Source organism: Rhinoderma darwinii, chromosome 5 (assembly GCF_050947455.1).
Source record: "Rhinoderma darwinii isolate aRhiDar2 chromosome 5, aRhiDar2.hap1, whole genome shotgun sequence".
Lineage (NCBI taxonomy): Eukaryota > Metazoa > Chordata > Amphibia > Anura > Rhinodermatidae > Rhinoderma > Rhinoderma darwinii.
In genome coordinates, this window is record NC_134691.1 from 292,001,817 (window position 1) to 292,073,905 (window position 72,089).

Sequence of the window (72,089 nt, forward strand, 5' to 3'; positions counted from 1 at the left end):
GGGACCCTTAGACCCAAAAGCATATTGGGGTCGTACTTCTAGACCTAGACTCCGCAGCTGGTGTCAATACCAGTACCCCTGTTGGTCTCGTTGGTCACTTTCATATTGGAATGAGGGCGGTTGAGATCCAGCAGGACACATTACCACGATTGGCGGATCACGCCGTATTCACTTTCACATTTCGCTTTGGATATCTTCTCATATTACATTCATTCATGCATTTTTTTGTATTCCAATTGTCCACTGGTTCACATTTATGATTGCTCATAATGTACTTTATTACCCAATGATTGCATTTTTCGCACTGGGCTGTACGCCCTATTTCTCTTTTCATCCTTCTGTATTTTTTGCACAGATTGGTATTGACTGTCTTACTAGGTTTTACAATCTCTGTACTACTGTTAGTTTTTGTATCACATGCATTATTAATTAATAAATTTTTTGTAATATATTGGTCCTGGATGTATTCCATCCCTTTTCATCACAATTCAATTTATTGATTTCCCTTCGTGGGTATTTGCCTCTTCTGGGGCGATCTTTTTAAACTATTACAATTTATTTTTCTCTGCATAAATTCAGTATTGTGTATGCATTTCTATCTATTATAGTGTTTGTCTATCAATAAATTAGTTTATTCATTTACACATTCTATGTTTTGCATATTATCCCCTTGTGTCCCTCTGCATGTTCACTTTTTCACGTTTGTTTAATTTTTTTCACTTTTTAGTTTTTCACATTTTTTTTTCTCACTTTCACAGCACCATTACCTTTTTTCGGTACTTTGTTTCAGTTTTCTGCTGGATTTCAGCCTCTCTTACTCTTTTCAGCACTTTGGACAGCAGCCGCTGCTTTGACTGCCCACTTTACTAACTTCAGCACTGTGGACAGCGACCGCTATTACTATGCCGCACTGTTGCTTGGCAACATGACGCTTCGGCGTATTATATACCGGTGCATCTAGCTTTTTGTCATTTTTTCGCCACTTTTTTAGGCTGGCTTTTGAAATTAATGAAGTGTGTACATTTAGATCATATGCTTGCATACTTCCCGTTCTTACATTTTTCTTTCCGCTCCCGGTGTTTGCCCTCAGCGGCCGCGCCACGTGGGACGGGGGAGTGATCACTCTTTCCCCGTCTGTCCTGTGTTGCCCGGTTGGTGGGGGTGTACACGAAAGGACAGGTTCTATACCATGGCAATATGCGATAGGACGCTATCGCGGGTCGGCAGGGTGTGTCAGCGACTGTCATTGGTGACTGCTGCCGAACACAGTGCCGTACTATGGGAAAAGGCAATCACTCATTACTAGTTTATGCTTCACATGAAACTATTTGTGGGGAGGGACTATTTAAGGCTCCTTGGGTGGGTTGGACATCAATCCCTGACGAAGCATCTGCGAAACGCGCGTCGGGTTCAGCAGCGGACCCCCGGTCTTGATCTCCCGGTTATTCCCGTACTTTGCAGGTGTAGGTATATTGCTGCTCAAATGTGATTGTTTGATTGTACTTACATCTATTTACGTTTATATACCAATCTGAGCAAAAATGTCATACCCATTACCTGTTTAAAAATTTACTATCCATGCACTTCAGCATTTTGGGGGATTGTCTGACCGGATTACTATCTGGTTGATCCGCTGCGTTAATGTTCTGATTCCATCTTTTATCCTGCGAGGGTTATGCTATTTTTTCGTGTCTAATGTTGTCTGTTTGCATGTGTCTAATTGACTTTAACTCCTTAACGCCGAAGGACAGATATATCCGTCCTCAGCAGCTGCTAGTTCGCGCAGGAGGACGGATATATCCGTCCTGTGATGGCGCGGGTACTGTCACTGTACCCACGCGATCAGCGGCAGGAGCACGGCTGTTATACACAGCCTGGCTCCTGCTGCAACTGCCGGAATCGAAGCGCGCTCCGATTCCGGCAGTTTAACCCATTAAATGCCGCTGTCAATAGTGACAGCGGCATCTAATGTGTTTGACAGAGGGAGGGAGCTCCCTCTGTCACCCGATCGGCGCCCCCGCAAACAAATCGTGTGTCGCCGTCGGGTTTCCATGACAGCCGGGGGTCTAACAAAGACCCCCAGGTCTGTCTTCAGCAACTGCCTGTTAGGCGATGCCGGAGGCATGACCTAACAGATTGCCTGTCAGTTTTACACTGACAGGCAATAATGCTTTGGTATACGAAGTATACCAAAGCATTATATTTGCGATCGGCACATCGCATAGTGAAGTCCCCTGGTGGGACTTAAAAAAACAAATGTCAATCAGTTAAATAAAGTTTGTGGAAAAAAATAATAATAATTACAGTCAAAATCAAATAAAACTACTTTTTTTGCCCAAAAAGTGGTTTTATTCAGTAAATGTGTCAAAACAAATCACACATACGCATATATGGTATCCCCGCGATCGTAACAACTTGAACAATAAAATGAACACATTAATTAAACCGCCGGATGAACGGCGTCCATAAAACGCAATAAACAACGGCAAAATTCTCTCTTTTCTCCCATTCCCCCCATAAAAAATAAAATAAAAGTTAATCTATAAGTCCTATGTACCCCAAAATAGTACTAATGAAAACTACACATTGGCCCGCAAAAATCAAGCCCACGTACGGCCACATAGACGGAAAAATAAAAAAATGACGGCTCTTGGAACGCGGCAATGGAAAAACAAGTAATTTTTTTCTAAAAGGGTTTTTATTGTGCAAACGTAGGAAAACATATAAAACCCTTACATATTTGGTATCCCCGTAATCGTGCCGACCCATAGAATAAAGTTAACATGTTATTTACGCTGCATAGTAAAAGGCGTAAATTTATAACGTGAAAATGAATGCTGGAATAGCTGCTTATTTTCAATTCTCTCCTAAAATAAAGTTAATAAAAGTTAATCAATATATTGTAAGCATCTAAAAATGGTGCAATTACAAAACACAACTCCGCAAAAAACAAGCTCTTATACGGCTATGTCGACGGAATAAAAAAAAAGTTACGACTCTTGGAATGCGAACATGAAAAAACAAAAAATAATCCTTGGTCATTAACGCGCAAAATGGCCCGGTCATTAAGGGGTTAATAAAGGATGTTTTGTATTTTTTCAATTATATGGTTGTGACCGTTTTTTCTTCTTTGGTTTGATCTATCAGTCACTAGGACCACTGGTACATATGGGGTTATTGCTCGGTTGGCTAAATGATTCATAATTCATGATACATGATTACTAATTCATGATTACTGATTCATGGTTACTGATTCATGATACATGATTCATGATTACTGATTCATGATACATGATTACTGATTCATGATTACTGATTCATGATTCATAATATATGATTCATGATTCGATACATGATTACTGATTCATGATTACTGACACATGATACATTATACATAATTCATGATTACTGATACATGATACATGATTACTGATTCATGATTACTGATACATAATTCATGATACTTGATTCATGATTCAAGATTCATGATTACTGATTCATGATTCATGATTACTGATTCATGAGTCATGATACATAATACATGATTCATGATTTATGATACATGTTTCGTGATTCATGATTTGTGATACATGATACATGATTCATGATTACTGATTAATGATACATGATTCATGATTACTGATTACTGATCCATGATTCATGATTACTGATTACTTATACATGATTCATGATTACTGATTCATGATACATGATATGTGATACATGATTCATGATTACTGATTCATAAACCATGATTCATAATTTCTGATTCATGATACATGATTAATGATACATGATTACTGATTCATGATACATGATGCATGATTACTGATTCATGATTCATGATACATAATACATGATTGATGATTCATGATACATGTTTCATGATTCGTGATACATGATACATGATTCACTATTACTGATTCATGATACATGATTCATGATACATGATTAATTATTACTGATTACTGATACATGATTACTGATTCATGATTCATGATTACTGAATCATGATACATGATTCATGATTACTGATTCATGATACATGATACATGATAAAGCCAACAGAGATGCCCCATACAGTATAATGCCCACACAAAGTCCCCCATACAGTATATTGCCCCATAGTTTACCCATACAGCATAATGCCCCCCATTACTGCACCCATACAGTAAAAAGCCCCATAACTGTCCATATACAGTATAACACCCCATTGCTGCCAGCATGCAGTCTAATGCCCACAATGATACCCCCATACAGTATAATGCCCACACAAATTCCCCCAAACAGTATAATGCTCCCATAGCTGTCCCATACAGTATAATGTCCCTTAGCTGCCCCATACAATATAATGCCCCCAAAGCTGCCCCCATACAATATAATGCCCCCATTGCTGCCCCACACAGTATAAGGCCCCATAGCTGCTCCATACAGTATAATGGCCCCATAGCTACCCCATACAGTGTAATGCCCCATTTCTGCCCCATACAGTATAATGCCCCATAGCTGCCCCATAGAGTATAATGCCCCATAGCTGATCCATACAGTATAATGGCCCCATAGCTACCCCATACAGTATAATGCCCCCTTAGTTGCCACCATACAGTATAATGCCTCTTTAGCTGCCACCATAAAGTATAATGCCCCATAGCAGCCACCATAATGTATAATGCCCCCATAGCTTCCACCATACAGTATAATGCCCCCTTAGTTGCCACCATACAGTATAATGCCTCTTTAGCTGCCACCATAAAGTATAATGCCCCATAGCAGCCACCATAATGTATAATGCCCCCATAGCTTCCACCATACAGTATAATGCCCCCTTACCTGCCCCATACAGTATAATGCCCCCTTATCTGCCACCATACAGTATAATGCCCCATAGTGCCTAAAAAAAATAATAATAAAAAATACTTACCTAGCCCTGTTCCCACGACTAATGGAGGAGACCTCTCCTCCGCTCTGTACTATGAGTGGCTCGGCGCAGACAGGCGGGATAACGTCTCTGCATCGCGCCTGTCTGTGCCAAGTGGCTCACGGCCGCTTTACACAGGGAAAGCTGAAGCAAGGAACGGACGGTTTCTTGCTTCAGCGTTGGATTAAACTGTATCTGCGTCCTGAGAACGTAAATACAGTTGACACCGGGACATACCACCGGCCGCTAGAATCCGGGATGGTTGGGTGGTATGCTTAACCAGCCAAGCACAGGCTCTTCAGTTCTAGCTGCAAAGCACTCTGTCTTTCTCTAGAAAGAATTGGCAGAGATCTTTCTCTTACTGTGTCGATGCCTGAACACAATCCAAAAGTAAGAAACACCTCTTTGGGATCTTTAAACTTCTTATTTCGTTGCCCTGATGTACACCACAAATAGTAGAAATTAATTAGGGGAAAGGGGATGTGGAAAAGAGGGCAGGAATTTAGGATATTTGGTCTCTAACAAAAGACCAGCTATAGCAATTATGGATTACCATATAGGGATAGCTGCACATGGATAGGACCGAAAGGACACGAACTTCGGAGTGATGATAATAAATAGAGTTTATTGGTAATATGACTACGCGTTTCAATGCCGTACCGGCATCTTCATCAGGTCATGTATGGATGACCTGATGAAGATGCCGGTACGGCATTGAAACGCGTAGTCATATTACCAATAAACTCTATTTATTATCATCACTCCGAAGTTCGTGTCCTTTCGGTCCTATCCATGTGCAGCAGCGCCCTCGGAGACTCCTTTCCAGCTCACCCAGCATATTCTTCGCGGTCTTTCATCCGAATCACCGGCCTTGAGTCCTGGCAGCAGCAGCACCTCATCTCTCCTTTGCTTTTTTAACATCGTTACCAGGTGAGTATCACTCTTCTCATCTACCACTTTATACCTGGGTAACCTGCACTATGTGGCGCCGTGTCTTTTGCTTCATCTCATCATATAGGGATAGGGTGAACGTTCCCTTGTGGAACACCTTTGAGTATCAAAGCCCACTTAGCATTGGGTGTTATATAAAGCTTTATAGAAAAATGCCAAGTGAGAATGGAGAGGAATAGTAAATGAAACAAGTCTGAATGAATACTTGAGAGCTCTAACAGCAAAATAAAGTGCTGCCGGAACAAAATAGATACTGGCAACACCAGTTGTAACTCGTTACATTAAACAACCGAGGTGCCAGAAAGTATCGATTCAGACATCCTTCAAAAGATACACTGTGAATGTAATTCTTACAACACACTGTCATGCCCATGGCCGCGGGCCGTCAGGCCCACTCACCTCCTGACGCCCGCTGCCATGGAACTGTGAGCGCTCGTCCCCGTCTCCTCCTCAGGAGACGTCAGCGCTCACTTCCACTTCTCCCGGCCGGCTCCCGCACCTGAAGTTAAGTACAAAACTGGCCCATGAGCACTCTGGACTGTAAGAGGGTCCCAGCCCTTCCTGCCATGCCTGAGCCTTGTTGTCGTTACCCTAGTCTGTCTATGCAAATGGCCTCCTAAGTGTTTTCCAGTTCCCAGTGCTTCCCGTTCCTGCTACCTGTAACCTGTATCCCGTGCTATCCTGGTCAATGCCGTGCTGAGCTGAAATCATGCTGTGCTGAGTACCACGCCTGTCCTGCTACACCACGACTGGTGCCTGCCTGCTGCCTAGTCCCATCTGAGCCTGTCTTGCTACTGTCTGAGCTACCACAGGTACACTAAACTAACTATAGACTAAGACCTGTGTCCTGTTGGCCAGCTGCCATACCGTCAAGGCAGTACGGCGCAGTGGGTCCACGTACCCAACATGACACACAGACACTTGTATCTTATTGTAGGAAAAATTGTTGACCTTTAAATGAAGCTTGAACATTACCAGCGTTCATATGTTAAACTTATGGCTGGCAAAAAGATCGTAAGACAAATACTGAACGTGCTTTTGCGGCCGCAATTCCCCCGAAAATCCACGGTTGAATTGCGGCCCCATTCATTTCTATGGGCCCATGCACACGACTGTGGTTTCCAGGCAGACACTTATGAGTCAGCTTGGAAAACAATACAATAGGAGAACTTTAAATATAACAGTATTTGTCTTACGGTCTTTGTGCCAGCCATAAGTTCAACATATGAACGCTGGTATTGTTAAAGCTTAATTTAAAGAACAACAATTTTTCAACAATAAGATACAGGTCTGTGTTGTAAAAATTGCATTCACAGTGTATCTTTTGAAGGATGTCTGAATCGATACTTTCTGGCACCTCGGTTATTTAATGCAATGAGTTACAACTGGTGTTGCCAGTATCTATTTTGTTTTGGCAGCATTTGCTGTTCGAGCTCTCAAGTATTCCTTCGGACTTGTTTAATTTACTATCCATCTCCATTCAGACTTGGCATTTTTCTATAAAGCTTTATATAAATCCAATGTGTAGCGTCTATGGCTGCGGACCGCCGGGATTACTAGCCCCCTGGCCACGGCCATGGATCTGTGAGCGCTCGCCCGCATCTCCTGCCCAGGAGACGCCAGCGCTCACTTACCCTCCGGTCCGCTGTGTCCCGTAGGGTGCGTGCACACGCTCGTGCCTGGTCTTAAAGAGCCAGCGCGTGCACATGGGAATCATCATCAATTAGCCCATGATCACCCTGGACTATAAGAAGGGGCCCAGCCCCTTTGCTTATTGCCTGAGCGTTGTTAGAATTTATATGTCAGTCTTGTAAATGGTCCCTTAGTGTTATCCTGTTCCCGTTGTTACCCGTGCTCTGCTTCCTGTATCCCGTGCTGTGTCCTTGTTCCTGAGCCTGTTAGTGTTTGGAGCGTGTCCTGCTGCATCTGTTGTCATTCGCCACGTCTGGCGCAACCTGCTGCACCCGCTGTCATCCACCAAGTCTGGCGCAACCTGCTGTCAACTGCCACGTCTGGCGCAACATGTTGAACCTACTACCATTCGTGCCAGAGCCCTTGCCACCATCTGAACTATTTCAGGTACCCTGGTGCTACGAACTCGTATAGACTTTTGCATAGACTGTGACTTGGTCAGCTGCCTCTCCACTATGGCGGAGCGGCCCAGTGGGTACACATACCTCTAGATCGTGACACAATGCTAAGTGGGATTTGATACTCAATAGGGTGTTACACAAGTTACTATAGACCATCTTTAATTAGAGATCAAGTATCCTAACTTCTTGCCCTCTTTTCTCTTTTCTACATCCCCTTTCCCCTAATTAATATCGGAACACAATCCATCCTTATAGTTTGTAGGTTGGTGATCAACCCATTATTATTTAATACTTTAAATGTATAAGGTGCTGCTGAGCTATAAAAGAGAATTCTTGTAGGGAATATAAGCTACTAAATTGTCAGAGTCCTATTATAGTCCAAATAGGCACGTGGGTAACATATGGGGCAATGTTGGCATTAAAAAAATGTTGACCCTTTTCCAGGTCGTTGGAATTAAGAGATAAGTATAAATATAGTGCGTCAGTCCACTTGTTTGTCATTGTCACTAACCCTAGGGCAGAAGGAAGTTATGCGTAGGCTCAATGCTACATGGTAGAGGGAAGAAGTCGAGGGGGGGTGTCTGGAGTGAGCTCAGGGAGCGAGGTTCAGCATTTTCTCACTCCAGATCTAGCAGTGTTATAGTTAATGCAAATATGGACAACCATTACTTGATTACAATTACGGTCTACTACGGTCTATAATAGGGATTAATCAAAGCTGTCATGACGCTATGACACTTATGTGAACAGAGCCTTAATTATAACAATGATTACTAGACCTGGGTAGTTGATCCAGGGATTTCTTCTTTTTGATATATCCCTAAGGTGAAGAAATTTGGTTTCTGCCTCATGGGTTTTATTTTGCCTACTCGATCAACATTGCAGGAGAATAGGCTAAACTGAATGGACTTATGTCTTAAGTCACCCCTATCTCATGTTACTATGTTAATGTCCCTGAATAAATCATGTCGGTGTTTGACAGAGAACACATTAACTTCTCGTATTTTATACATTAACTATATTGCGTTAATCTACTATATTGTATAAATATAAATTTCCCACTGGCATAAAACCTTATATTGTCCTAATTCATTCTTGCTATTTTTACTATAATAAAATTGCATATATGAATCTATTTGCAACAAGATCCATGAAGAATGCCTCTGGGAAATCTTGTCATACAACTAATTGATACTATGCCATTCTTGTTTCAGCATATTACATTTTGCTTACTTCAACAGAACTTTCAACTTTTTTTTTCTTACAGGGAATGAAATACAGTAGCTTTTGTTAATTTTAAAGCCTTGTCCAGCTCTAAGAGAACAAATCATTCATTGCTTTATACAGTGAAATTCCTATAACCCAGAACTACCCTATGGATTGGCATTTTTAGGCTGTAAAAACACTAGAATATCAGTTCAATGTTGGTTTGTGAGTCCAAAAGCAATAGTAAAAAGTTAAAAAACAAGCAATAAGTAATAAGCAGAGAAGAATAATTTTTTATATATATATATATATTAGTAAAAACTGCATCACCTCTAAAACTGTCGCATATGTGGTCGCAGACAACCACCATTCTGTACCTTGCGGCGGTCGGGACTACAGACCGTTGGCATCCTGCCAGCGTCTCTCTCATAGGAGACGCCAGCACTCGCTCCTGTCCGGCTCTGCACTGAATGTTAGGGTGCGTGCGCTCGGTCCCGGCCTTAAAGGGCTAGCGTGCGCACATGTTAAAATTCCCCAACCTATCCCCAGCTCACCCTGGACTAGTAGAAGGGCTCCGCCATTCCACTCCTTGCCTGAGCATTGTTGTTGTCTACCCATGTTCATATTGCAAATGATCCCTTAGTTGTATTCTGCTCCCAGTGTTCACATGCCTTGCTCCCTTTATTCCATGCTGTGTTTGTTCCTGAGCCTTTAAGGGTATGTGCACACACACTAATTACGTCCGTAATTGACGGACGTATTTCGGCCGCAAGTCCCGGACCGAACACAGTGCAGGGAGCCGGGCTCCTAGCATCATAGTTATATACGATGCTAGGAGTCCCTGCCTCTCTGCAGGACAACTGTCCCGTACTGTAATCATGTTTTCAGTACGGGACAGTAGTTCCACGGAGAGGCAGGGACTCCTAGCATCGTACATAAGTATGATGCTAGGAGCCCGGCTCCCTGCACTGTGTTCGGTCCGGGACTTGCGGCCGAAATACGTCCGTCAATTACGGACGTAATTAGTGTGTGTGCACATACCCTTATAGTGTTGGAGTCGTGTTGCGTCATCAACTACACCTGCTGTTATACACGTCTGGTATGACCTGCCACGCCGCCTGCTGTCATACACCACATCTGTTGTCATCTGCCACTCCTGGTATCAACCGCAACGTCTGGCGCTACCTGCCATGTCAAGTTCCATCTGTGCCAAAGCCTCTGCTACTGGGTGGACTCGCTCAGGTACCCTTGTGCTAAGAACTTTGCATAGACTTTGTATAGACTGTGAATTGGCCAGCTGCCACTCCGCTATGGAGGAGCGGCCTAGTGGGTCCACATACCCCTAGATGGTGACAATAACCACATATTAAACTGTTTATATTGTTTAAAGAAAATTTCAAAACTTTTCAAACTTTTTCTGCTGTGAGTACCTGGAAAGCATTTGAGGGAGCTAGAGGGTGGAGGCCCATTCCATCCTTCACCTTTCTTCCATGGAAATATCTGTGCATGTAACTTGGTTAGATCGATTTATTGGAGGCAGACTGGGAACCAAAAAACTTATTGATGTAGGCCTCATGCACACGACCGTAAAAACTCCCGTTATTACGGGTCGTAATTACGACCCGTAATAACGGGCTCATAGACTTCTATTGGCCACGGGTACCTTCCCGTTTTCTTACGGGTAGGTGCCCGTGCTGTTAAAAAAGATAGAACATGTCCTATTTCAGGCCGTAATAACGGCACGGACAGTCCATAGAAGTCTATGGAGCTCCCGTAATGACGGGTGGCTACATGTGTGCACCCGTCATTACGGCAGTGTTGCTAAGCGACGTCAGTAAATAGTCACTGTCCAGGGAGCTGAAAGAGTTAACTGATCGGCAGTAACTCTTTCAGCACCCTGGAGAGTGACTACCGATCAGAATAAAGAGCAACCTGTAAAAAAAATAAATAAAAGACGTTCATACTTACCGAGAACTTCCTGCTTCCTCCAGTCCGGTCTCCCGGCCGTTGCCTTGGTGACGCGTCCCTCTCTTCACATCCAGCCCGACATTCCTGGATGACGTTTCAGCCCATGTGACCGCTGCAGCCAATCACAGGTCAATCACAGGCTGCAGCGGTCACATGGACTGCCGCGTCATCCAGGGATGTCGGGCTGGATGTGAAGAGAGGGACGCGTCACCAAGACAACGGCCGGGTAAGTATGAATTTCTTTAACTTTTATTACAGAAAGGGCTGTCCCTTCTCTCTATCCTGCACTGATAGAGAGAAGGGGCTGCCGATTAGTGCAGTGCTATTTTGCCGCCAAAAACGTGCCCGTAAATACGGGTGGAATACGGGTGACACCGGACCCATATTTACGGGCACGGGTCCGTAAATACTGGTGCAAAACGGGTCGAATACGTGTGACACCGGACCCGTATTTACGCCAGTATTTACGGGTGGGAAAAAATACGGTCGTGTGCATGAGGCCTAAGCAGTACATAATGAATTCAAGTAAGGCAGTAAATAACCGTGGATGAAAGCCTTGGCCACCACAAGAGCTCCCACCGTACCTGCTTGTATCAAAAAAAATCTGTGGACACGAGTCCCGCCATCTATGCTGCCACCACGGGTCACAGAGAAGTCACTCCTCCCTGCAGAACCACCACAGGAATAATTAAGCACAGTGCCTATTTATATTAGTTGTAGTGGGAGGAGAAAGGGGGCTGGCACTGCTCCAATGCAGGGAAAGACACAATCTCTACAAATAAACGCTGTGTGGCTCAGAACACATGGGAATACAGCTGTCAAAATGTTGCTGGAGGGGTGCTCATCGGTGGAAAACAGCACGTATGTGTAACTTGATAGAAGAAAGATAGGAAATACGAGGCACTCACCGCAGGAGCCTTGACAAAGCGCTTGTAGCGTGAAAAGGTCTTTGGCATCCTCCACATCATTACTGACCGAGATCAACTTCAATAAATCTTTTTTATTGCCACTGCGGTGAGTGCCTCGTATTTCCTATCTGTCGCCTATTCATATTAGTTAGTTGTCTGTGTAATGCATGACAGGACAGTTCCTCTAGAGCAAGAGACGCTCTTGGTAACCACATGGCAAAAGAATACCCTTTTTTGTACTCTACTTAGAGAGTAAATTATTTACATCCCATTAGTAAAACATAACTTTTATTAATTATATTAAGCGCAAACACATTTAAAATTATTGAATATAGGCACCCCCTCTATTGACTCAGCATTCCCTAATCGAATGAATATAAATCGGTTTTCTAAATTGGACAATGTATTTAACTGAATCTGAGCTTGCGCTTCCACAGCCCACACTAGCAATGGCTCCCCAAAGTCCCTCATCCTTTCTCCTTGAGGGATCCTCCTACTTGGAACCGCAACAAAAACTAATATGGCGCTTTTTTTCCCGTGAGCAGCTAGAAGCCAGCCGTGAAAAAAAAAAGGCCTCCGCCTCCCATTGAAATCAATGGGAAGCGGTTTAGACCATATTTTGACGTGGTTACCGCGTCAAAATCAGCGCAATAAAACCTGTGTGCACTGGGCCTTAACGCGCCGCCCTCCCCAATGGTATATACAGGGATGATGAGGATTACATATATACAGGGATAATGGAGATTATATACAGGGATGATGGCAGTTTGGTGTATACAGGAATTATGGGGGAAGAAACGATGTAGTGGACGGATAGCACCAACACTAGGAAGATCTTGAACCCTGACATTATGACACAGAGTAGGATCCCCAGGAGCACCTGTTCTTGGAACCATGCTGTTGACTGAAAGAAGTTTCATATATTTGCTTTGATATTATGCAAAAGCAAGGAAATAAAGGTTTCTCATGTCTCAAGTAATTGTTTAACTTTTTGTTCTTTGTGGAAAGAAGCCTTCCTTTTTTTAAATCTGACAATTTGTCAAGATATAGTTAAAGGGTGGGGCCTGATCGTAAAGCCACGTTTGTAAATTGGTCTTCACACCTGCTGTTGCCACAAAATATAACAACTTACACACTCTTGGGGAACACCTATAAGTGTCAGGATTTAAAACTCCAAAATTGGCCCAAAACTAATAATTCGTAGCAAAGTTAGTTAGATTTTGGATGGTGTGGAATAATATCATCTTTCGTTAGCAGTTCAAGCAAGAAAGCCATTCGTGAGGAAGGAGTCTTGGGTAAGGGAGCTTTGGTAGTTTGCTTATCCCCCTTAATGTTGTTTTTTTACTTATACATAGCAGAATGTTGGGATGCACTTATTTGTGAGCTTCGCTGGGACCGGGTAGATCTACCTGTTGATGATTTTGTAAGATATTTGTCCATGACATTATCGGCAGCTGTAGGGAATAAGAGGGGAATCTAGCAGAAACGCAATGTGAAAGTCACTCCTGTCGATTTCAAGGTTCATTGCATCATTTCAAATAGTGCTTTTTATGGAAGCAAATGAGCTGCCGTGCAGGCTCATACTTCAGGAGGATAGGTCCGCAGAGAAAAGTAGGGGGGGGGGGTGTGACGTGGATGTAGCAGAGTATTTACACTTGGCCAGTTTATCTATAGGTCCCAGTGGCAGTCACAGTAACACCACATAGGCATCCTGTACTAGCACCACAGTTTAGGGGGCTTTGGATGATGTGGTGCCAAGAGTCAAGTGGGGGAGGGGACGACACTTATTATCTTGACCCATGTTGGGGAAAGATGGGGGCCCACAGAGTTCCATATCTCTCCCTTTTATCGCTCCTTCAGTGGACGTGAAGAGGAGCGGTCATTTACACAGTTGAGGGGGGGGGGCTACTTCTTTACTACAGAGAAAACCCTTAATTGGTGTACTTTTCCCTGACCACTTGTAACTTTAGCCCTCCAGGTCATATTGCTGATCACTGTGGTGGGAACATACCCACTGCTCCTCCTGGCATGATGGCGGCAGTGAGGCCAGTGTAATAGGCTATGTTTAGTGTGCTATTGCCTCAGGCTCTGAGACATATAGCTCCACTTGTAGCGCTGGCATTGTCGCATCTAGATTTTTCATTTCACAAGTGTGGCTCAAAGCGGCAGGATAACGTGGTTATAATCCAATAGTGAATGTATATCCGTGGTGCCTCCTGGTAAGATGGCGGTGTGTGAGATGGTGCAGCAGGCCTTGGTTAGCATTTCAGCACCACAGATTTCAGAGCTAAATCATAACAGAAATAGGCTTTGGTATGTCCAGTGCTATTGAGGGTATGTTCACACGAGGTCATTACGTCCGTAATTGACGGACGTATTTCGGCCGCAAGTACCGGACCGAACACAGTGCAGGGAGCCGGGCTCCTAGCATCATAGCTATGTACGATGCTAGGAGTCCCTGCCTCGTTGCCGGACAACTGTCCCGTACTGTAATCATGTTTTCAGTACGAGACAGTTGTCCGGCAGCGAGGCAGGGACTCCTAGCATCGTACATAACTATGATGATAGGAGCCCGGCTCCCTGCACTGTGTTCGGTCCGGTACTTGCGGCCGAAATACGTCCGTCAATTACGGACGTAATGACCTCGTGTGAACATACCCTAACACTGTTGGCAGTTGAATGGCATGTATTTACTGCTAATGGAATAGTGTTGTGGATGAGTCATGGTAGAAGGCAGCCATTTGTGATGCCTGCCTCCGGCAACCCGCTCACCCGGCTTTTGTTTATGCACAACTCACAGCTAGACCTCCATGTTTGCCCCTTGGCCTCCCCTATCAGGCAATTACTCCTTGGGAAATATAACTACATTGGGGCCAGTCACTGTAGCACAGGGTAACATCATGCCTTCTATTGTACACTTGGCTCATCAATCCATACTGTGTGAAACTAGCTCCTTCTGTCCTCCAGTCTCCTATATACATAGTAACGTACTGTTTTCTATTGTACCCAGTCCTGCGGATAATAATTGTATGTGTGCATGTACTACATTAAAATAAGGCCACACTGTTGTATACCTAGTACTTACTTTACCTGATTCATGTGGATTATATAAAAACAAGCTGCTGACATTGAGGTTTCTCTCATTTGTATTAATTTGCATGCTACATCAAAGCTATACGGTACATTCGTACGAGTGTCGTCAAGTAAGGGCCTGTTCCCATCAGCATTCATCTGTTCCGTCAGAGGAAGAGATAAACGGAAAGTATCATGTCCGCTTAAAATACCATTGATTTCAGTGGTATTTTTTTTTTTTGTTTGCCTCCATTGCGCTACGTTTCAGTTTTTCTCATGGAAACAATAGCACAGCACACTACGCCATTGTTTCCGTGAAAAAGTTTGGAAACCTAGCGGAACAGAGGCAAATGAAACAAAAGAAATACCACTGAAATCAATGGTATTGCAAAAGGAAACGATAGTGTTTGTCTTTCCGTTCATCTGTACCTCTGACGGAACAGATGAACAGAAGGCCAACGCTGATGTGAACAGGCCCCAATATAAACTATATGGATTTTTTTTTTTTGTTTTTGCTTTTTGTATTTTGTTCACTAAAATGGTTACTACTTAAAAGTATTAAATTATATAATTGGTGTCTCGTCCAACTTGCACAAGTAATAAAAATTATTGTGAAGGATATAACCTAATATTGGAGTGCTGACACTTTCTTTAATTTTGCTCATACGTACTGGTGGTTAGGAGGTTCAGACACTCTGGTTCGTGCACTAATCAGAAATTTCTATCTGAGCGAGTTCTGCCTGACTTCCCCTAAAGTCTCGATTAAGGAAGTGATGACATCATTATGTCAGAGACATTGCTTGGCCTGTCACCTTTACAAAAACACTACAGGAAAAACAGATACATTTTCAAAGCAGTTTATGACAGGTTTTGGGATACACTATAGTAAAAAAAAAAGTTGCGAACTTTGACGTGCAACATTTTATATGCAAAACTTGCGACTTTTCTCATGCAGGGCCAGAATGTGAAGTGCATGACTTTTATGGTGTTCTTTAAATCTTGTGCCCCACCCCCTCAGGCATGTGTCCGCTTTAAAGGGGGTTATGCAGGATTTAAAAAAAAAAAACAAAAAAAAACCGATAGCCTATGCTATCCTTTCACATGTGGAAGTGAACTCAAATTTGTTCTGTCTATAGAGCAGCAGATAAAAACAGAATGGGGAGGCCCTGTCCACTGCTAAAACCCAGCTCCCTTATTGCGCCACTTTCACTTTAGGAAAGTGGCGCGAGAAATGAAAAGCCACTATAATATGGGCAAGGATGGAGGATCATGTGAATAGACACGTCACTCTGCATCCTCTATTGTAACATACTGTGTCCCGGAAACTAGCGCAGGTGCAGTGTTTTACAATGGAGGATGCAGAGTGATGTGTCTAGTGAGCTACTCCACCATCCTTGGCCATATTACGGACGGGAGCCACAGGTGGCAGGCGGATGCATCTGTAATAACAAGGGGCGTGACTTATGAACCCAGGAAACCAGCACTGAACTGTACATAAAGACAATATTGGTAAGTTTACTAAAAGACATTGTTTATAATGCACTTCTGATAATTTTCTTAATGCAGCCAACCCCTTTATTGAAGAGATCGCTTTAAATGGAAGACAAGGTATTCTTAAAAAAAACAAAAAAAAAACAAAAAAAAAAAACACGATGTTATTTACACGCTCACTTCCATCAAATATCCACACAACAAACAAATTAATCCACATTCTGGGATAGTGGGCGAAGACCTGCAAATTGTTCCTTTTGGTTCCCTTTAGCCCTTCTCCCCCTACCCTTGCAACCCTCATTTTATAATGAAAAATTATATATATTTTTAAACCATACCTTCTGTATGAACTCCTCTTTCAAGATCTCGCCTTCCTGTTCTTCAGATGGAGCCATTATGATTTGCTCACACATGTGTATGGCCTGTTACAGGTATGGTTAGATTTCTCTTTTATATTCATTCCTTGTTTTGACAAAAAACAAAAACACCTGGACAGTATGAACTTTAAAACCATGTAATACAGTGTCACTTTGGTAAACAGAATTGCCAGACCACATCATTATAAAAAAGTAAACATTTTTCAGTAATGCTTTTTAAAATAATACAGTTGCTTTTCTTTTTATTTGTCGTTCGGGAGCTTACATAAATAAAACAATACAGCAAGTCATCTATGGTTATGTTTTAACAGTGCAAATAAATACATTCTTTGGGTCACACGTTCAAAAAAAAACTTAGCAAAACATAAAATTTTCTGTTTAGCAAAATTTAATATACAAGTATAGGGTTTATACAACAGATTCAAAATACTTTATTTTTTTTTAGTACCAAATATTATAATCTAGAACCAAATAATTAAACTCACACCTGTAGAAAAACATATCCTTTCAATTAAGAAAAAATTATGGCCAATAATTCTTGCCAAGTATGTGACACTTGACATTACAGCAGTTAGCCTTCATATTAAAGCTCTCGACAAGACTGTTTACAACTATTCCTAGAGCTGGAGTTGTGACAATGGAGTCTTTTCTGTAAGCTCAGGGCGGTGACTTGAGTTCTTTCTTATCGCTTTCCAGAGGTATGGACGCGTCTACTTGTGGTTAGTGGAACCAGATTCCCAGCGGTGTTGTTAGTGCCGTTACTGGAGGATCCGTTCAATACAATATAGTCAATTTTATTCTCTAGTTTTCCTAGACGCAGCAGGATGTCATCTAAGAGAACCGCAATAGTCCTCTTCAGATCAGCTGTTAACCAGAAGAATACAAACATCACTTTAAAATATCAGGCATGCACACACAATTATTTTTTTACGTACGTGGAAAATTTCTACATTCAGCAAATTTTCCTACATGTACTAGTATCAGGTCTTACTGTAATATTAAAGAGGCTCTGTCACTAGTTTAGTAATGCCCTAATCTCCTAGCTAATCTGATAGGCGCTGTCACGCTGATAATGCTAGTGAAAATTGTGTCCCAAAAAGATTTTAAAAGTTATGAGCTTTTTTCTAAATATGCAAACGAGGCTATACTAGACAAGTGGGTGTCAACAGCAGCGATTCTCCTGAGGTGGAGCTACCCCACAGCCTGACGCTGTCCTATCAGCATGCAGCTGCTTCACACAGTGTGAGACTGAAGATGGAGGGAAGGGGGATCACTTCAAATAGCCATATCTCGGGCTGTTTTCTGGTGTCATATGAAAGATGAGATTCTAATCTTTCATATGACACCAGGATCGCAGTTCTAGCTGTGAAACAACCGGAGAGATCACCAGTTGAAAACAGTCAAAATTGGAAGCTGTATACTATGTGATCACACTGTGTTGCTGGGCTGGAAAGAGGAGAACTGTATGAGGCGGATTGGACAGCGTCATACAAAAAACATTACACCGCCCAAAGTGAAAAGAAAGAGTAACCTCCCCTTTGGCAAGTATATCCAGATTAGCATATATTTAGAAAAATGCACATAACGTTGCAAATAAAAGTTTTTGAACAAAAAACAAAACAAAAACACAGTTATCAGTATCATAGAGCCTATTAGATTAGTTAAGAGATAGGGCATTAGTAAACTAGTGACAGATACTCTTTAACGTGCTTTTCTGCCTGCTTGCTGCAGCCAATGAAACGGTACAGGTGTAGGACTCCAGAAATAACCAGATTAAGGGGGGATTCACACGAGCGTGTATTCGGTCCGTGCGGGCCGCGTGGTTTTCACGCGGCACGCATGGACCAATACAAGTCTATGGGGCAGTACAGAAAGTCCGTGCTTTTTGCGCAGCGTTTGTCTGCTGCGCAAAAAGCGCGACAGGTTCAATAACTCTGCGTATTTCGCGCATCACGCACCCATTCAAGTCAATGGGTGCGTGAAAACCACACAGGTTGCACGGAAGCACTTCCGTGCGAACCGACTGAAACAGCGCACCAGCTGTCAAAAGGATGAATGTAAACAGAAAAGCACCACGTGCTTTTCTGTTTCCGAACATCCAAACGGAGTGTCTTTGCGATGAGCGCAGCCGGACAAGCGAACCGAACTTCACCGGGTTCGGCCGAACTCGTTTTGGCCGAACCCGGCAAAAAAATTATCGGTACGCGACGTCAGGAGATAGTCACTGTCCATGGTGCTGAAAGAGTTAAACTGTTTCAGCACCATGGACAGTGACTTCCGATCCCAATATACATTAACCTGTAGGAAAAAAAACGAAGTTCTGACTTACCGATAACTCCCGGCGTCTTCCTCCAGTCTGACCTCCCGGGATGACAATTCAGTCCAAGTGACAGCTCCAGCCAATCACAGGCCAAGCACAGGCTGCAGCGGTCACATGGACTGGCGCGTCATCCAGGGAGGTGGGGCCCGATGTCGAGAGGCGCGTCACCAAGGCAACGGCCGGGAAGTTCTCGGTAAGTACGAACTTTCTTTTTTTCAACAGGTTTTTCGATATGGTGTTCGGCATTCACTGTCGAGGGTGCTGAAAGAGTTAGCTCTTTCAGCACCTTGGACAGTGACGGCCGTCGACTAGCCTCATCTCTATGATGGCGGCTGCGCGAAAATCACGCAGCCGCGCATCAGACACGGATGACACACGCAGCTGTCAAATGGTTTTTGCGCGCGCAAAACGCAGCGTTGTTTGCGCGCGCAAAAACGCAACGTTCGTCTGTATCTGCCCTAACAGACATGGAGAGGAGGCAGTAGAGCAGGAAGTGTTTGGAAATATTTTCACACAATAAGTCGATGGAGAGAAGAGGGGAGAGCAGCTACCAGACACCTCCAACACCACTCATCCCTGGGGAGAACAGAGAAGGATTGGGCAAAAGAATATTTTTAAAAAAAATGAATACGGGTAATCCTCTTGTGCCAAGAATAGATGGACAAAGGGATCTGCCAGTGCCTTTACACAATAGATTGCTGGCAGAACCCGTCAAATGACAGAATATGCTGAAAAATTGCTAGTTAACAGGTTCAAGCAGTCAGCTGTCTGACAGCATAAGTCGAGGCATCTACATGTGACTGTCCTTTTTGAACTTTGAATTGTATTACATAGAACTGAATTAGTTGAGCAATGTTCTTAAATAATATATTGAGGTGAGCCTGTATCATATTGAAATGGAGAAAAGAATCATCACATATTAAACTTGACTGATGGGTTACCCAGGACATCGCTCATTTTAAGATTTAGTGCCTCATCCCAAGATAATAGGTTTCAAAAATGTTTCATTTGTTATTAGTAATTAGTTGTGAATTGATAATAAATGTAACAACCAAACTGAAAGCTTGTAAATCCACATTGCAGTGACACCATGCTAGTGCAAAGTCTAGTGCAACAGTGCTAACTGTAGTGTCAAAGGCCTGCTTCATGACCCTGATGCCGAAGGGACAGTGAAACGAGTCAGCTGATTAATTAACTTGCATCCGGCAGGTAGTGACGTCAACCTTGCCCTGCAGTCTCCAGCGTTGCTGAAAATACAACGTGGAAACCAGCACAGCACGATACGGACCTTTCTGGGTAAAAGTGTGCTTCTCTTTTAACTTTATTCACCTTCATGTGAAATCTTGGCTGCCCCCGAGTATTTGGAAGTTCAAGCCTTATAAATAAGCATCACCCCCTAATGTGTTGGATACACGAGAAACTTCCTTTGTGAAAATTGACTTCCACTGAGAGATCGGAGGGGAAAACCTGACTGGTCTGGTTCAAAAACGTGTTACCACTCATCATCGTTCTTGGAAAAAGGACGTAATTGAAAGGAAGGAATCACCAGTTTATCTCTACCTTGAATCATGAAAAACCAACATACAGATGAGTATAAAATGGATACAAAATCTATAAATTTTGCTCACATTGTGATTACCACCACATAAGAGGAACTGTTTTTGCTAGTTCTTGATTGAAATATATAAATGTGAAAAAAACGCACGTGTGAACTGAGACCAGCGGTTTTTGAATACAAGTTACATGGAAAAAGACTTTTCAGCAAAATATTTTGATTTGATTCTTGGATATCATGTGTATTGACTCTATATCTTTCAAAATATTTATCATGATGTATCATTGCCTATAGAGGGGGATAAATTAATGGAAGCATTACTATAAGCATAGGTGTTGGTATTCTGGCCAGGAGACTTTTTTTAATTGTGTACATCTTGTTTGAAAAAAGTATGTTTAATTCAAACCTTTTCCTCTTTCCCCAAAAAAATAAACGGATATTATAAAGAGGAAAGAGATAAAAATCTTAAAAAAAATTAAAAATATATATATATTTTGATAGAACTTAATAAAATTGATAAATAATTATTCCTATCCCAAAGAGTGCCTGGTTTGTTTTGGAAAAAATATTTTTCTTTTTGAAATATTTAGCAGTGACCCTAGTGCCAAGCAGAAGTAATTATATGATAAACCATAATTAGTTCCCAATATTAGGATCGGTACCTGCCAAGTGCTAGGAGAAACATACAGGGGACTCGAAAGATGCTGGTTTGCCACTGAAGCCACTGGCGGGAAGGAAACACCAATATACAGTCACAACACACATTTTTATTAACCTTGATTTGCACACGGGGTCACGGTCATGCTGAAAAAATGTTACCTTAAAGTTGGCAGTACAACTACAAGACCAGGAGAAGTGTGTTTCTTTCACTTCAGAGGCCAAAAGTGCTATGCTATAGTTTCAATAATTGTAATTCTTTCAAATAAGGAAAAGTAACGAGCAATATGGTGCAACAATGATGCAGCTCACAAATTACAATTATCCCTGATGAAGCCTTCAAGAATATGGTGCATTATTTAAGCATATTTTGCTTTATGTGGGTCATGAATGAGCTACATGGGCAGGACACTAAGAGAAGGCTTCGCATGTTTACTATATATGTTTTTGCTATTTCAGCAGCTAGTTCCACTACAATATCCTTTTACACTGTATTTTTTTACTAGAGTTTTCTCTCGTTGTGAATACCTCATATGTAATGATTTTATAATGGTTATAAAGTTTGGGAAGAATTTAGAAACGCCGCCGCCACCACCACCCCCTTTTGCACCAATTGTACCTGTGTCTATAGAATGCAGGTACAAATACATGTATTAGCGCGGAATGGCTGGGCACGTTCCGTGCTCGACAATTCAGCACCTTACATGGACGCGGATTGGCAGGGCAAAATGACTTGCCCCGCCAATCAGCGAATTTCGACGATGCTAGTGATGCGATGACGGCCTCGCGCCGCTTGCGTCGTTCAGCCCCAGCAGACCTGCTCAAAAGAGCAGGTCTGCATTGGCACCAGATGGCGTGAAAACGGGATCATGTGAGTATGTAATGGTGTTTTTCTAATAAAAAAAACCATCTATAGGGGGGGTCTGTTTGTGGGGATGTGGTGCACTATATACAAGGGGAACTATATGTACGGTACCATCTACAGGGGTGGGTTATATGTGGAGCACTATCTATAGGGAGAGCTATATGTAGGGCAGCATAGGCGCTCAGTGGTTAGAACTATTGCCTTGCAGCTCTGGGGTCCATATGTGGGCACTATCTACAGGGGGCTTATGTGGGGCGCTATCTACAGGAGCTCTATGGGGGTACCATCTACAAGGGGGCACTGTGTATGTGGAACACAGCGTATGGTACTATTATAATCAGGGACATAGTGTATGGCACAATTATAATTAGAGGTGCAGTGTATGGCGCTATTATATTTAGGTGTGTTGAGAACATTCTTTGTTTATAGGTGCAGAAAGGTTTTAAAAGTGAGAAGCTGAAGACATCTGAGCGGAAAACTGCAGAAGTGGGCTGTAGCCGGGAGAAGTCATCATAGGTCTGGACCGGGTGGAGAAGGAGAGAAAAAGAACTAGAATCTGAGATGTCGCCGGTGAGTCACTTAATGTAAAGGTTTATTCTGCCTCTAATCAGTAATATAGTCACTGTATGATCTGCAGCGAGATGATGGGTGGTTTGATTATGATATGATTTTTTTTTTTGGTGAAACAGCGTCCGTCAGCATATCCTTACCATGGTTCAGGCCATGTTGGGAGCTGTAGTTTTACGCCGTACAAACCTATACGGCAGGGGTTGAACTAAATTGAGCTGTATATGTTATGGTACTGTATTTATGTACTGAGCTTGGTTCTGGTATTGTATATATATCTATTGAGCTTGGTTCTGGTGCCGTACCTGTATATATGTATGAGCTTGGTTCTGAAGCTGTAATTATATAGGATATATTGATCACAACAAAATTGCAGGGCAGATGGAATGGTTTTCAATTCATTGTATATTTAATGGGAACCTGTCAGGTAGTTTTAACCCCTAGCGGACTGTGCTGCTGTTTCTGACATAAATCGCTTCTGGCTGTGTTGGCTCGCTCTGCTTTCCCCTCCGTTCTCTCAGTATTAGGGTATGTGCACACACACACAATCAAAAAAGTCTGAAAATACAGAGTGGTTTTCAAGGGAAAACAGCTACTGATTTTCATGTTTTTTTATTCAAAGTCGAGATTGTCGCTGCATTTTTTTAATGGCCGTTATTCTATAGAGTCAGTGAAAAACAGCTCAAGAAGTGACATGCACTTTTTCCGCAGGCGGTTTTTTACGCGGCCATTTTTTAAAACAGCCGCGTAAAAAAACGCCCCGTTGGAACAGAACACTGTTTTTCCTATTGAAATCAATGGGCAGATGTTTGGAAACATTCTACTTCCGGTTTTTCGTCAGTTTACGGCCCGAAAAACAGCCGAAAATAAGCAGCGTGATTAGGTTGCATTCACACATGTGATCTGACACGGATTTCAGGACAGATTCCGCATCCTATGAATGTGAATGTGTTTTCCGCAACCCCATTCATATGCTACAGAAAATGTCGGTGCAGCTTTTGGCCACATAATGGGAAAAAAAAACGTAAAAAAAATAAAATTGCTGCTTATTTCCGCAGCTGGCTACTTATTGCCGTGGATTAGCCCCATTGAATGACATCTGCTGCACATCTGTAGGGTGTGCCCCGAACCCACTTATGTATATATGTTAAGCAGTTCAAGTTAGGTGATGCAACAGTATTTGCATTCGGAGAAAGTTTCTTTTCTATAGAGCACTATATATTTTGTATGGACAGGATACTGAGGGCATTAGCGTCAGAGGTCAGTTTAAAAAATATATATATATATATATATATATATGTGTATATATATTAGACTCCGCTATTGATTACGTCGGAAAACCAGAAACCTGCCAGAATGGTGACGAACGGAAACCATTAGCGATGTTTCCATCACAATTAATATCAATGGTGACTGAAGCGGAAGCTGTGGTTTCACTTTCTGTTGCGGTGTTTACCCGACGGAAACCTCCGACGGATCCCCGGAACGCAAAGCGAATGGTGATGTGAACAGGCCCTTACATAAAGTCCAATGTGTCACGAGAAAACAATCTCAGAATCGCTTGGATAGGTAAAAGTATTCCGAAGTTATTACCACTTAAAGTGAAAGATGTCAGATTTGAAAAACGAGGCTCTGTCAGGAAGGTCAAAAGTGGCCAAAGAGGGAATGGGTTGAAAGTGGTTTCCCATTGCAGTTAGTGATTGCATATCGCTAGCTTACTTGCTTACTGACTGGTGGGTGTCTGATCACTGGGACCCTCACAGAGAAAACATAGCATCACAAATCTCTATACGGTCCTAAGAATATGTTGGATCCTGTACAATTTTTAATTGTGTAATAATGTATTCTGTACTTTTGTGTACTAATAAAGATTGAGATTTTCTATTTTCATATTACTGATAGACAAAACGAGAACACAAGGAGTCATAGACTAAGAATATGCTTGTAGGCCTGGTCACACCTTAGCCAGGTCTAGAAGACAGCTACAGCATGCTGCAGGACTGGTTCTACACCAAATCAGTGGAGAAGCAAGTGCTGAACATTGAAAATAAAATAAAGAATTGTCCAAACAAACACACTGCAACGGGGATATGTGATCCTGGCCATAATCATCATTTGGGTTTTTGACCCCCCTAGTGGTCAGAACAGAGCGCCCCAATACTTAAGAGTGTGACCTTCCCTCTAGTAGTAAGAATGGCATCACCCACTTCTCCAGTGGAAAAAAAAAAAAAAAGCAGAAGGCACCATCCTTGTTACCCAGCAGTCACAACAGGCCTCCCCTTCCCCTAATAGCTTACCTTATATCAGTAGGAAGTTACAAAATAACTTTACCAGCCTACCCTCCTTCCCAAATGTCACAGCAAGGCCTCCCCTCCCCCTCTCAGTAGTCACAGCTAAACAAACTCCAGTTCACCCCTCACCCACTCTTTGTAGTCCCAGCAGGACTAAACGTTACATTTTGTATATAAATCAGAAATCACACAATTTGACAAATAAATAGGGGAACATTTGAAAGGGGGCAATATGCTAAAAATAAGGTGGCAAAAGACTAAAAAGGTGTTCTAGGACAGCTTTGGCCAGTATAAAAGCATAGAAATGTTTACATGCATAAGAAGTTATTTTAAAAATGTTGTTTTCCGTTTAATAAAACATTGCACTGCACTGGTCATTCTGTAACTTGTCCCAGAGAAGCAAAAGTCAAGGACTTTGCTCTTATCTTTGCATTTCTTTATTTTCTCAAGCTGCTGAATAAACAGATTCCTCCTTATACCCTCCAAACACAATTACATTGCGCCAACTGAAAACATCTCTATCAAAATGAATCAGCAATCTAAAGATTTGCTCCATGGGCAGTATATCAAAATAATACAGCTCCTCTATTGCTTCAGCACAGCAAAGTAAACAGAAGCGGATATGGTTTGTGTACACACTCTCTCTGAATCAGGGAAAATATTTCAGCAACAATTCAGTAGGCCCTATTCACACTGTTTTTTGGGGGCCGATTTTGACACGGAAACTGTGTCAGAATAGGCGCCAAAAAACGCCTCTCATTGATTTCAATGGGAGGCGGAGGCATTTTTTCCCCCAGTAACGGTTTTAGCCGTTCACAGAAAAAAAAAAAAAAAAAGTGACATGCTCTTTCTTCCCGCAGTTCAGTCTCTGACCTCCCATTGAGATAAAGCATTTTTTTTTCAGCGTTTTTTGCCCACTGCGCCCAATTTTGAGGCCGATTTGTTCTGCCTGCAAAATACGCTGTGTGAACAGTGCCTTAATATGCACATTATTGTTCAATTAACCCTAAAATAAAAAGAGTGAAAAAAAATATCCAGTCTTTTTTGGGTCTACAGCTCCCACCCAGATCCATGCGTCTTCATGGATAAAGACTATATACAAAGTGTAGTCGGATACTGCAGTCATGTGTTACTCCCTTCTATGTACCCCCTGCAGACTGTATGAGAGGGGCAGATGGAAGATTAATATTTCTACAGTTAAGCAACATTCACACGAGAATTGACAGATTTAAACACATAAATCAGCCAGTGTGCGTTGCGCTTTGCATCAGTGGGCTTTGCATGTGGAATGTGTTTTTCACGCCCTTGCCAGCACTTTTATTTTTCTTTGTAATTGATGCGTGAAACACGGACAGCACACGGATGTGCGTCCGTGTGTGTTGTCTGTGGTTTTCACGCACCCATTGACTTCAATGGGCGACTAGGTGCGTGAAAATGCACCAATAAAAAGAACATGCAGCGAGTTTCAAGAAACGGACACTCGCTGTGTGAAAATTAGTGTGTAAATAGCCCTATTAAAATTAATGGCGCCGTGTGCTGCGCGTTTCTCAATGAACAGCACACGGACGAGAATCACACTCGTCTGAATGAGCCCTAAGAATTTACATGTAATAAGCATAGATACACCTTACCATCCATGTGGTCTCTACCACTAGTTCAGGGCTTCCACACAGTAGAATTTAAAAGGATGGAAATCACAATCATAAGATTGATATAAAGCCATGCATCACTAAGACTGATCCTTCACTAGGACCGGTGCTCTTAGGGCACCTACAAATTGTTGCATAGTCAATGGAGTACCACATAAGCCCATTCAGCACTTCTGACTGCCAAGGAGGGCTGTGTGTGGTTTACATTGTGAAATAGATTTTAGTCCCTAATTGCAATTTAAAAAGAGCCTTTTAGAGGATTTATGGACCAATATATATCAATCTTCTTGTGTCAGATATAAAATGCCCAAATAAGAGATAGAATGTGACTGTTAGGGGGGATTCAGACGAGCGCGATTTGCGCGCGTGCAGGCCGCGTATTTTCTGCGCATCACGCACAGCACTATAGAAGTCAATGAGGCAGTTCAAATAGTGCGTGATTCTTGCGCAGCGTTTGTTCGCTGCGTACTATACGCGACCGGTTCAAAAACTCTGCGTATTTCACGCATCACGCACCCATTGAAGTCAATGGGTGCGTGAAAATCACGCGCACCACACGGAAGCACTTCCATGGGACGAGCGTGATTCGCGCAACAGCAGTGAAAAGGATGAATGAAAACCGAAAAGCACCACGTGCTTTTCTGTTTCCGAACATCCAAACGGAGTGTCTTTGCGATGAGCGAAGCCGGACAAGCGTACCGAACTTCACCGGGTTCGGGCAAACTCGTTTTGGCCGATCCCGGCAAAAAAATTATCGGTACGCGACGTCAGGAGATAGTCACTGTCCATGGTGCTGAAAGAGTTAAACTGTTTCAGCACCATGGACAGTGACTTGCGATCCCAAAATACATTAACCTGTAAAAAAAAACCGAAGTTCTAACTTACCGATTACTCCTGTCTCCTTCCTGCAGTCCGACCTCCCGGGATGACACTTCAGTTCAAGTGACAGCTCCAGCCAATCACAGGCCAAGCACAGGCTGCAGCCAATCACAGGCTGCAGCGGTCACTTGGACTGCTGCGTCATCCAGGGAGGTGGGGCCCGATGTCAAGAGAGGCGCGTCACCAAGGACGCGTCACCAAGGACGCGTCACCAAGGCAACGGCCGGGAAGTTCTCGGTAAGTAGGAACTTTATCTTTTTTTTTTACAGGTTTTTCGCTGTTGTGTTCGGCATTCACTGTCGAGGGTGCTGAAAGATTTAGCTCTTTCAGCACCTTGGACAGTGACGGGCGTCGACAAGCCTCATCTCTATGATGCCGGCTGCGCGAAAATCACGCAGCCGCGCATCAGACACGCATGACACACGCAGCTGTCAAATGGTTTTTGCGCTCGCAAAACGCTGCGTTGTTTGCGCGCGCAAAAACGCAACGTTCGTGTGAATCTCCCCTTAGGGTATGTGCACACACACTAATTACGTCCGTAATTGACGGACGTATTTCGGCCACAAGTACCGGACCGAAAACACTGCAGGGAGCCGGGCTCCTAGCATCATACTTATGTACGATGCTAGGAGTCCCTGCCTCGCTGCAGGACAACTGTCCCGTACTGAAAACATGATTACAGTACGGGACAGTTGTCCTGCAGCGAGGCAGGGACTCCTAGCATCATACATAACTATGCAGTGTGTATGCTGCAGTGTGTTCGGTCCGGGACCTGCAGCCGAAATACGTCCGTCAATTACGGACGTAATTAGTGTGTGTGCACATACCCTTAAAACTCTAGCAACAACACCACCTGAATGTTCTCTGCACACAACAAAGGGATCCGGCTTGATTCACCTCCGGAGTGTGATGCATGGTCAGTACCGTACCCATGGACTTTAATGGCCAAAGATATGCAAAAAGGATGACCTTTTGGCCAAGATGCATCAGGATCAAATATCCCCAACCCTATTGAAAACGATAAGTCAATTCAACAGAATTAAAAACAAAACAAAAAAAACTATACTGTGAGGTAATATATGTAACTGTATCGGCATAGTTACATACATCTGGCCAGAAGTTCAGCAGTTACATCTGAAGCCTTACTACCGAACGTAAGCACTGTACACGGTGTGAATATAGCCTTAACTGGAGAGGAGAATATGAGCTTTATTGCTTGTATTATCAGGTTTCACAATTCTGTGCAAGGTTTATTTTGAAGATTTATATGCACAGACATCAATGCCAAAAAGAATTTGCCCAGTGTTTTATTAATGGCATGACTGAGCTCAGCTTGTCAGATCGGGTCACACACAGGAAGGCACTCTGCACCGGCTTTATACTAAAGAACCCCAAGTACTTTTGCACACTTCTTCTGTCAAGAGATAGATATCACATGACTTGACAGAAGAAGTGTGCAAAAGTACTTAGTGCTTAGATAAATTGTGCTTAGACAAATAACACAATTTTTTTTATTTTTACGTGTTTTGGTTCAGAGGTACACAAGGTAATATATCAGGAGACTACATGATCTACAGTTAACTAATAAAATTTCATGCGGGAGTGATTTTCAGCTCGGCCAGAAAGAAAAAAACTAATTCTATGCGACAGCTCCTGGACTACACTGCAATTGATAGACCACTGCTTACGGCTAGAATTTGTTTAGGAACCACAGGCTATAAACGGTCATACTTACAGAGCTCTGTTGTAGGCACAATTTTCTGTGACAAAAAAAAAAAGAAAAAAAAAAAGAAAGCCGGACTGCCAAGGAGGGAATCGGGGTGAAGTATATGTGTTTGTTCTTTTTCCTTTATATGACAAGAATCAACAGAGACAGATACGCATTTGTGGCCAAATCAAACTTGCACCACTTTCATTCATTTATTTTACTACTGTAGCGCGCTTCCGTGTGCCGTGCGCAATTTGCACGCACCCATTGACTTCAATGGGTGCGTGAAGCGCGAAACACGGCCAAATATAGGACATGTCGTGAGTTTTACGCAGCGCACATACGCTGCGTGAAATTCACCGAGTCTGAACGGCCCCATTCACTAACATAGGTCCGTGCGACGCGCGTGAAAATCACGCGCGTAGCACGAACGTATAACACGTTCGTGTGAATAAGGCCTAGAACTGACCTAACAGGTAATCACTACAGGCAGACCTGGGGGCCTTGGTTAGGCCCCCAGGCTGCCATAGAAACCATCGGCACCCGATGTAAGCGGGTTTCCAGTGGGGTGAGAGGGAGCCCCCTCCCTCTAAAACCACTCCAATGCGGAGCGCTCTATTGAGAGCCGCATCTGAGGGGTTAAAGAGGCTCTGTCACCAGATTTTGCAACCCCTATCTGCTATTGCAGCAGATCGGCGCTGCAATGTAGATTACAGTAACGTTTTTATTTTTAAAAAACGAGCATTTTTGGCAAAGTTATGACCATTTTTGTATTTATGCAAATGAGGCTTGCAAAAGTACAACTGGGCGTGTTTAAAGTAAAAGTCCAACTCGGCGTGTATTATGTGCGTACATCGGGGCGTGTTTACTACTTTTACGAGCTGGGCGTTGTGTATAGAAGTATCATCCACCTCTCTTCACAACGCCCAGCTTCTGGCAGTGCAGATCTGTGACGTCACTCACAGGTCCTGCATCGTGTCGGCCACATCGGCACCAGAGGCTACAGTTGATTCTGCAGCAGCATCAGCGTTTGCAGGTAAGTAGCTACATCGATTTACCTGCTAACGCCGATGCTGCTGCAGAATCAACTGAAGCCTCTGGTGCCGACACGATGCAGGACCTGTGAGTGACGTCACAGATCTGCACTGCCAGAAGCTGTGCGTTCTGAAGAGAAGTGGATGATACTTCTCTTCAGAGCGCCCAGCTAGTAAAAGTATTAAAAACGCCCCGATGTACGCACATAATACACGCCCACTTGGACTTTTACAAGCCTCATTTGCATAACTACAAAAATGGTCATAACTTGGCCAAAAATGCTCGTTTTTAAAAAATAAAAACGTTACTGTAATCTACATTGCAGCGCCTATCTGCTGCAATAGCAGATAGGGGTTGCAAAATCTGGTGACAGAGCCTCTTTAAGTATGATCGGAGACCACTGCTAGTTAGCAACAGCCCGGGCTTCAGGAGATCGCTGAACGATGCGGGAAAAGTTCTTCTGAAGTGCCGACGTGAAAAGGCGGCACTTCAGAAGAACTACCCTGAACAGCCGCCGTAAAAAGACTATAGGGCGGTCGTTAAGGGGTTAATAGATTTATGAAACGTTAGCTGTACTGTAAATTTAAAGAAGTTATCTAGCCAAAGTTTTACTTTTATGGCCTGCGGACTAGAACTGGTTCTTGTTTGTCTGAAGCGGCAGCTTATGAGCGTTTACTCGGACTAGGAATGAATGGAAGCTAAAGAAACGGCATGTTGGTCTATAGGTTTTCAGGGATGCAGGCTACAGGATGGACACAAAACAGTGGAGCCAGTTGATGTGCTTTGGGAAAGGAACAAAAACAAGCTCTGCTTCATTTTCAACTAGTTTTCCTAAATAAGCCCCACTGTAGTGTAATGGCATAGGGAAACTGAATAAGCTTGTAGGACCTTACATCTCCACACAACTGGAGGGAGGGTCACACCCCTTCAGTTTTTCAAAGTATTACCTAAATTGGACTATAAAATTAGATTGGTAGTTAAAAAGTTTAGAATAACAGAAACTAAAACCAGACATTTCAGAAAATAACGGCTTAGGAGCCCCACACACGAGCGTGTTCAGTCCGTGATATACGGTCCGTATGTCGGCCGCATTTCCCAGACCGTACACACTGCAAGGAGCCAGGCTCCTAGCACCATAGTTATCTATGACGCTAGGTGTCACTGCCTCGCTGCGGGACAACTGCCCCGTACTGAAAACATGATTACAGTACGGGACAGTTTTCCCAAAAGGTGTGAGTACAGTGGCTAGCACGGTTGCCCTGCAGCATTGAGGTAATTAGGTTGGAATCCAACAATGGGCAACATCTCCATAGAGTTTGTTTGTTCTTCCTGTGTTTGCCTGAGTACTCCAGTGCCCTCTCACATTCTTACAGGTTAACTGGCACTAGTGTGTATGTGTGTTTGAGATAAGTATAAGTAATTGATTTCACCAGTTTGTAAAGATGCAAGCCCGGCCATAAAATGACTTGCCCTGAGTTTTGCTGCCCGGATTTGGGGCCCCAGCACAGATCCGTGAAAACCAGTCGTGTGAAAGTGGCCATATAAATAAATGGGTCCTCAATTTATCCTCAAAGACGATTTAAAAATGTTTTTACTTTTTGAAGATGCAGCTTCTATGTATCCAGTATACATAGAAGCTGAATTTTTCCGTCAAAGCCAATTCTGTCGGGTCAGCTGAACTTCTAAGTTCATCAACTTAGATGTGATCGTTATCAGCTGGATCCTGCGTGTAGCAGCTTTCACCGGAGCAGTCAGTTCAGCTGACCTGACAGAATTGGCTTTGATGCAGAAAGTTTGCCCTTCTTGGTGTTGCAATTTTAATGTTGAGGAGTGCAGTATATAAATAGTAAGGGTATGTTCACACGCTTGACAAGAAACGGATGTGAAATACGGAGCTGTTTTTGAGAGGAAAACAGCCTCTGATTTTCAGCCGTTTTTTTATGCATCATGCGTTACTTGATGCGTTTTTTACGGCCGTTTTTGGAGCGGTTTTTCTATTGAGACAATGAAAAATAACTCCAAAAACAGCTCAGGAAGTGACATGCACTTTTTTACGGGCCGTTTTTAAAAACGGCCACGTAAAAAGACGCCCCGTGGGAAAGGAACACCGTTTTTCCCATTAAAATCAATGGGCAGATGTTTGGAGGCGTTCAGCCCCCCCGGTTTTTCAGCCGTTTTCGGGGTGTTTACGGACCAAAAAACGTCTGAAAAATAGGCCGTGTGAACCTACCTTAAGGCTAAAATGCATGTCACTCTAACAGATTAATATAAAAAAAACATTATACACACTGTCTGAAATATTTCAGCGCAAATTAAGATATGGGAAGTTTTACCAATTTAAGTAAACAAGCAAGAAGAACCTTTTTATTTGCTGCGCAGCTTACCATATCCTGCCATGGAGCTTCCACTCCCTCCATTTACAATTTCTTTATTTTCGTCGGCCAAGGCTTTCACATATCTTCTGCTCAGGTCTAATATCTGCTCTCTGAGCTCGGTGCTGCTCTGGTGTTTGGGGTACTGAATTGTGTATCGTAGCAACATGAGCCCCCAAATGAATCCAAAGGCTAGTAGTAAAATGCTCAGTTTCTGAGAGACCGACTTTCTCTGGAATGTTAAATACATATTATTTCAGCCTTTGCTCAGCTTCTGCTAGAAATTTACTCCTTTTCAAAGTGTCACACAAAGAATAAAAATGAAATGGACACAGTCACTTGTACAGTTCATTTTAGGAAACTGCTCTTCCTCAAAAATCAAACTGCATCTGAAAAACAAAAAAAGCAAAATAAGATCATGTGCGTTTTCTCAAAACCAGGGTTCACAGACACAGAACCCAGAATAAACCCATTCAGTATTCTCATTATTAAGGTCATGCGTAAATAATATATATTAAAATCTCAATTAACTTTAGGCCTGTGGTAAACAATTGTATATAACTGGTTAAATGATCTTCGGGTTGATTTACCCGTCATGTCAGGACGAAGATTTTTTTTGATTTTTTTTTTAGAAAATCCGCAGCGGACATTCACGATTTCGGCTGCGGATTTGCCAACAGATCTGCATGTGGGTTAGCCCCATTATAATCTAATGAAGCTAATCTGCAGCTTTCAGCGGGAAATCCATGGAAATAATGAACAAGCAGCAGATTTTAAAGTATGCAGTGCATTTATTGTTCCGCGCTGATATTTTCCGAAGCATGAGGGTATGCAATACTCTATTCACCTGCAATGCTGGTAGAATGTCAATGGATTTAGGCACGGAATCCAAGCCTAAATCCTGGACGTGTGAACATGGCCATAGACACAGGCCGTTCTGCGACACATATCACTTGATGCTACATTCACATAGTTCAGGCCGCTTGACTTTTCTCACCTTGAGGTAAACTTCAATAGAAGTGAATGGGAAAATCTGTGCCTTAGGACTGGTTCACATCAGGTTTATTCCTCCAGTCAAAGGTGTACGTCAGTAGGAGTCCCTAGTTATACCTTCGAAAGTTAGTGACGTGTCCCACTGTAAAGGGGATACAGTGGGATACGTCACCCGAATTACACAGACCCAGCGCTACTTAAAGCACAGTGCCCATGGAAGCCTCTGTCACTGTCGATATAGGTCAAGCTCTCCATATATGTCACATATTATGTCAGACTCGCATCATTTGTGAGGTAGTCTGTTGGCTATAGATAAATGAAAAAGAAGTCGCTTAATTTGCCTTAAGAGATTACATAACTCGGCTCAAACTAGCTTCAGAGATGTTTCGATTTTGTGGAGCAAACTCTGTTCACAGAATGCCGCCTTATTATATATATATATATATATATATATATATATATATATATATATATACACACACACATATAGGCATTTTTCAAGTTCAAACAAACTCGGGGCATTTTACTTCAAATCTTCTCAATAAAAACACGTGCAATCTTTATCTTGATTTTGAATGTATTAAATACAGTGTGAAGAAACTTTAACTTGACGTTTTCAATTGCTTTTGTTGTGTGATATCACTGCAGTAAGTTATCAGAGTCAAGATAAAGCTGTATAACATGTAAAGTGTCTGTCTCACCAGCTGCACTGACATATTATCAGAGGTGCAGGGTCTGTCTCACCAGCTGCATTCACATATTAGGCGGGATTCACACGACCGGGTCGTTCCCGAGCCCGTGTGTCGGCCGGTAAAATCGGCCATTTTGCCCGGCCGGTTTGCATTAAGTTTTGCATCCGTGCCGGGCCGATCCGGACAGTGACATCAGCGGCAACTCCTGAAGGGGAATCCCCATGTGTTCGGGGATTCCGCTTCAGGAGTTTCCCCTGATGTCACTGCCCAGATATGGACAGAGACATTAAGCGCTCTGTCCAGGAGCGGAATCCCCGAACACACGGGGATTCCGCTCCTTCAAGGAGCTAAAGTGCGGCTAGCACATAGCAGAGCGGGGAGATACCTCCCCGCTCTGCTATAGTGGCGTCGCTACAGTAGTAGCAGCCGCAGCAGCTGCTAGCGGCGCCATCGAAGGTGTCGCCGGGCCAGGGTGCTTTTAAAACAAGCAGGGGAAGGGAGCCAGCGCAGCGCTCCCTTCCACCTGCTGTACACCCCGGCCCTGCCACACAGTGTACAGCGATGCCATTCGTCAGAATGGCATCAACTCCTCCTCCTCCTCCTCACATGCACTCTGCGCTGTGAGGAGGAGGAGATAGAGCGCAAGCGCCGGAAAACCAGGCCATCACTCGGGACACATCCCGGTGATGGCCGTGTATTACCCGGCCTCATAGACTTCTATGGGAGCCGGGCGGCCGGGTACCCGGGCGAAGATAGAGCATGTCCTATTTTTTGACGGCCGGTTTTCCCGGCCGTCAAAAAAATCGGTCGTGTGTATAGCCCCATTAGGGGTCTATTATTCCTAATGCAGCCGGGTGCCGGACGATTTATGGACGGCCGGCACCCGGCCGGGAAACCCTGCCGTGTGAATGAGGCCTTATCAGAGGTGCAGGGTCTGTCTCACCAGCTGCAGTCACATATTATCAGAGGTGCAGGGTCTGTCTCACCAGCTGCATTCACATATTATCAGAGGTGCAGGGTCTGTCTCACCAGCTGCATTCACATATTATCAGAGGTGCAGGGTCTGTCTCACCAGCTGCATTCACATATTATCAGAGGTGCAGGGTCTGTCTCACCAGCTGAAGTCACAACGAGCACTACAATGATATCTTTTTCTGACGGCTGACCGTACAGCTAAATACGCTGCATGCGTTGTTCGTGTGGGAAATAAGACCCTAATAAGTGTCAATTGTTTTACATACTTCCCTTAGTTCACTCTCATTAACAAATAGGAATTTAAACACAGCATGGCCCTTTCCAGACACCCTGCTTTTCTGTCAATAATTTATCTTTTTTTTTTTTTTGTAGGATGAAGATGAGGGTATATACCGCCTCTTCCATCCCACCAGCGGGGCGAACACTTTTTGTGATGATAACCCCCATAGAATCTGACCCAGTTTCTTTTTTTTCTATCTCCCCGTTTCTGAGCATGAGACAGGCTCACATATTTCATGGCCCTTTCCAGGCACCCTGAATGCTGCAGTACTTCTATATAACTAGAAGAAAGGAATTAGGAGAAATTGTTTTAAGTAAACAAGTAAATGTCTGTCCTGAGTGATGCCTGGTCTGTGTAATAAACTGAAGCCACCAGTATACAGCAATTACAGCCATCCCTGGTATATGACAGAGTTCCTATAGTTACACGGTATATGTGTGATAACACAGATAAAATGGAATATAGACATCAATACAAAACATATTAGTCAGAAGAGAATTTCCTCAGTCATGATTGCACAGGAAATCTCTCAACAAATCTGAGGGTATGTGCACACACACTAATTACGTCCGTAATTGACGGACGTATTTCGGCCGCAAGTACCGGACCGAACACAGTGCAGGGAGCCGGGCTCCTAGCATCATACTTATGTACGATGCTAGGAGTCCCTGCCTCGCTGCAGGACAACTGTCCCGTACTGTAATCATGTTTTCAGTACGGGACAGTAGTTCCATGGAGAGGCAGGGACTCCTAGCATCTTACATAAGTATGATGCTAGGAGCCCAGCTCCCTGCACTGTGTTCGGTCCGGTACTTGCGGCCGAAATACGTTCGTCAATTACGGACGTATTTAGTGTGTGTGCACATACCCTAAGAGAGCTGTCTGACTATAAATAGAGATATTCCAGGATATTAGAAATACGCAATCCTACTTACTAACCATATTTGCAATATTTGGTGCAATTCTGTGGTAAAACTCCACAGAATTAGCTGCTCTACCTGGAAGCAAATCTTTAAAAAAAATTCTGCCGTAAAGCCCAGTCCAATTTTGCACTTCACCTGAGGGGAAAGCCTCACCCCATTCAGTACTTGAACTGAAGAAGTGATTGCATGCATAGTAATACATTCGATCAATCACTTTTCAGACAGCATTTAGGAGGCGTGTCGCCTGTACCCATCAGCTGCTGCTAGGTGGACACTTCAGGAACCCGGGAAAGCTGGATAACTTGCAGAATGTGTGGTAACGTTTATAAAGACAGTGTGGGGGGGATTTATTAAGACTAGCATTTCATACACCAGTCCTAATAAATTTGCCACATCAACCTCCAGCTTGTTTACTATTAAGGGTATGTTCACACGGCTTATTTTCGGCCGTTTTTCGGGCCCTAAACGGAGAATGGGCAGAACGCCTCCAAACATCTGGTCATTGATTTCAATGGGAAAAACGGTGTTCTGTTATAAAAAAATAATAAAAAGACATCTGAAAATCAGGAGCTGTTTTCCCTTGAAAACAGCTCAATATTTTCAGACTTTTTTGCTAAGCGTGTGAACATACCCTAAGAGGCGCATTTTCAGCTGTGTGCCACCGAGTTAAATCTACGCCAGCCATGATCTTGCGTATATTTACACTATCATTTACACCAGATTATGGAGTAAATTATAACACATGCATTGGACCACGGCAGAAAAGTTTTCTACGCCAGAAAAGTTGTTAAATTCCCTCCATTGTGTAAAGCTCCACAAGACATCTAATCCAGCTTCCTAAAAGGCCCAGTGCATAGTTTTTTGGCGCCGATTTGAATAGGAGGCTTTTTTTTTCCTGGGCGGCTTTTAGCAGCTTGCAGGGAAAAAAAAGCGGCAAGTCCTTTTTAGCTGCGGTTCCGCCTCTGACATCCCACTGAAATCAAAGCGATGCAGAAAAAGAGTTTCCTGCAGCGTTTTCTGCCCGTGGTGCACACCGCGGGCAAAAAACGCTGCGAATACCACAGCAAGAACGTGCAGGCAAGTCAAAATCTGCCTCAAAATTCCCTCAGGAATTTGTGTGGCAGATTATTTTCTCTGACTGCAAAATACTCTGAACAGGTCCTTACACGGATTTTAAAATTTGCTTAGAGAGGCTCTGTCACCACATTATAAGTGGCCTATATTGTACATGATGTGATCGGTGCTGTAATGTAGATTACAGCAGTGTTTTTTATTATAGGTTATGACCTATATTAGCTTTATACTAATGAGTTTCTTAATGAACAACTGGGCGTGTTTTACTTTTTGGCCAAGTGGGCGTTGTGGAGAGAAGTGTATGACGCTGACCAATCAGCGTCATACACTTCTCCCCATTCATGAACACAGCACATAGCGATATAGCTATATCGCTATGTGCAGCCACATAAACACACTATAATATTACTGCAGTGTCCTGACAATGAATATACATTACCTCCAGCCAGGACGTGATGTGTATTCAGAATTCGGACACTTCGCTAACACAATCCCGACACTAAAGCACAGGAAGCGTAATCTCGCGAGATTACGCTGTAAACTGTCATTTCAAACGAGATTACGCTTGCTGTGTCACGCCCACTTGGCCAAAAAGTAAAAAACGCCCAGTTGTTCATTAAGAAACTCATTAGTATAAAGCTAACAGGTCATAACTGATCGTTTTTCTAAATTAAAAAAAACACTACTGTAATCTACATTGCATCGCCAATCACATGTACAATATAGGCCACGTATAATGAGCCTCTTTAAACAGACGGTAAAAAGAAAATCCCTCCTGCCAAAATACGCTGGGAACACTAGGTAACACTATTTGTAGGGCTGCAATGGATGCCACAATGAGTATAAACTACAGGTTGTTTTCTAAACAGTTAGTGTATGTTCACACGGCTTATTTTCGGCCATTTTTCAGGCCGTAAACGGACAAAAAAAAAAAAATCGGAAGCAGAACGCCTCCAAACATCTGCCCATTAATTTCAATGGGAAAAACAGCACTCCGTTCCGACGGGGTGATTTTCCTGCACGGCCGTTTTGAAAAATGGCCGCGTAAAAAAAAAACGCCAGCGAAAAAGTAGTGCGTGTCACTTCTCGGGCCGTTTTTGGAGCAGTTTTTCATTGACTATAGAAAAACAGCTCCAAAAACGGCCGTAAAAAAACAGCGAAAAACGCGAGTTTGCGTAAAAAACGCCGGAAAATCAGGAACAGTTTTCCCTTGAAAACAGCTCCGTATTTTTAGACGTTTTTTTTTAGTAAGCGTGTGCACATACCCTTAAGTTTTCAGTGTTAACCTCTTCCACAGTGCACTGTCCTACCATATTTCCTGTTAGGGCATACTTAGGTATGTCCTAACAACTGCCTGTGTACTATCAGTGCAGGCTAATGTACTGGGATATAGATATATGCCAAAACATAAAGTAATGTTAAATAAATAAAAAATACACATACACCTTTTCTACAATAAACATTAAAATAAGTCTCAATACATAAAATACACATATTCAGTATTGGAGCGCCCGTAATAACCTTCACAACAATTTTTTTTGCATCATTTATGATGTGTACGCCGTAAAAAAATAAAATAAAAACTGCTTTCTATCACTTATCGTGGGGCACGAGGTGTGATGAATTTAACCTCCATGTGCCTCACATTAATAGTAATTAAAGGGAACCTGTCACCAGCATTTCACCTATTGAACTTTACTTCTCCCTCACTGGCCGCTGCTATCAAAAGTTCATTGGCGTTATCCCCTCTCCTAAACTCGTCCTCTGACTGTAAATAACGGTCTGCAAACATTTTGCGCCTGTTATCGTAATAATCCGGTGTCCCTTTGTGCGCACACACCAGAAGAGGACAACAATGCACAAGCGCATGTGCTGGGGAAAGGTGAGAAGCTGTCAATCAAAAGTAAGGAGGCGGGGTAAACTCGAAAAGACTTGAGGAATGAAGATTTGACTCTTTTCAAACGAAGATTTGACTCTTTTCAAACGAAGATTTGACTCTTTTCAAACGAAGATTTGACTCTTTTCAAACGAAGATTTGACTCTTTTCAAACGAAGATTTGACTCTTTTCAAACGAAGATTTGACTCTTTTCAAACGAAGATTTGACTCTTTTCAAACGAAGATTTGACTCTTTTCAAACGAAGATTTGACTCTTTTCAAACGAAGATTTGACTCTTTTCAAACGAAGATTTGACTCTTTTCAAACGAAGATTTGACTCTTTTCAAACGAAGATTTGACTCTTTTCAAACGAAGATTTGACTCTTTTCAAACGAAGATTTGACTCTTTTCAAACGAAGATTTGACTCTTTTCAAACGAAGATTTGACTCTTTTCAAACGAAGATTTGACTCTTTTATGCTCATTAGCATACGGTGTGGGAATACTAAAGAACTGAATACTAAAGCTACAGAGCCGACTAAGAAGACAATTATAGGTTATATAGAAATTATTTTTCACCCTCTACCACCAGGTATTGCTGGTTTAATAGGTGAAATGCTGGTGACAGGTTCCCTTTAACCCCATCATGCACCTCACACATTAACCCATTATGACTGAGAAACATGATGGGGTTAATTACTATTAATGTGAGGCACATTCAAAATTCATCATCACACCCCCGCGCCTCACATTAGAAAATGAAAGAACTTTTTTTTGATTTTTTTTATTACTGTTGGCAAAGTGTCGAAATCGCAATACTAGACGAAGTTTCGGTATCGAAGTCCAAATTCTGGTATCGTGACATCCCTATTGTGAATAAACAGCTCGTCCTGGCTGGAAGGAATGTCTATTCACGGTCAAGACACGTCAGTAATGTTAATGTGTCAGTAAGACAGCACATAGTGAACAACGCAGTGTCACTATGCGCTGTGTAAATGAATGGAGAGGAGTGCATGATGCTGATTGGTCAGCGTCATACACTCCTCCGTACAACGCCCACTTGGTCAATAGTAAAAACACGCCCAGTTGTCCATTAAAAAATGAATTTGCATAAAGCTAAAATCGCTAATAACGTGGTAAAAATAGATAGTTTTTCTAAATAAAAAGCACTGCTGTCACCTACATTACAGCGCCGATCTCCTTATGTAGGAGATAGGGCACTTATAATGTGGTGACAGAGCCTCTTTAAGCTCCTCTACTTTCCGAAACTTCTGGTTTTGTCTGCGTTTTTGGAGGTTTAGGCTACGTTCACACGACAGTTAAAAACAGCTGTGTGACAGCTGTTACATTAACGGCCGTTACAAGGCAGTTTCCAATGCAATTAAGTTCTATGGGTGTATTTACACGGCCGTTTATTTAACAGCCCGTGAATACTGGCTGTCAAAAAATAGAACACGTTCTATTTTTGTCAGTTTTCATGGCCTTCATAGAAAATCAGTAGATCAGTTTAACGCCCGTTTTTTGATAAAGCAATCCATGTGACGGCCGTTAAGAACTAATCTGTCACAAGGGGATTCAATTGTATCCGGATCCTTAGTATGCAGATACAATTGGACGGGAAGGGATGAAACAAAAATTCTACACATTGACATAGGAGCTGATATTTTATCGTTCTTGGAAATTATCTATGCCTTTTATAAAGCCATCTACTGTTCCTGCTGTGACCAGCTCCTGCGGTAGGCTATTCCAGACTCACAGTAAAGGCTTGCCGCCTCTGCAGATTGAACCTTTTTTTTCTCCAGACGGTGATTGCCCCCTTTTTTTTATTTTAGGGGGTTTTACATGGAACAGGTTTTCACTATATTTCTTGTATATATATTAATCATCTCCCCCCTTAGTCGTCTCTTTTTAACGCTAAATAGGTTTAATTCTTTTAATCTTTCCTCATAACATATTCTCCATGCCCCTTATTAGTTTAGTTGCTCTTCTTTGTATTTTTCCAAGTCCTGGGGATTCTTTCTATGAACTGGAGCCCAGAACTGAACTGCATATTCTAGATGAGGCCTCACTAATGCTTTGTAAAGTGGTAATATTCTATCCGTGTACCGCGAGTCCATGCCTCTTTTAATACACGACAATATCTTGCTGGCATTTGAAGCAGCTGATTTACATTGCATGCTGTTATTTAGTTTATGATTTACAAGTACACCCAGATCCTTCTCAACAAGTGACTCCCCCAGTGTAGCTCCCCCTAGGACATATGATGCATTCAGATTGTGGGTACCCAGGTGCATAACTTTACATTTATCTACATTAAACCCCATTTGCCAAGAGGATGCCCAAACACTTAGTGTGTTCAACTCGGCTTGTAATTTACGAACATCTTCCATAGACTGAACATTACTACATATCTTGGTGTCATCTGCAAAAATAGAAACAGTGCTATTAATCCCATCCTCTATATCATTAATAAATAAGTTGAATAATAGGGATCCCAGCACTGAACCCTGGGGTACACCACTTATAACCGGTGACCATTCAGAGTAGGAATCATTGACCATAACTCTGGATACGATCCTTGAGCCAATTCTCAATCCAATTACAAACTATACTTTCTAAACCTATAGTCCTTAATTTACCCATTAGAGTCTATGAGGAACAGTGTCAAATGCCATTGCAAAGGCCAAAAACACCATATCCACATGTCTAGGCTTCTACTCACCTCTTAATAAAAATCAGGTTGGTTTGACAACTTCTGTCCTTAGTAAAACCGTGAAGGCGGTCACTCATACTATCTTTTGTCACTTACTCCTGTATATAGTCCCTCAATAGCCCTTCAAATATTTTCCCCACGATGGATGTTACTTACTGTTTTTACTTACCCGGGGAAGACCTAGAGCCCTTTTTGAAAATATGCACCACCTTTTACCCTGTGCCAGTCCCTTGCCACTAGAGAACTTCTGAATATCATGAAGGAGGGGGACAGAAATAACTGAACTAAGTTCTTTAAGAACTCTTGGGTGTAACCCATCCGGTCCTGGAGCTTTGTGCACATTTATTTAATTTAACTTAGCTTGGACCAGATCTACATTCAGCCAATTCAGTATATTAGTTGATGTATTAACAGCACTGGCACTTCCTGTATCGCTGGAGAAGAGGACGGTGCGGGAACGTGGAGAGTGGAATTTCGAACTATGCACAGGAGGGAGTGTGACACCAACTACAGGGGGCACTGTGGCACTATCTACATGGCACTGTGTCGTATTCAAGGGGTTGGGACAAAAAGAAAAAAAAGAAAAATGAAATTCCTCCATTTCTTTAACGGCCGTGAAAAAAAGATGGCAAACGGCCAATAGAAATAGTCAGACAGCCTGGAAATGGATGAAAATTTTGAGAGAGACTGATGCGAAACGGCCATAAAAACGGACAGTTGATCCATTTTTAACATCACTTTTTTTTTTCCCACGATGGTGTGAACATAGCCTCAGTTTCCCTTTAAGACAGTTACAGTGCTGTGAAAAAGTATTTGCCCCTCACCCGATTTATTCCATTTAAATGTAATATTCTGCCACCCTTGACAGTAACAGCTGCAATAAAACGTTTGCAATAACTTGTGATGAGTCTTCTACATCACTGTGGAGGAATTTTGGCCCACTCGTTTTCGCAGAATTGTTTTATTTCAGATACATTGGATGGTTTTTGCGCATGAACTGCCAATCTAAGGTCTTGCGCATCATGTCAATGGAATGCAAGTCGGTACTTTGACTTGGCTGCTCCAAAACCTTAATTTGGTTTAGTTTGAGCCTTTCAGAGGTGGACCTGCGTGTGTGCATCAGATCATTGACCCGCTCCATAACCCAACTGTGCTTGAGCTTTAGGTCACAAATCGACGGGCGGACATTCTCCTTTAGGCCTCCCACATAAGAGCGTGTTTGGTCTGTGATATACGGTCCGTATGTCGGACGCATTTCTCGGACCGAACACATTGCAGGGAGCCAGGCTCCTAGCATCATAGTGATCTATGACGCTAGGTGTCACTGCCTAGCCGCAGGACAACTGTCCCGTACTGTAATCATGTACAGTAGAAAAAATCTGAACCGTGTAGATGAGATTTCTTGATATCTCATTTACTTTGCGGGTACTGTATTACGCTGCGTATTTGCCGCATGAAAATCTGCATGAAATATGCAACGTGTGCATTCAGCCTTAGAACGTGACACGTGCTGCTTTTTGAGACCTTCTAGCCTGCTTCACATTGCTATACAGGTTCTATTTAAGTGATGTTTACATTCAACAAGCCTGCCAGAAACATGCTCTTTCAGCACCCTGGACAGTACCATGCTCGGCGCTCGGAAAATACAATTTTAATGAAATAAAAAAATAAGTTACTTACTTTCCTCCTGTCCGGCCTCCAGGGATGACGTTTCATCCCATGTCACCGCTGCAGCCAATCACAGGTTGTAGTGGCGGTCACTCAAGTCTGGATGATGTCAGAAGGCCGGCCTCCAGGGATGACGCTTCATCCCACGTGACGACCTCTGCGGCCAATCACAGGCTGCCGCGGCCTATCACAGGCTGCCGCGGCCTATCACAGTAAGTTACTTACTTTCCTCCTGTCCGGCCTCCAGGGATGACGTTTCATCCCATGTCACCGCTGCAGCCAATCACAGGTTGTAGTGGCGGTCACTCAAGTCTGGATGACGTCAGAAGGCCGGCCTCCAGGGATGACGCTTCATCTCACGTGACGACCTCTGCGGCCTATCACAGGCTGCCGCGGCCTATCACAGGCTGCCGCGGCCTATCACAGGCTGCCTCGGCCTCTGCGGCCAATCACAGGCTGCCGCGTCATACAGGAAGGCTGGACTGGAGAAAGAAGAGGGACTCGTCACCAAGACAACGACCGGGGTACGTATGAACTGCTTTTTATTTTATTTTTAATCAGCAGCCTCTTCTCTCTATCAGTGATTGATAGAGACAAGTGGCTGCCGATTAGTGTAATATTTCTGTAATGTACTTCTGTCCGCCCGGCCGTTGCTAGGCAACGGCTCCGTCACACAAGAACGGAAAACGGATGCCTTCCCTGTGCCTTCAGTTTTTTTGACGGCCCCATTAACTTGCATGGGCCTCACGGTCACGGAATCTTGGACCACTGTAGGACATGCTCTACTTTTGATCGGAACGAAGCAACGGGACCGTCAAAAAAAACTGAAGTGTGCATGGCCCCATTGAAATGAATGGGTCAGGGTGCTAGCCGTCAGAAAAATGGCTAGCACCCTGAAGGAAAAGACTGAAGTGGGCATGAGGCCTAAAGAATCCCCTTCTATGTCTGTGTAGAAACCTTTTCTCTGGACGTAGAGGCTGCCCCCTTGTTAGGGTATGTTCACACGCTGAGTCAAAAACTTCTGAAAATACAGAGCTATTTTCAAGGGAAAACAGCTCCTGATTTTCAGACTTTAAGCCACTCGCGATTTTCGCGGCATTTTTAAACGGTCGTTTTTGGAGCGGTTTTCTATAGAGTCTATGAAAAACAGCTCCAAAAAGTCCCAAGAAGTGACCTGCACATCTTTTTCAGTGCCGTTTTTTTCCGCGTAAAAAAACGGCCCATCAGAACAGAACGCCATTTTTTTCATTGCAATCAATGGCCAGATGTTTGGAGGAATTCTGCTTCCGATTCTTCTTCCGTTTTTCAGGCGTTTACGGCCTGAAAAACGTCCGAAAATAGGCCGTGTGAACATACCCTTATAGTTACAGTCCCGGGAATTACTAAATCATGAGAGAGATCTCTGAATTGACCTTTGATATATTTAAACAGTTATTAGGTCACCCCTCAGCAGTTGTTTTTTTCAAACTGAATAAACTAATTTATCTGGATACTACATTCCACCCATTACCTTTATCACTTAAAGAGGCTCTGTCACCAGATTTTGCAACCCCTATCTGCTATTGCAGCAGATAGGCGCTGCAATGTAGATTACAGTAACGTTTTTATTTAAAAAAAACGAGCATTTTTGGCCAAGTTATGACCATTTTTGTAGTTATGCAAATGAGGCTTGCAAAAGTCCAAGTGGGTGTGTTTAAAAGTAAAAGTCCAAGTGGGCGTGTATTATGTGCGTACATCGGGGCGTTTTTAATACTTTCACTAGCTGGGCGCTCTGAAGAGAAGTAACATCCTCTTCTCTTCAGAACGCCCAGCTTCTGGCAGTGCAGATCTGTGACGTCACTCACAGGTCCTGCATCGTGACGGCCACATCGGCACCAGAGGCTACAGTTGATTCTGCAGCAGCATCAGCGTTTGCAGGTAAGATCGACTTACCTGCAAACGCTGATGCTGCTGCAGAATCAACTGTAGCCTCTGGTGCCGATGTGGCCGTCACGATGCAGGACCTGTGAGTGACGTCACAGATCTGCACTGTCAGAAGCTGGGCGTTCTGAAGAGAAGAGGATGATACTTCTCTTCAGAGCGCCCAGCTAGTAAAAGTATTAAAAACGCCCCGATGTACGCACATAATACACGCCCACTTGGACTTTTACTTTTAAACACACCCACTTGGACTTTTGCAAGCCTCATTTGCATAACTACAAAAATGGTCATAACTTGGCCAAAAATGCTCGTTTTTTAAAAATAAAAACGTTACTGTAATCTACATTGCAGCGCCTATCTGCTGCAATAGCAGATAGGGGTTGCAAAATCTGGTGACAGAGCCTCTTTAAAGGGGTTTTCCGACCTTTTTTTTTTTTTGCAACCATTTTATTCAGATCTGCAATGAAGACCGCTTTTAAATTTCCTCACTTTACTGTTTTGCCCTCCTTCGACTCCTATTCGTATTCATGTAATTGCAGCCGCGCTTCCGTCTTCCCGCTGCATAGATCACCATCACGTGGTGTCATTTATGCAAAGTATCTTCCCCAATTTACGGCACGTCATCAATCACTTGCGAAACAGTGGGCTGGGTTAATAATCTGAGCTACTGAGTTTGCGTTGTTGAAGCTACATGACGTGTATTAACGAAAGTAGCAGTGCTCCCCTATCCTTTCCCCCAAGCGAATCAGAACTGACACTCCAGCATCACTCTGGATGATTGTTTACATGAAGGCAGCATGTGACAGCTGCAGTCAATCAGGGCCCTCTGATTGGCTGCAGCAGTCACATGCTGCATGAATGCATGTTCCGATGGGCCGGTTTTTTACAAAAACGGCCACGAAAAAGTGCAGGTCACTTCTTGGGACGTTTTTGGAGCCGTTTTTCTTAGACTATTGAAAACCGCTCCAAAAACGGCCGCAAAAAATGCAGTGAAAAACGCGCAAAAATCGCGAGTGGCTCAAAAAACGTCTGGAAATACCCTTGAAAACAGCTCTGTATTTTCAGCCTATTTTAGTTTAGCGTGTGAACATACCCTAAATTGTTGCAGTGACTCCGTGGCCTAGAAGGAAACATTATGTCTTCCAGAAGCTGGCCATACACCTTCAATAGCTATTTGCCGAACGCTAGGTTGTCCGACAGCAATTCCTCCCGATCTCACCAAACACATACATACGTTAGGTCGGGTGTGCTTATGTTGTTAATGGGGAGAGGAATAAGCCAGAGTTAGAGACCTCTAGCAGCGGCTTATCTACCATGAGAACAAAGGATTAGGCAAGTTGAATTTCTACATGCCAGATCTTTATTTTACCAGACATCGGCCAAACATCTTGGGGTATGTTCACACGACTTATTTTCAGATGTAATTCAAGCGTTTTACGCCTCGAATTACGCATGAAAAGACGGCTCCATTATGCCTGCAAACATCTGCCCATTGCTTGCAATGGGTTTTACGATGTTCTGTTCCCACGAGCCTTTATTTTACGTGTCGCTGTCAAAATACGGCTCGTCAAAAGAAGTGCAGGACACTTCTTGGGACGTTTTTGGAGCTGTTTTCTTATAGAGTCTATTGAAAACCGCTCCAAAAACTTCTGAAAATCAGGAGCAGTTTTCCCTTGAAAACAGCTCCTTATTTTGACTCTGCGTGTGAACATACCCTCATACACATTAAATGATTGACAGGTTGTGTCGACATTAGTCTAGTATCTATGGCCACCTTAAGGCCCTGTTCAAACAGAGTTTTTTGTCGCTGATTTTGTTGTGGAAGCCACATTGGAATCAGCGCCAAATCCATTGATTTCAATAGGAGGCAGAGGCGCTTTTTTCCCGGGCGGCTTTTAGCTGCTCTCAGGGAAAAAAAGCAGCATGTCCTTTCTTGCCACGGTCTCCACCTCTGACCTCCCATTGAATTCAATGGGAGGAAGAAAAAAAACCTGCGGCACTTGTTTACGATGTTTTTTCGCAGCATTTTTTGTCCACGGTCCAGATTCTGAAGGAATCCTGAGGCAGATTTTTCTGCCTGCAAATAAATTCAGTGTGAAAAGGGTCTGAGACTTAAGTCTGATCCGAAACGCTCATAACTACGGTTTCAGCCAATGTAACTGAAGCGCAATAAGAAATGAAAGCGGACAATTTTTTTACGTGACATGAATAAAATTAAAGCGTAATCGTGCTAAAATAATCTTTTCTATTATTTCACCTACGGTTGTGCTCCCATATTCTGTTCCATTTATTCTAGCAGCTGGATCTGCGTTGAAAGAAGCAAAGCCTCTTTAATGATTTAACTGCTGAACGGGCAACAATAATCTCTCCACAGTAAAACCTTTATTCCTTTCCACTTGCTTTTATTACTGGCCTCAAAGTCATTTTGTCCTTACACAATTGTGCGTACTGCACAACAATGCAAAAGTACCTACTGTGGATGTACTTTCAACATATTACAGCTCTGTGAGAAAGCCAACTAAAAGCTTCTAAAAAGGAATATTAGGAAACAGCCTGCTTCATAAATGAAGAATTTAACAGCTTACTTCATTTTTGGGACATACTAAAAAGAACGAAGAAAAAGAATGAAGAATATTAGTAATGGGTGAAAATATTTAAAATAAAAATAAAAAATGAGTTTTTTATGTTTCGAAAACATGGAATGAACAGATTTTCTTTGTAGTTAATGAGAAAATAAAAACAAATTCCATAGAAACAGATGTGTAAAAATGTTTACTGTGCTTGATAGACCTGGAATGAACAGGATATAAGCGTAGTTTATAAGGGAATGAACACATTCCCTTATAAACTGCACATATATTGTGTTCATTCCAGGTCTATAAGGGTATGTGCACACACACTAATTACGTCCGTAATTGACGGACGTATTTCGGCCGCAAATACCGGACCGAACACAGTGCATGGAGCCGGGCTCCTAGCATCATACTTATGTACGATGCTAGGAGTCCCTGCCTCGCTGCAGGACAACTGTCCCGTACTGTAATCATGTTTTCAGTACGGGACAGTTGTCCTGCAGCGAGGCAGGGACTCCTAGCATCGTACATAAGTATGATGCTAGGAGCCCGGCTCCCTGCACTGTGTTCGGTCCGGTACTTGCGGCCGAAATACGTCCGTCAATTACGGACGTAATTAGTGTGTGTGCACATACCCTAAAGCACAGGAAAATAAATTACGCATCTGTTTCTATAGAATATTCATTCCACTATAAACGACACATAGATCCTGTTCATTCCAGGTCTATCAAGCACAGGAATTTCCTAAGGCCTCATGCACACGAACGTATTTTTCTCCTCCCGTAAATACAGGTCCTTTGTCACACGTATTCAACCCGTATTTACAGACCCGTGCCCTTAAATATGGGTCCGGTGCCACCAGTATTTCACCCGTATTTACGGACCCGTTTTATCTGCACTAAATCGGCAGCCCCTTCTCTCGATCAGTTCTGAATAGAGAGAAGGGGCAGCCCTTTCAAGGCAGAGTTTCTGCAGCGATTGAAAGTAAAATATGTAAAGCAAAAGAAGTTCATATGTACCCCAGCCATTGTCTTGGTGACGCGTCCCTCTTTTGACATCCAGTCCGACCTCCCTGGATGACGCGGTAGTCCATGTGACCGCTGCAACCTGTGATTGGCTGCAGCGGTCACATGGGATGAAACGTCATCCAGGGAGGCCGGACTGGAGGAAGACGCAGGTAAGTTAACTTTTAATACTATTAACTCCAGCGGTAGTCACTGTCCCGGGTGCTAAAAGAGTTACTGCCGATCAGTTAACCCTTTCAGCACCCTGGACAGTGACTATCTCCTGACGTCGCCTGGCAACGCTCCCGTAATTACGGGTGCACACACGTAGCCACCCGTAATTACGGGAGCCCCATAGACTTCTATGGGCCTGCCCGTGACGTAATTACAGCCTGAAATAGGACATGTTCTATATTTTTCAACGGCGCGGGCACCTTTCCGTAAGCAAACGGGAAGGTACCTGTGGCCAATAGAAGTCTATGGGTCCGTAATTACGGCCCGTGATTACGGGTGTTTTTACAATCGTGTGCATGAGGCCTAAGGCGTCTGTTTATATGGAATTTGCGTTTATTTCCTCATTAACTACAAAGAAAATCTGTTCATGCAATGTCTACCAAACATAAAGAATACATTATGCTCTCTTTTATATATTCTTCCCATTAGTAATAATGCTCATTCTTTTTCTTCATTCTTTTTAGTATGTCCTTAATTTTTTGCTCTGGCGGCTGGAGTGCGCCAGAGCAAGAGCCGCTGTTCGTTAGCAGTTCTACGCTCTAGGTTCCAACAGGGGAGGGGAATCTCCCTCTATGATGTTCATATGGCATCTGGTCAAAGGTTGTCCCAAAAAGCTGTATTTTCCTTCACAACCAATCTTTTTTTAGTGGCTATAATGCACCTAAAATTAAAAATTTGTAGACAGTCTTCATTAAGAATGTCCTACCATTTTGTGACTATAGCACCTATGCATCCCCATGGTAACAGACTACAAACCCTATGTAGTCTGATACAGTCATAATCCCTTCCATCTGTCCCCTACTTCTTGCTAACCTACCTAAAGTAAATTAGCAAGAAGTAGTAGTAGAATGTAGGTTAGCAAGAGGTGCACAAAGATTTTAGGTCTTGTCAGTTGTAAATGTCATAAGACTGATTGGTGCGGATCCAGGTCTCCCACCCGATCTATGGACGATAAGCTCGGGTCAATCCTTGAGATAAATTAGTTTCTCAATGGCTTTACCCTAAGGCAGAGTTCACACTGGGCAGATACACTGTGTAAGAGCATGCAGCGTATCCACCCTGTGCGCCACAGGGAATTCCAGGCGAAAAACCGCACCAAAGCGTGGTGCAGTTTTTCGCCAAGAACGTCCGCTGCAGAAAACTGCAGCACTTAGCCGGCCTGCTAGCAGGCTGCCCTACTGGGATGAAGTAACACAGACTCCTGGGTAAGTATAACATTTTATTTTTTTTGTGATTTGCGTTTCTTTGCAGCGGAATTGCTGAGAACCCGCCGCAAAAGATGCAACAACTGCTAGTTGTTGGAGGTTTTACCTCCCCATTGAATTAAATGGGGAAAACCTGCAACAATTAAGCAGGGTTTACACAAATCCAATTGACATGCTGTGGAATAAAATTCCACACCGCAGGTCAATGTAAGTGTTTTTTCCGCTAAGTATTTACGCAGCGTGTGGATGAGTTTTGTTTTATCTCATTCACTTTGCTGCTACTGTATTTGCTGCAACGAAGGCCGGATTCACACGAGCGTGTGCTCGCGCAAAAAAAGCGTCGTTTTGCGTGCGCAGAAGGCACTTGACAGCTGCGTGTGTCAGCCCATATGATGCGCGGCTGCGTGCTTTTCGCGCAGCCGCTATCATTATGACACTCCGTTTGGATGTTTGTAAACAGAAAAGCACGGGGTGCTTTTCTGTTTTCATTCATCCTTTTCACAGCTGTTGCGCGAATCACGCGCGTCCCACGGAATTGCTTCCGTGAGGCATGCGTGATTTTCACGCACCCATTGACTTCAATGAGTGCGTGATGCGCGAAATACGCCCAAATGAACGGACATGTCGTGACTTTTTCGCTGCGGACTCACGCTGCGGAAAAATCACGCAACTGTCTGCACTGCCCCATAGACGAACATAGGTCCGTGCGGCGCGCGTGATTTATCCCGTTCGTCTGAATAACCCCTAACCCTGTTGAGGAAAATATGCACTAGTTACACAACGTGTGAATGGACCCTAAAAGTGGATGAGATTTGTACAAATCTCATCTACATGCTGCAGAAGCTTTCCATCTGGAAAATGGCCTGTGTTGCTTTTTTTTTTTTTATCTGCAACATGTCAATTGTAACTGATCATGTCTGCCGAGTCGGTTTTGAGACAACCCTTATAACTTAAAGGAGTGCTCCAGAATTCTAAAACTGCTGCAATTGGTTTCTGCACAGAAAACATGTAAAAAATGTCCTTATGGGGGCCAACTTGTAGGTGAAAGTATAATTTCAGAACATCCCTTGCTTGATCTAAGTGCAACAATTTTGTTTTTGGAGAACCCTTTGAGGATGAGGTTCACGCAGTTTTCTGTAGCCAAAACCAGTATTAGATCCCAAAAGGGAGGGATCTATAAAAAGGGAAGACATACTTTTTCTGCTTCCACCCCATTTTCTGGCTATAAAAAGCCTGAGAACCTGGTGTAAGTGTTTCAGCAGCAAGAAAAGATCTTGAAAACAAATGAAAGCAAAAAATAAAAAGCACTGCGCTGAAGGAGAATCACTCTCCTTATCTCTCATTAAACTTTAACAGGCTAGCACAATACAGCACATTCCAAGAAACAAATATAAACAATGGAAGAATACATTCATGAAACTCAATATTTCACAAGGACGTTTGATTAACCACCTAGTAGTCGGACCACGTCCCAATATCATGACAAATACAAATGGCCGGTAAATGGAGATAATTTTTCACGACCTCCACTAACCTTCTGATAAGAACTAAACTATTATGAACATCTTTGTTGCTCGCCGTGTGGGTTTAAAGGGTGGTCTAGTTTATAGAACTACTTTACATGTGCCCAAGAGGGGGGGGGGGTCCCTGAGGCTCTCAACCACCTGTCCTACAGTTACCCCCTCAGCCCCCCCAAAGCTGCGCCATATTTAGGACCTTACACATCACTTTTTATAAAGATACCAGACAAGGACATGGTAAGATGCCAACAATAAGTAACGTGTCCTATTAATGATACTATTGACACATGGCACTGACATCTTCTGTGCATTACAAAGCTGGGCACTACATGTGTCTTTACCCCTCCATATAAAACTCATAAACATGATGGAAAAATAACACATAAGACCGTCTGCACCTTGTAGACTTGTGCCCACTTTCTATTATAATGGAGCTGGCAAATATTTTTCGCCAAACAGTTCTAAAACAAGAGAAAAAGATGTGACCAGCACTGGATGTGCAGATACCAACCGGTATAAGTAACCATCGCTTACAACCACTATCACCCTCTTACCCAGTTCAATCTCCGGCTGTTCGCTGTATGCCCATAAATGTAGCGGTCACACCGGTCCTGGGTGCCCGGGCTGTGCCATTACTCCGTGCGGGGCTCCAGCTAAACACTCGCTAAACAATGACAAGTGCACATCCAGCGAGAGCACAGACTCTTCCTGGGTAGTAATGAAAGCCGGCCTGCTATTGGCTGATCTATACTGCCCCGTTTGTATTCTAGCATGTGATTGGTGAATCTCTACGCCCCCTCCCGGTGCCTCAATTCTTCCTGTCAGTAATTGCTGGGGTGATTCTGAGAGGAATGTGTGTGCCGGGATGGCAGTTCATGTCATTGCTGTTATTGAGGGGCAGTTATGAAGGCTATGGATTTTTTAATTAGTGCTCGTGGCTTATAATGTATAGCTAAGGATACACGTTACTACCTCTACTCCTTTCATGTGGTATTTATTATTTACATGATGGTTTGGATGCATTTCCTGATTAGAGTAGAAAGAATATTAATGCGTTCTGCCTTATAGATACTTTACCAGTCATGGTTAGGCTGTGTTCACACTAAGTTTTTTGCAGGAGGAAAATTCCTCCTGCAATAACTGCTCCAGACGTTTTTTGCACAGTGGTTTGACAAAAGCTCGTCAAAACACTAGTCGAGACGTTTTTTTCCCGTTTCTGACTGATTGAAATGGGGTTTTGGAGGCGGAAACCGCCTCAAGATAGGTCATGTTGCTTCTTTTTTACCGCCACACGTTTTTTTTGCTTGTGGTAAAAAAAACTCGTCCGCCTCCCATTGAAATCATTGGGAGGCATTTTCGGGCGGTTTTTGACGAGTTTTGCGGAGCGGTTTCCACGCCAAAAAACTCAGTGTGAACAGGGCCTTATTATGGTATGTTCACACGGCCTATTTTCGCCCGTTTTTCGGGCCGCAAACGGCCGAAAAATCGGAAGCAGAACGCCTCCAAACATCTGCCCATTGATTTCAATGGGAAAACGGCGTTATTTTTCGACAGACTGTTTCGCAGCGTTTTTTTACTTGTAAAAAAACGGCCGCGAAAAAGAAGTGCAGGACACTTCTTGGGACGTTTTTGGAGCAGTTTTCCATAGACTCTTGAAAAAACCTCCAAAAACGTCCGTAAAAAGTGCTGCAAAAATCGCGAGTGGCACAAAAAACGTCTGAAAATCAGGAGCTGTTTTCTCTTGAAAACCGCCGTATTTTGAGAAGTTTTTGACTCTGCGTGTGAACATACCCTAAGGGTATGTGCACACGACAACGACAATTACATCTGAAATTACGGAGCTGTTTTCAGGAGAAAACAGCTCCTGAATTTCAGACGTAATTGCATGAACTCGCATTTTTCGCAGCATTTTTCGGACGTAATTTGGAGTCAATGAAAAACGGCTACAATTACGTCCCAAGAAGTGTTCGGCACTTCTTTTGACGAGCCGTCTTTTTACACGCTGTCTTTTGACAGCGACACGTAAAATGACAGGTCGTCGGCACAGTACATCGTAAAACCCATTGAAAGTAATGGGCAGATGTTTGTCGGCGTAATGGAGCCGTTTTTTCAGACGTAATTCGGGGCGTAAAACGCCCAAATTACGTCTGAAAATAGGTCATGTGCACATACCCTAAGGCTGGGTTCACACAGAGTTTTTTGACGTGGAAACCACGCCAAAAAACTTGTCAAAAATGGCCCCAAAATGCCTACCATTGATTTCAATGGGAGGCGGAGGTGTCTTTTTCCCGCGAGCGGTAAAAGCGTCTCGCGAGAAAAAGAAGCGGCATGCCCTATCTTCGGGCGTTTATGCCTCTGACCTCCCATTAACTTCAATGGGAGACAGAGAAAGCACATTTCGCGGCGTTTTATGCCCGCGGAATTTTGAGGCAGAAATTCCGCCTGCAAAAAAACTCTGTTTGAACATAGCCTAAAGTAAGGCTGTGTTCACACAGAGTTTCTTGCAGGAGGAAAATTCTGCCTCAAAATTCCGTTTGGGATTTTGAGGCAGATTATGTCCTTCCTGCACGTCGTTTGCCGCGATTTTTGCAGCGTTTTTCGCCCGCGGCCATTGAGTGCTCTGGGCAAAAAACTCAGCGAAATACGCTTTCTCTGCCTCCCATTGATGTCAATACACTGTGTTCCAAATTATTATGCACATTGGATTTAAGTGTCATAAACATTTAATTATTAGTTTTTCAATTAAACTCATGGGTGCTATTGTGTCTTAGGCTGGGTTCACACGACCTATTTTCAGGCGTAAACGAGGCGTATTATGCCTCGATTTACGCCTGAAAATACGTCGGCAAACATCTGCCCATTCATTTGAATGGGTTTGCCGACGTACTGTGCCGACGACCTGCAATTTACGCGTCGTCGTTTGAGAGCTGTAAATTACCAGTATTCCACCCGTATTTACGGACCCGTTTTCTCTGCACTAATCGGCAGCCCCTTCCCTTTATCAGTGCTGGAAAGAGAGAAGGGGCAGCCCTTTTGGGCAGAGTTGGGCAGTGATTGAAAGTAAAAGGAGTTCACACCACAGACACTTACCTCCCTGCAGCGTCGTCCCCCAGTCAGGCGCCGGAACTCACTTCTGGATTCTGAGTGTCTCCGGCGAGCGCACGCGCCCGCGTGTACACGGCCTTAAAGGGCCAGTGCGCGCGTTTTTGCAGTAAACCTGCAATCTGGCCCAGGATGCCCTGGGCTATAAAAAGGGCTCTGCCCTCTTGCCCTTTGCCAGAGCTTTGTTAGTTTTCCATTGTTCGTCTTGCTTATAGTCTCCCAGTGTCTTCCAGCCTCCCAGTGTACCTTGCTCCTGTATCCCGTATCCTATTTTCGTGCTACCTAGTGCTATTGCCGTGCTGTGCTACTTGCCGTGCTGTTCTACAGCCTACGCTCGTGCTGTGCTACTTGCCGTGCTGTGCTACAGCCTACGCTGACCTGCTACGCCTCACCGGACGACTTCCCGCCGCCTGGTCCTGGACGTGCCCGCCTCGCCACTTCCTACGATTGCCTCAGGTACTCTCGCTGAACTATCGAACTGTGTACTTACCGGTTTGGCAAGCTGCCATCCCGCTACGCGGTACGGCCCAGTGGGTTCACACCTCGCACCGTGACACCTGTTGCCTTCTGTAAAGAGAAAACAGGAAATTAAAAACATAAGAGACGGATGTACATATCATGTATCACATATATAAATCCACTGAAGAAGACATCGCAAGGCTAAAGAGGAATATTCAGGTAGAAGAATGTCAAATTGAGAGTCTCGCCACATTAAGCTCCACATTAAGGCCCTTTGGTTTCAAAGATTCTAATAGGAAGATCCATTTAAAGAGGCTCTGTCACCAGATTTTGCAACCCCTATCTGCTATTGCAGCAGATAGGCGCTGCAATGTAGATTACAGTAACGTTTTTATTTTTAAAAAACGAGCATTTTTGGCCAAGTTATGGCCATTTTTGTATTTATGCAAATGAGCCTTGCAAAAGTACAACTGGGCGTGTTGAAAAGTAAAAGCACAACTGGGCGTGTATTGTGTGCGTACATCGGGGCGTGTTTACTATTTTACTAGCTGGGCTTTCTGATGAGAAGTATCATCCACTTCTCTTCAGAACGCCCAGCTTCTGGCAGTGCAGATCTGTGACGTCACTCACAGGTCCTGCATCGTGTCGGCCACATCGGCACCAGAGGCTACAGTTGATTCTGCAGCAGCATCAGCGTTTGCAGGTAAGTAGCTACATCGATTTACCTGCAAACGCCGATGCTGCTGCAGAATCATCTGTAGCCTCTGGTGCCGGCTCGTCTGACACGATGCAGGACCTGGGGAAGTGACGTCACAGCGTGATCTCTCGAGAACACGGCTGTGTCTGCACTGCCAGAAGCTGGGCGTTCTGAAGAGAAGTGGATGATACTTCTCATCACAACGCCCAGCTAGTAAAAGTAGTAAACACGCCCCGATGTACGCACATAATACACGCCCAGTTGTACTTTTACTTTTCAACACGCCCAGTTGTACTTTTGCAAGCCTCATTTGCATAAATACAAAAATGGCCATAACTTGGCCAAAAATGCTTGTTTTTAAAAAATAAAAACGTTACTGTAATCTACATTGCAGCGCCTATCTGCTGCAATAGCAGATAGGGGTTGCAAAATCTGGTGACAGAGCCTCTTTAAGTTTACATCTATGTAATAATGTATGTCTATTTCCACCCTTATAGGGGCTAGGGATATGTTCTAATATCATGAACCTAAGGCCCTTCTCAGTGTGTCCCAGGTCAGAGTGTTTTGCTACCGGTAGTCTCACCAACATGTAAAAGTGAGCATGGACACCAAAGAACATAGATCACCCAATCAAAGTCACATGTAAGGATATGTTTAATCCTGTGTTCTCTTTGTGTAAGGGGATGTACAAAAACATTACCCCAACACAAGAACCCATTGATACAGTGGAGGCAAAGAAAATGTCCCACTTTTTTTCGGTCTAAGAAAAGTTTGTTGGCCTACTCTTTTATTAATTCAACTATTGACTAACTTGTCACGTAAATTTTGTGGGCGTCTATACGACATAAGGGGTGTGTTATTAAATGCCTCAATGTACATGTAACTGTTCTTAATAATGCCCCAATGTCTATTGAAAATTTTGGACACCTCACCACTCAGGTCATTATAAATTGAGACGAATGGAACACAACGTATTGATTTAGGCTGTCTTGAGTTCACCAAGAGACTCTCCCTAGATGTATCTTTGATCTGGTCTCTATATGTGATGGATCTGCCAGACACAGCTTCTGTGTCGACGCCCGTGATTGGTCAGTCTGCACCTGCTCCTAAGTCTGATAAAGTGACTCCTACTTATGCCACTGGGGGGCTGAGGGGTGGGAGAGCCTGTCACAGCCTGGCCAGACGGAGCTAGCTCCCGCCCTCTGTCTATTTATACCTTCATTTCCTGCTTATCCTTTGCCTGTGATTCTGCTTGTTTCCTGGCTCTGCTGCTGCTTGAACTATTTGTCCTCTGCTTCATATTGACACTGGCTTTACTGACTACTCTCCTGCTCTGCGTTTGGTACCTCGTACACTCCTGGTTTGACTCGGCTCGTTCACTACTCTTGTAGCTCACGGTGTTGCCGTGGGCATCTGCCCCATTTCCCTTAGCTTCTATTTACCCTTGTCTGTTGTGCACATAGTGAGAGTAGGGACCGTCGCCTAGTTGTACGCCGTCGCCTAGGACGGGCCGTTGCAAGTAGGCAGGGACTGAGTGGCGGGTAGATTAGGGCTCACCTGTCTGTCTCCCTACCCCGTTCTTTACACTATAAGTGTGTAATAATTGTCTTGGGTAACCACTTTGTGAAAAATTGAAGACCATCTGATCTAAAGTCTGGTCTAGGTCAGAATCATCATCCACTATACGTCTTTCCCTAAGCATCTGACTGTATGGGAGGGAGCACACCATTTTCTTCGGATGGCAGCTCTCAAACTTAAGTAGTGTGTTACGGTCGGTTTATTTAGTATAGAGATTAGTGTGAAGGACATAGTCTCTAATATTCACTGAAACATCCAAAAATTGGATTTTCTCAGTAGAATAAGTAACAGTAAATTGAATATCTGGATCTATCTGATTAAAAAAAGTGTGGAACGCTAATAAAGATTCCTCCGTATCCGTCCAGATGAGGAAGATGTCATCTATTATCGCCACCACCTCAAAACATGAGTGAAGTGGTGGGATACATAGATTGACAGCTCCTCCATCACATCAACAAATATGTTGGCATATGTTGGAGCCATGTTGGACCCCATGGCCGTCCCCCTCTGTTGTAAATAAAACTTATCATCAAATGAAAAGTAGTTGGAGGTCAATATGAGTTCAAGAAGGGAAATGATCAGTTCACAACATGGTGCACTATATTCTGATGTCAACAACAGCCTCCACCCCCCTAAAGGATTAATGGATGTGTAGAGTGACACAACGTCAAAGGAGACAAGCACTGCACCCCGAGGTGGTGTCATCTGTTTAAGTTTACAGATAAAGTCTGAAGTGTCTCTGATGTACGATCAGGTATCAGTGGAAAAATTCCTCAATGCTCTGTCTATAAAGATGGAAATATTAATCAATATTGAGCCTCTGCCCCATAGAATTGGGCGACCCGGATGGTTAATAAGACATTTATGAATTTTGGGTAAGAAATATAAACAGGGTGATTTAGGATGTTCAATAATGAGAAATCTTTTTAGGGCAAGGTCAATAACCTCAAGAGCCTGATTAACGAAAGTTAAGATTTTTTTCTCTGTATGTATATGTCAAATTTTGGATCACTAGTCAGTAATCTATAGATATTCCCGTCTTGTAACTGTTTATATGCCTCCTTCATATATATAGTGGTGTCCATAACCACGACCGCACCACCCATATCCGTGGGTTTTATGGTAAGGTCGTGGTTATGGACCAATTCCTCAATAGCTAACATTTACATAGTCATAACATTATGATGTTTCAAACCCTTATCCTGACTCCCAATACGCAGTATTTCAATATCTTTTTTAACCAAATCAATATATGCCTCTATAGGATGCTCTAATACTGGTGGCTGAAAATTACTTTTATTATGTAATCAAAAACTGTTAAGACAAAATTCACTATTAACAATTCTAGAATCAATATCCACATCCCATGAATCAAACCAAACTTTAAGTTTTAAGCTCCTAATAAAGTTGTACAGATCTAACACCAAACCAAACCAGCCCATAGTTTGGCTGGGACAAAAGGACAGTCCTTCAATTGTGTGGGTGTCAAATCAGTAGATTAAATATTTACCACTGTTTCTGAAGATGCTTCCCCCTGTTGAAGGTATTCCTCGTTCCTTGTAGCCATGAATTTCTCTGATGGTGGGTTCTTCCTTGCTCTATTCCTCCTTCAGCCTGCTCTGTGTGTCGATACTGCTTAAAAAATCTTCTGTATTTGGGCCTTGTTCATGCGAACTTCAGTAACTTTGTCAAAATCGTGCCTCTTCCGATCTTTTTTTTGTAGGGCCGAATGTGGAATTATAGACTCGTCCTGTCTTGTAATCCATCTGGTCTCGATACCATTTTCTCTTTTTTGTTTCCTCCGTCTCAGATCTGAGCTTATTCATGGATATACACTACCGTTTAAAAGTTTAGGGTCACTTAGAAATTTCCTTATTTTTGAAAGAAAAGCACAGTTTTTTTTCAATGAAGATAACATTAAATTAATCAGAAGTACACTCTATGCATTGTTAATGTGCTAAATGACTATTCTAGCTGCAAACATCTGGTTTTTAATGCAATATCTACATAGGTGTATAGAGGCCCATTTCCAGCAACCATCACTGGAGTGTTCTAATGGTACATTGTGTTTGCTAACTGTGTTAGAAGGCTAATGGATGATTAGAAAACACTTGAAAACCCTTGTGCAATTATGTTAGTACTGCTGTAAACAGTTTTGCTGTTTAGAGGAGCTATAAAACTGACCTTCCTTTGAGCTAGTTGAGAATCTGGAGCATTACATTTTGTGGGTTCGATTAAACTCTCAAAATGGCTAGAAAAAGACAGCTTTCATGTGAAACTCGACAGTCTATTCTTGTTCTTAGAAATGAAGGCTATTGCATGCGAGAAATTGCCAAGAAACTGAAGATTTCCTACAACGGTGTGTACTACTCCCTTCAGAGGACAGCACACACAGGCTCTAACCAGAGTAGAAAGGTGAAGTGGGAGGCCCCGCTGCACAACTGAGCAACAAGACAAGTACATTAGAGTCTGTAGTTTGAGAAATAGACGCCTCACAGGTCCTCAACTGGCAGCTTCATTAAATAGTACCCGCAAAACGCCAGTGTCAACGTCTACAGTGAAGTGGCGACTCCGGTATGCTGGCCTTCAGGGCAGAGTGGCAAAGGAAAAGCCATATCTGAGACTGGCTAATAAAAGGAAAAGATTAATATGGGCAAAAGCACACAGACATTGGACATAGGAAGATTGGAAAAAGTGTTATGGACAGACAAATTGAAGTTTGAGGTGTTTGGATCACACAGAAGAACATTTGTGAGACGCAGAACAACTGAAAAGATGCTGGAAGAGTGCCTGACGCCATCTGTCAAGCATGGTGGAGGTAATGTGATGGTCTGGGGTTGCTTTGGTGCTGGTAAAGTGGGAGATTTGTACAAGGTAAAAGGGATTTTGAATAAGGAAGGCTATCCATCCATTTTGCAACGCCATGCCATACCCTATGGACAGCGCTTGATTGGAGCCAATTTCATCCTACAACAGGACAATGACCCAAAGCACACCTCCAAATTATGCAAGAACTATTTAGGGAAGAAGCAGGCAGCTGGTATTCTATCTGTAATGGAGTGGCCAGCGCAGTCACCCCATAGAGCTGTTGTGGGAGCAGCTTGACCGTATGGTACGCAAGAAGTGCCCATCAAGCCAATCCAACTTGTGGGAGGGGCTTCTGGAAGCATGGGGTGAAATTTCTCCCGATTACCTCAGCAAATTAACAGCTAGAATGCCAAAGGTCTGCAATGCTGTAATTGCTGCAAATGGAGCATTCTTTGACGAAAGCAAAGTTTGAAGGAGAAAATTATTATTTCATATAAAAATAATTTTTTCTAACCTTGTCAATGTCTTGACTATATTTTCTAGTCATTTTGCAACTCATTTGATAAATATAAGTGTGAGTTTTCATGGAAAACACAAAATTGTCTCGGTGACCCCAAATTTTTGAACGGTAGTGTACGCAACTTTTCTGTATATGTGTTGAAGTCCTCCATAGGAACCAATTTTTTAAAAGTATCCTCAAGTTCTTGGATCCTGAGTTTCAATGAAGTTAAATCTCTTTGGAGAGAATCCTTGTTCAATAAAATGACCTCAAGAGCATACTTGCTAGAGAGCTGTTCATGTTTCAAGCGGAATTTGTCATGATGCATATACATAGACGGTTTTGCTTGAGATCTCATCCCACGTGAGATCATATGGTTCCTGTAGTATCCACCCAAAGTTAAAAGATGTAATTCCGCATTTACAAGTCGCTTTGACTCTGCTTCCAAAGTCTATTTCACATCCAATGTTGAGCGTACACTCAAAAAGGACACATCACCTTCAGCTCCACTCAAAATCCTTGCGATGTCTGCCTCAATGTTGGCTGTTAGTAGTAGAAATATGTTCCATAATGGAATGTAGGTACCAGCTGTATGGAACAAAAGGTATGCAAATATTACGATATTTACAGCGAAATTGAAATTCTGAATTTACATACATATTCCAGGATTGGTAAGTGGCCTTGTAACTCCAGCTCCTATTCATATGGTTGCATTTTTTATTAAATGCTGATCAAGCTTAAATACGCTTATTTTTAAATGTATGTATATTTTTATCACTGAATATTTATCACTTCACGCAATTACATTTATTGTACCAGATGTCTTTTTATAATTGTTTATATTTTGTACAATATCTGAATGCACACTTTGTTAATGATCTATTATTATGTTAATGAGACATACACTTTATATACTGCATGTATTGATGTAGCACCATGCACCATTCATCACCATGCTTGAAAAAGGTCCTATAGCAGGACGGAAACGTTTCAGCTTTGTTGACTGAATAAAACTACATCTTTTTGATTCATCGGAGTGCTGTGGGATTTCTTCTATTTATATCTCACAATCCACGGATCGGGATTGCCTGCTTGCACCCACTAACGTTTGGGAATTTGACGTTGAGTGCTGCTTATTTATATTTGTGTGTGTATATATATATATATAACATTTCAAAAAAGTTTGTTTTCACATTTTTTGTGATTTGCCTGCTCATAATAAAAATTGAAAACACAGAATTAATTAAACTAATCTAAAAAATAAAAGCCTCATGAGTCTTGTAAAAAAAAGCAAAGTAAAAATAGTTGTGATATTCAAAGCGGTTGCAAAGATATTAGAAGCGCATATCGAAAATGGAAAATTTGACCTGGACACAGGGGCATCAATGACCCTTGGTCATGAACGGGTTAAACTTGCAGTTCTATCATCCCTTCACCTTTAAGCCGGCTTCACTCACAGCGTTTATCAGAGGTTTTTTTCCCCTAAACTTTTGTGATAAAGTCCACACACTTTTGGCATGTGGAAGCAGGAAATGCTACTTTTTGGAAAAAAAAATAATTTGCACTCAAATAACGTAATCCAATTCGTTTTGGCACAGAAAAGGTTTTTCTGCTTTCATATGACGGGATAAAATTAAATGAAGCAAGAGGCATCATGCACACGGTTGTAGTGCATATATCCGTGTTGTAGAGCCATAAATAGGCACCCACAGAGGTGCATGCTTGCTGTTCCTGTGTATGCCTCCCAATTTCATTTAGAGTTTTTTTTCTGCCAGATTCCATACTTCATTGGATGCCATATGTACAGAGCATTTCTTTCCGAAGCATGGTAGTGCTTTACACAAAGTCCCTGCAGCTCTATTATATAAAGCTACACACGACACCATGTGCCACCGTACAGCCTTCTGTTCACTGCTCTGCCATGTGCATGAGGCAGAATATGCAAGCTGCTTAGACTTGTTTAAATATTCAGGATAGCCACAAGATGGCACCATAATAACAATTTGGGAGATATTTCATGACTTACAGAGAAAAATAGAATGTATATTCTTTAGCTGGTGTTCTTTCCTATTCACTATTGGGTGAAACTTTTTGAATCCATTGAAACGTCAATTTTATCCATCCACAGTCCCGCAGATTTTAATGTAAACATCTACGGATGGAAAAAACATTTTTTCGCACTAAATAGTAATGGAATAAAGTCTGTCTTTTATCTTGTTTTTTACATTTAAATCAATTAGGCAAGGCATAGAACAAATTAGACAACAAAGTGATCTGTCTTATCTATTGCTCCTATCTATCGCATCCATCATTCCATTGACTTCAAAATTATTAAATAAATAAGAAAAAAGAGCAATACTCACCTATCCTTGCCCCCGGCGATCCAGCTCTGTTGCTCATGTGGCAGTCCCGCTGTTTATTTACATACACGTAGCATATGACCGCTGCAGCCAATCAGAGGGGTCAGCGGCCGTATGTTGTATTTCTGGCATTACGACAGAAATACGATAAGTCACCCGAGAGCCCCGCTGAGTCCTCTGTTTTGCTGCAGCGGTTACATTCTACATGCATGTAAAAAAGCACAGGGACAGCCACCGGAGCCACAGCGCTGGATTGCCGGGTGCGAGGATAGGTAGGTATTGCTTTTGTCTCATCTGTTGTTCCTATCTGTCGCATCCATCATTCCATTGACTTCAAAATAATTAAACAAGCCAAAAAAGTAATACTCACCTATCCTTGCCCCCGGCGATCCAGCGTAGTCGCTCAGGTGGCAGTCCCGCTGTTTATTTACATACATGCAGCATATGACCTCTGCAGCCAATCAGAGGTGTCAGCGGCCATATGTTGTATTTCTGGCATTATGACAGAAATACGATTCGTCACATGAGAGCCCCGCTGAGTCCTCTGATTGGCTGCAGCGGTTACATTCTACGTGAATGTAAAAAAGGACCGGGACAGCCGCTGGAGGCACAGCGCTGGATCGCCGGGTGCAAGGATAGGTAGGTATTGATTTTTCATTTTATTTATTTTATTTGCAGACCCTAAGAAAAAAATTTCACTTCCCGAATAACCCCTTTAAAACACATGAAAAAGGAGACAATTTTGTGCAAAATGTAATCACATTAAAATAAAGAAACTTGTTTTAATATCTGTTTACAAAAAGTGGAGGAAAACATACAAAAAAACAACAGACTGGTGTGAACAGAGCCCAAATACCATATACTGCATATGATAGAATAAGAACACCACTGCCTGCAGATATGACATTTGGACTGTGTTCACACCAGTCTGTTATTTTCTGTACGTTTTCCTCATCTTTTTGGGAATAGATATTAAAACAAGTTTCTACATTTCAATGTGATTACATTTTGCACAAAATTGTCTCCTTTTTCATGTATTTAAAGGGGTTATCCGGGAAGTGAAACTTTTGCACAGTACTGTACATTTATACATGGCATTGTTTTTTTTTAAGGTAAAGATGCAAAAAACAGTGGACAAGGAGAGGTTACCCACTCTATACTGACGTTTATTTGCCCTAGTAGGGCATATGGACAGGGGCTGTCTTCATGAGACCACACCTTTAGAGTACACCTGCATAATGAAAAATTAGGCAACTCTGTTAAAAATATAATACTGTTTTGTGTCTACAGCTTCTATGCAGATTTATGTCTCCATGGTACCAGACAACAAACAAATCATATATAGTCTGATTCTGCACACATACTACGTTTTATCTATTCACTACTACTTCCTAACGTACACTTGGTATAGTAGCAAGAGGTACAGTACAGATGGAAGGTGGCATAACTGCAGGATCAGGCTACACAGTGTTTGTTTGTTGTCTGTTACCATGGAGATGCATAGATCTGTATAGCAGTTATAGATACAATATGGTAGGACATTTTTATTAAGACGATTAGCAAAGTGTATTAGACTATAAGCCCACAAGTCCTCTTGGATGCCAGTCCCCAGCTAGCGCAGTTGGAACTTGGGTGATGTCTCAGGGACAATAATAATAATAATCTTTATTTATATAGCGCCAACATATTATGCAGCACTTTACAATTTAGAGGGAACATAAACAGACAATATCAGACATTACATAGTGACAAAGTTAATTTACAATTCAAACCAGGAGAGTGAGGACCCTGCTCGCAAGAGCTTACAATCTATGAGGAAATAAAGGAGACACAAAGTGTAACAGTGTTTGTTCAGTATAATGGTCCAGCCATTTTTTATACACATGGGGTGGTATACATAAAGCTGCATGAGCCGGTCACCAGCCAGTATCCGTGTATGACGGACATGAAGAGAAGTGTGAGGGAATCTTATTCTGATGACTAATCTAAAAGGGGGGCCATGGGAAGGAGTCAGATTAGGGAATGTTATAGGCCTGTCTAAATAGATGTGTTTTCAGGGCACGTTTAAAACTGTGGATATTGGGAATTAATCTGATTGTCTGGGGTAGCACATTCCAGAGGGCTGGTGCAGCACGAGAAAAATCTTGGAGACGGGATTGGGAGGTTCGGATTATAGAGGATTTTAATCTAAGGTCTTTAGCAGAATGTAGAGCCCGAGTAGGGTGGTAGACAGAGATGAGGGAGGAGATGTAAGGAGGTGCACTGTGGAGAGCGTAATAGTGGGTAAGAGTAATAAGTTTGAATTTTATTCTGAAGGGGATGGGCAACCAGTGCAGTGACTGGCACAGATTAGAGGCGTTGGTGTAGCGGTTGGTCATAAATATGAGCCTGGCTATTTCATTGAGGATAGATTGGAGAGGCGAGACTTTAGTGAGGGGAAGACCGACTAGTAATGAGTTACAGTAGTCAAGACGAGAGTGAATCAGAGCACCAATGAGAGTTTTGGCTGTTTCCTTCGTAAGAAAATGATAATGACGCAGAGTACCACAAGTGTAGCAGAAATAAACTTCAGCGACACCTTGCAGACTTGTCAGAGAAGTAGTTGCGCTCCAGCGCAGGAAGGGACGATATGGCAGCAAACGGGCAATGAATGACTGAGACCGTTATTGAGCAACCAGGCTAACCTGGAGTGCGGAATCTAAGAAATCCTCCATTCTGCATCCTACACTCCCAAAAGGAGGTATGGATTTTGCCAGTAAAATTCCCAGGTCATCGTGCCCAGGATAGTCCTTAATAGAGTATCGAGCTGCAGATGTCGGGTATGAAAAATTTTGTGATCAAACAGATCCGGGCATGTAACAGGCACGTATCGTCAGGTCCATTATTTGGTATCAGTAGACAAGGTCAAGTTTAGACCAGAGGTCGGTACACCAGTTCAAGGTCAAGTTGAAAGCCGTGTTAAACACAGGAAAATTACAGGGAACAACAGGAACAAACGCCATGATACTCACCACCAGGGCTGATAACCAAGCAAGGAATTCCAGGACCAGTTTCCCTTTGAGGGTAGGAACTCATACAGCGTATTCGAGGTGGGATAGGCTGTGTCAAGCTGTGCAGTGTATCCGCCCTGAACACCGCAGGGAATGCCGTCCGACGAAAACCCACACCACACTGAGGTGCATTTTTTTTGGCGTAAATTCCGCTGCGGAAATTATTGCACATATTTACCCCCTCCCTCCTATGAAGTCTGCTCCGGCCTCCCTGGATGACGTTGCAGGCCATGTGACCGCTGTAGCCTGTTACTGGCTGCAACGTTCACATGGCCTGCAACGTCATCAAGGGAGGCCGGACTGGAGAAGAAGCAGGGAACTCTGGGTGAGTATAACTTAATTTTTTTTTTTTCTTACTTGCGATTTTTGCGGCGGGAATCACTGTGATTCTGCGGCAAACATCGCAACACACCACTTTGTTGCATGTTTAAGCACCCCATTGAATTCAATGTGAAAACCCACAACAGAAGAGCTGCGATATTGCAGCATTAATTGACATGCTGCAGTTGAGGAACCACACCGCAGGTCAATTTTTGTGTGTTTTTTTCTGCAGCATTTTTCCGCAGTGTGGGGACGAGATTTGTTGGAATCTCACCCACACTGCTGCTACAGTAATACGCAGCAGATTTTCTGAAATTAATCCGTTGCACAACATCTGCAGTGATTACGCTGTGTGTGTTCGTACCCTAAAAGATGATGTCACATGCCTGGTCTCGATCCTGCAGCAAGCCACGCATAACAATCAGAAGAGAGCTGTGGTATCCAGTGGCGAATTATCATTAGGGCGGTTCAGGCGGCCGCCCGGGGCCCAAGGCTCCCGGGGGGCCCATGGCCGTCCATACCACCCATGATCGAACGGCCCCCCTCATGCCCGGTGTGGCGTCGCTAGCACCGGAGGGGGCCCCGGTGCTAGCGGAGGCCACATTCACACATCAATGAAAAGTTACTATAGTAACTGGGGCCTATATAATAAACTACACGGGCCCCTGTTACTATAGTAACTGACAGTACTTACCCCTCCTCTTCCTGGAGCGCATCGGATGTTGTGACGTCACAGCGCTGTGCGCAGCGCATAACGTCACGATGCTATGCACCGCGCACAGCGTCCCAACAGTTGATGCAGTGAGGACCTGCGGCCGAAGAGGAGGTAAGTTTAGTTTTATTGTTTTGCTGATGAGTTGGGGTCAGACACCCGGGACTCTCGCAAATCAGCTGTTTTGAAGGGGTTGCAGCCGCTCGTACGAGCGCTACTTCCCCTTCATTCCGGTCACTTTCTCACACTGGATCGCTGACATGGACGTGTCAGCGACTCACAGTGAGCAAGTGAGGGAAATGAAGGGGAAGCAGCACTCGTACGGGCGGCTGCAACCCCTTCAAAACAGCTAATTGGCGGGGGTCCCGGGTGTCTGACCCAAACTCATCAGCAAAACAATAAAACTAAACTTACCTCCTCTTCGGCCGCAGGTCCTAACTGCATAGCATCGGGTCTGAGCCCAACTCATCAGCTATTGATCGCCTATACTGAAGGTAGGCCATCAATGTTTAAACCTTTAAAGCCTGTATCTAAGCCTAAAGTGTGTTAGGCTTAGATACAGGGCCCAGCTTATACTGCATAAGAATACTGTCTGCTGGACCCTGTATCTAAGCCTACATTAGGCTTAGATACAGGGTCCAACAAACAGTATAAAACATGCACATGGGCCCTGTATCTAAGGCCCTGTATCTAAGGCCCTGTTCACATCACCGCTGCCCTTCCGTTGAGGGTTTCCATCTGGTTAACCCCTCAATGGAAAGGCAAATGGAAACCTTAGCTACCGTTTGCATCACCATTGATCTCAATGGTGATGGAAACTTTGCTAAAGATTTCCATTTGGGGGGGATATTAATTTGTATCTATAGGGGGCTGTGTGTAACGCTCTCTATAGGGGGAGATGTGTGATATCTACAGGGGGCTGTGTGTGGCGCTATGTATGGGGGGTGTAATATCCACAGGGGCTGTGTGTGGCACTATGTACAGGGGGCCATGTGTGGCACTATGTACAGGGGGCTGTGTGTGGCACTATGTACAGGGGGCTGTGTGTGCCACTATTTACAGGGGGCTGTGTGTGGCACTATGTACAGGGGGCTGTGTGTGGCACTATGTACAGGGGCTGTGTGTTGCACTATGTACAGGGGGCTGTGTGTGGCGCTATGTACAGGAGGCTGTGTGTGGCGCTATGTACAGGGGGCTGTGTGTGGCGCTATGTACAGAGGGCTGTGTGTGGCGCTATCTATGGAGGGCTGTAATATCCACAGGGGCTGTGTGTGGCACTATGTACAGAGGGCTGTGTGTGGCACTATGTACAGGGGGCTGTGTGTGGCGCTATGTACAGGAGGCTGTGTGTGGCGCTATGTACAGGGGACTGTGTGTGGCGTTATCTATGGGGGGCTGTAATATCCACAGGGGCTGTGTGTGGCACTATGTACAGGGGGCTGTGTGTGGCACTATGTACAGGGGGCTGTGTGTGGCGCTATGTACAGGGGGCTGTGTGTGGCACTATGTACAGGGGCTGTGTGTGGCACTATGTACAGGGGACTGTGTGGCACTATGTGCATGTGGTCTGTGTGTGGCACTATGTGCAGGGGACTGTGTGTGGCACTATGTGCAGGGGACTGTGTGTGGCACTATGTACAGCGGGCTGTGTGTGGCACTATGTACAGGGGGCTGTGTGTATGTGGTGTTTTACAGTGTGTGGTATTATTATATTCAGGCACGCAGTCTTTTGTGCTATTATATTTAGGGGCACACTATGTGGCACCATGATAACTTTATTTTCATTTATAGGTGTGGAAATGTTGGAAAAGTGAGGAGTCGAAGACATCCGAGTGCCAAATTCTGCAGAAATCAGTCATGGCCGGGAGACGTCGTCATGAGCTCTGGACCGGATGGAGAAGAAAAGAGGAAAAAAACTACTAGAATCTGAGACGTCGTCACATGTGAGTCACTAGATTTATGGAGAATCTGTCACCTCACCTGAAATTTTTATTATAGGAAATCCTTGTATTTCACAAAAAGTCTTTCTGCAGTCCAGGACTGATAGACAATTCCCCTTGTCAGGAGGATGTGTCCCTGCACAGTGTGATACTGTCAGTATGTAGGGACACAGCCCTGTGACAAGGGGAATCCATAACACCCATTTGTTAATGCTTGCCCAAAAAGGTAGTGTTAAAAATAGTTAAGGCACGGCAGGGTGGCGGTGCGCAAGGGGGGCCCAAGTTTGGGTAACAGCCCAGGGCCCATCGTCTACTTAATCCGCCACTGGTGGCATCCCATTGTCATGCTGATGTGTGATCTTAATTGCGTGTATATGTTTTCTTACACTATACAGCCAGTCCACTGTCCGCTATATTGTATGTGATTCTCTGCATTTTAATATGTTTTATCATGATGAATTAAATTATTATTATTTTGATACATTTTTGACTGTTTTTTTTGTAGGATCATCATGGTTATAGCAGAGCCTATCCATCTGAATGAAAGTAAAGGCCCTTTTACACTGGGCAATTATCGGGCAGGCAAACGTTCATAGAAACTCTTTCCACTACTCATTACCTGCTGCAGGTACCTTGCTTGTTTATGCACTATTCTCAGTAGCCGGTATCTTATGGTATGATCCTGAGTCACATTATAAGTGCCCTATCTCCTACATAAGGAGATCGGCGCTATAATGTAGGTGACAGCAGTGCTTTTTATTTTAAAAAAACTATCTATTTTCACCACTTTATTAGTGATTTTAGATTTATGCTAATGAGTGTCTTAATGCCCAAGTGGGCGTGTTTTTACTTTCGACCAAGTGGGCGTTGTACAGAGGAGTGTATGACACTGACCAATCAGCGTCATGCACTCCTCTCCATTCATTTAGGCAGCGCTTAGGGATCCTTTTAGATCGCTATGCGCTGTCTTACACTAACACATTAACGATACTGAAGTGTTTAGACAGTGAATAGACATTCCACGGGATGTCTATTCGCAATCTCTGCACTTCGTTACTCTGTCTGTGGTAGTTACAGCAGAGGACGCCCCTAGGAGAAATACATTTAACGTTATAAATCCACCTAGCTTCATGTTGCAGAAGTCTGGGGACTGTATTACCCCCTCTAATATTTGTCTGTATATGTTCCAACCCAATCACTTTGAGACTAGAGGTCTTACCTTTGTGTGCCTGCAAAAAATGTGAAGCCACCGAAGTCAAGATCTTGTTTTGTTTGGCATCTCTGTCTGCCAATCTGATGGTTGATAAGTGGTGCTGTATTCTTTTGCGCAATTCTTGGCTTGTTTGACCTATGTAAACCTTGGGACAAGAGCAAGTAATTGCATAAATAACATTCTTGGTTCGACAGTTAATGTACGACTTGAGTGGATATTGCTTTTTGTCAATTGGATCTGTGAATATATCACTAGAATTAACAAATTGGCATATATTGCAATCCCCACATGCGTATGAGCCTATAAACTTAGCTCCTCTACCTAGGTGTGTCGTTGGTCTTAAAAAGTGACTTCGTGTTACTCGGTCCCTCAGATTACGGGCTCTTCTCGCTGTTAAGAGGGGTCTCTCAGTGATATGTGGAATGAGCTTAGGTTCACATAATAAGATATTCCAATTTCTATTCAATATCTTGGTGATGTCCTTCCATTGACTGTTATAAGCCGTGATGATCCTTAGTTTGTTATCTTTGGCCCGATGTTTGGGTATAAATGTCTGGGTTCTATCACTCTTTGCTGCTTTTAGGAATGTGTAAAGAATCTGCCAGACACAACTTCTGTGTCGACGCCCATAGTTAATCAGTCTGCACCTGCTTCTATGTCTGTGAGACTGACTCCATCTTCCACCACCCAGGATGGCAGGCTTAGGAGTGGGAGAGCCTATCACAGCCTGGCCAGACGGAGCTAGCTCCTGCCCTCTGTCTATTTATACCTGCCTTTCCTGTTCCTCCTTTGCTTGTGATTCTTCTCTGCTGGTTTC

The 72,089-nt window shown here is 43.2% G+C and overlaps 1 protein-coding gene across 2 annotated transcripts; it reads right to left on the reverse strand.

Annotated features, from left to right (window-relative positions):
• Nucleotides 1-17,194: 17,194 nt before the first annotated feature.
• On the reverse strand, nt 17,195-60,236 carry CCDC126 (coiled-coil domain containing 126). 2 transcript variants are annotated; one of them, XM_075828657.1, is made up of 4 exons: nt 59,880-60,236; nt 56,126-56,202; nt 32,895-33,271; nt 17,195-17,848 (listed from the first exon to the last, which is right to left on the reverse strand). In XM_075828657.1, exons 3-4 carry the CDS (start codon nt 33,130-33,132, stop codon nt 17,667-17,669), a joined length of 420 nt encoding a protein of 139 aa, XP_075684772.1. In that variant the 5' UTR covers nt 33,133-33,271; nt 56,126-56,202; nt 59,880-60,236; the 3' UTR covers nt 17,195-17,666. The 2 variants fall into 2 exon arrangements, with proteins under 2 accessions (XP_075684772.1, XP_075684770.1); XM_075828655.1 differs by lacking the exons at nt 56,126-56,202; nt 59,880-60,236 and adding an exon at nt 53,088-53,233.
• Between the last annotated feature and the right edge of the window lie 11,853 nt (nt 60,237-72,089).

Bases quoted from the DNA above. Each gene is read 5' to 3' on its own strand.
- CCDC126 (XM_075828657.1), bottom strand. From the start codon at position 33,132: ATGTATTTAACATTCCAGAGAAAGTCGGTCTCTCAGAAACTGAGCATT. The intron at 17,849-32,894 runs GTAAGCTGCGCA...TCTGGTTAACAG, and splicing joins AAGCTCCATGGCAGGATATG to CTGATCTGAAGAGGACTATT.